Here is a 72089-nt window from a genome sequence, read left to right as displayed (position 1 = left end):
TGCTTTGTTTTTGAGGTGGTGAATGACAGAAAGATTTACATATATATTTGAATCATAATCATACATACATGAGGCTTTTGGAGTGAATAAAATCCAAAACCTCAAACACTAGGAATTGGATTCTCTTCAAAGAAGACGAGTGGTCTTGCAAGCTACCCTTGGTGGGTTCCCCAACATTCTTTGTCCCGATATATTTAAGATAAATGCATGTATTTCTCAGCTAGGTGAAAAATTGAAATCATGCCCAAAAGTTGGACATTGAGAGAGATGGATTTCCATAGATTATGTGAAGGTATTCAAATTTTACATTCTTGTAACATGTTTTTGAAGAAACAACTTGTCTATGTGGCTTTTTAATGATTTCTAATGCTCATTAATCATTTTTCACTGCCTTTCTGAAATATTAATAAATATAATCACATGCTTTTATATAGATAATCCATGTAAATAATACTAGATGAATGCCATGCATTGATAATCAAGAAACGATGAAATTGCAAACTATACCCAATTATTACTTCAAGAAAAAACAAAACCAAAAGGAATGACAAAACCTTACCTGATCACTTCTATCACAATATTTAACACAGTGAAGTTGAGAGGATCATCTTTCATATTTTTCCTCTCCGTTATACAGATAAGGATGATGAAGATGACCAAGTACGATAGTTGTGAGAATATTAGATTCTCCACAATCTTTCCCCTTTTTCTCCTTCTCCTTCCACTGCATGTTGGTGAAGACTGTTCATAATCTTCTATGGGTAGGAAAGAAGTATAAGGAGGAAGGTACCTGTGGATTAAAACATTAATTAATGCCATTGCAAAGCATGAATGGAAATTTTTGGACAAATTTTTATGGTAAAAGTAGGTTATTTTTTTCTGGGATGATGCTACAATACTACAAATTAAATCTTATCCAAATTTATAATAAATCAAATTATCTTACAAATGTGAATAAATTAATTTGGGGATGTCAAAGTCACCTGTTAATTATGTCATATTGCCAAATGCACCTCATACATTTTTTATTTAATTCTTATGTTATTTCTGCATAACTAAAGGTCTGTTTGACAATTATTTTCGAGAATATTTTTTTATTCTCTAAAATAAAAATCCAAAAAAATATATTTGACAATCAAAAATTGTTTTTTGTTTTATGTTTTTTGTTCTTAAGAATAGAAAATACCATATTTTCATAAAATATCTTTAAGTTGTTTTCTATTATTTAACATATTTTCTAAGGGTTGTTTTAAAAATAATTATACAAATATGTAGAATGATTAAAAATAAAACACTAGACATAAAAATTATTTTTAAAAATATTAAAAACAGGTTAAAAATATTTTAGGTTTTCAAATAAACCATCGTTTCACAAAACATCAAAGAATAGTTTTTAAAAATAATTATCAAACATGTCCTAATATTCCATACATATAAATAAATTGAATGTTTGACTCAAACGTGAACGCGTGTTTGATTTGACTTCACAGGTTAGATTACATAAATGAATATAATTGAGTTTGGTGAAACAAAAACATATATTAATGCAATGAATACTTCTCATAATGCAATTTATATTTTGTAAAGTTCTAAAAATATCAACTACTAAAATATTAAAACATATGAAAGATAGAGTCCATATCAACTACTCATCATGAAATCCATCTATTTTCCCTTAGTTTCTGACTCCATTTGATTGGCTTCTTTTCTTTTAAAATATTTGTGTTAGCCAGCCAATAAGGCAATAACATCTTAACAGACTGAAAAAAATGAAATAAAATAATTCTAATTAATTTATGGTAGAGGAAATCATAATTAATCACAATAATTGGATTAATTTTTCTTCCATTTGACTTGACATGTTTATTTTATACATGAATGATTGGTTTTCTTTTCTTTTAAAATATTTATGTTAGCCAGCCATGCAATAACATCGTTTCATAGAACATCAAAGAATAGTTTTCAAAAATAATTATTAAACATGTCCTAATATTCCATACATATAAATAAATTGAATGTTTGACACAAACGTGAACAATGTTTGATTTGACTTCACAAGTTAAAGTATATAAATGAATATAATTGAGTTTGGTGAAACAAAAACATATATTTATGCAATGAATACTTCTCATAATGCAATTTATATTTTGTAAAGTTCTAAAAATATCAACTACTAAAATATTAAAACATATGAAAGATAGAGTCCATATCAACTACTCATCATGAAATCCATCTATTTTCCCTTAGTTTCTGACTCCATTTGATTGGCTTCTTTTCTTTTAAAATATTTGTGTTAGCCAGCCAATAAGGCAATAACATCTTAACAGACTGAAAAAAATGAAATAAAATAATTCTAATTAATTTATGGTAGAGGAAATCATAATTAATCACAATAATTGGATTAATTTTTCTTCCAATATTTGACTTGACATGTTTATTTTATACATGAATGATTGGTTTTCTTTTCTTTTAAAATATTTATGTTAGCCAGCCATGCAATAACATCGTTTCATAGAACATCAAAGAATAGTTTTCAAAAATAATTATTAAACATGTCCTAATATTCCATACATATAAATAAATTGAATGTTTGACTCAAACGTGAACAGTGTTTGATTTGACTTCACAAGTTAGAGTATATAAATGAACATAATTGAGTTTGGTGAAACAAATACATATATTTATGCAATGAATACTTCTCATAATGCAATTTATATTTTGTAAAGTTCTAAAAACATCAACTACTAAAATATTAAAACATATGAAACATAGAGTCCATATCAACTACTCATCATGAAATCCATCTATTTTCCCTTAGTTTCTGACTCCATTTGATTGGCTTCTTTTCTTTTAAAATATTTGTGTTAGCCAGCCAATAAGGCAATAACATCTTAACAGACTGAAAAAAATGAAATAAAATAATTCTAATTAATTTATGGTAGAGGAAATCATAATTAATCACAATAATTGGATTAATTTTTCTTCCATTTGACTTGACATGTTTATTTTATACATGAATGATTGGTTTTCTTTTCTTTTAAAATATTTATGTTAGCCAGCCATGCAATAACATCGTTTCATAGAACATCAAAGAATAGTTTTCAAAAATAATTATTAAACATGTCCTAATATTCCATACATATAAATAAATTGAATGTTTGACTCAAACGTGAACGGTGTTTGATTTGACTTCACAAGTTAGAGTATATAAATGAACATAATTGAGTTTGGTGAAACAAATACATATATTTATGCAATGAATACTTCTCATAATGCAATTTATATTTTGTAAAGTTCTAAAAACATCAACTACTAAAATATTAAAACATATGAAACATAGAGTCCATATCAACTACTCATCATGAAATCCATCTATTTTCCCTTAGTTTCTGACTCCATTTGATTGGCTTCTTTTCTTTTAAAATATTTGTGTTAGCCAGCCAATAAGGCAATAACATCTTAACAGACTGAAAAAAATGAAATAAAATAATTCTAATTAATTTATGGTAGAGGAAATCATAATTAATCACAATAATTGGATTAATTTTTCTTCCATTTGACTTGACATGTTTATTTTATACATGAATGATTGGTTTTCTTTTCTTTTAAAATATTTATGTTAGCCAGCCATGCAATAACATCGTTTCATAGAACATCAAAGAATAGTTTTCAAAAATAATTATTAAACATGTCCTAATATTCCATACATATAAATAAATTGAATGTTTGACTCAAACGTGAACGGTGTTTGATTTGACTTCACAAGTTAGAGTATATAAATGAATATAATTGAGTTTGGTGAAATAAAAACATATATTTATGCAATGAATACTTCTCATAATGCAATTTATATTTTGTAAAGTTCTAAAAATATCAACTACTAAAATATTAAAACATATGAAACATAGAGTCCATATCAACTACTCATCATGAAATCCATCTATTTTCCCTTAGTTTCTGACTCCATTTGATTGGCTTCTTTTCTTTTAAAATATTTGTGTTAGCCAGCCAATAAGGCAATAACATCTTAACAGACTGAAAAAAATGAAATAAAATAATTCTAATTAATTTATGGTAGAGGAAATCATAATTAATCACAATAATTGGATTAATTTTTCTTCCATTTGACTTGACATGTTTATTTTATACATGAATGATTGGTTTTCTTTTCTTTTAAAATATTTATGTTAGCCAGCCATGCAATAACATCGTTTCATAGAACATCAAAGAATAATTTTCAAAAATAATTATTAAACATGTCCTAATATTCCATACATATAAATAAATTGAATGTTTGACTCAAACGTGAACAGTGTTTGATTTGACTTCACAAGTTAGAGTATATAAATGAATATAATTGAGTTTGGTGAAACAAAAACATATATTTATGCAATGAATACTTCTCATAATGCAATTTATATTTTGTAAAGTTCTAAAAACATCAACTACTAAAATATTAAAACATATGAAACATAGAGTCCATATCAACTACTCATCATGAAATCCATCAATTTTCCCTTAGTTTCTGACTCCATTTGATTGGCTTCTTTTCTTTTAAAATATTTGTGTTAGCCAGCCAATAAGGCAATAACATCTTAAAAGACTGAAAAAAATGAAATAAAATAATTCTAATTAATTTATGGTAGAGGAAATCATAATTAATCACAATAATTGGATTAATTTTTCTTCCATTTGACTTGAATGTTTATTTTATACATGAATGATTGGTTTTCTTTTCTTTTAAAATATTTATGTTAGCCAGCCATGCAATAACATCGTTTCATAGAACATCAAAGAATAGTTTTCAAAAATAATTATTAAGCATGTCCTAATATTCCATACATATAAATAAATTGAATGTTTGACTCAAACGTGAACGGTGTTTGATTTGACTTCACAAGTTAGAGTATATAAATGAATATAATTGAGTTTGGTGAAACAAAAATATATATTTATGCAATGAATACTTCTCATAATGCAATTTATATTTTGTAAAGTTCTAAAAATATCAACTACTAAAATATTAAAACATATGAAACATAGAGTCCATATCAACTACTCATCATGAAATCCATCTATTTTCCCTTAGTTTCTGACTCCATTTGATTGGCTTCTTTTCTTTTAAAATATTTGTGTTAGCTAGCCAATAAGGCAATAACATCTTAAAAGACTGAAAAAAATGAAATAAAATAATTCTAATTAATTTATGGTAGAGGAAATCATAATTAATCACAATAATTGGATTAATTTTTCTTCCATTTGACTTGACATGGTTATTTTATACATGAATGATTGGTTTTCTTTTCTTTTAAAATATTTATGTTAGCCAGCCATGCAATAACATCTTAACAGACTGAAAAAAAAGAGATAAAATAATTCTAATTAATTATGGTAGAAGAAATAAGGTCGGTATCTAACATTTTCAATTGTTCACACTCGTTTTAAAATTGTCAAAATCTCATACCTTTAAAATATTTTAATGTAGAAAAAATAAAAAATAGAAATATAAACATCGAAAAGTATATTTCTAAGAGGAAGAAGTAAGGAGCTGTTCAAAATAAAATATTTTTCTATGTAGGAAAAGTGCGTTTAAAAATGATTATAGAAATCATTTCAAGCCTGTTTATTACTTAAATGATAAAAAATTTTAAGTATTAAAAATATTAAAAATACTTACTAAAATAAATAAACGTGAATCAATCACTTTTCTTTTGTTTGGGAGATAATTATTTTCCTTTAAAGCATAGAACCCAATTGGTTTTCCTAACTAGATCCTATTCTAAATATTTTACTGTTTGATTGGATGGTAATTTTGACCATACATAGACATGTGATGGGTAACCAATTAAATGAAAATGGTCAATGGTTTAGAATGTGAGACTGAATCAAATATCATGGGATAAGGGCAGAAGAAAACCCCAGAAATCGATATTTTAAATTGCAAATAATAGTACAATCACGAAGCAATAATGTAGGTTTCAAACCCGCGTCAAACCGGTAATACTACAATCTATATATGTTATGTTATTGAAAGTTTTCATATGCAAGCAAACCCTTGAGTTTTAGTATGATACGTTAACTCATCATATAGTTTGATTTCAAATTTCATCATGTATAAAATTTATTTTTTAAAATACTAAAATTGATTTTTAAAGAATTATTAAATATATTTATCTAAAATATTTTTAAAATATAAATTTTATAAATAAATAAAAAATTATAAATGAAAGATAGAGACGGGAGACTAACATCATTACGACGAATAACACCAAGATGGCAGGTGAGAGAATTGAGATATCCACAATTGTTTCGCCTGTATGCCTTGAGTTCACGCTCTGGAACAGGGCACCGATGATTTTCTGATAAGAATTCAGGCCATTCAACCCTTCTGAATTCCAGTCCATGGAGCAAAGCAAAGTGAACTGTATTAGGATGAAGCCCAGAACAGTAGGAACCAAAAGAGTGGAATGGAGACTAGGAAGCAAGTACAGAAATCCAATCTCCCTTGCGTTCATCAGTAGGTAATTGGACTCGGCTTTGTTGAAAAACTTCCCCAGAGTCCATATGGAGAAACGCAGGCAGGATGGAAACAAGGTGTTCCCTAGAAGGACCTGAGGAATGATGATAAGAAGCAGGCCAGAGTTGCTGCTGAACACTATCATGTTTTCATTTGTTGGGACAAAACCGCAGCTTGCAAAAGTAGAAACTGTTGTGAAGAGTGAAAAGGTGAAGAGCTTAAGGCCCTTTTGCTTTAGTACATCTCTGGCACTTGACACAAGGGCTACGTAAGCTGACACTAGTGCGACTCCAACGACATGAACTACTACGAGGTACCCCATCACCACAAACCCTAAAAATTTGATTGAACGGTATTTGAGAGACTCACTAGTAGACAATGACTCAGTTTGGCCCTCAATTTGTCTATGAACCTGCTCTGTTTCTAGTTTTGAATACTTGTCCGTACTAGGAACGGTTACCACCCGCAACTCAACTTGACCAAAAGGTTTTCCAGGACTCAGAGGAGCACTGCCATTAATGCTAGTAACGGAATCGATTTTGTTCTCTGCTATCCATGGCTTCTCAAGTTTAGACCTTCGCAAGTGGAGTTCTACCATCGAAGTGAAAACCTCTCCCCCTACAAACATGAGAAGCGTCAAAATCAGAAGCTGGTTGTTGGAAAAAACCTCCATTTCCACTGTGGACATGCTAGAAACAGTGGCTGCCGACACTGAGGTGAAGAACAAATCCAAGTTCCTAGGCCTAAAAGAATAAGTCCTGGGCTTCAAAGCCTTGAGGACCAAAAATCCCTGAAAGGAAAGACATGGGAAATAACAAAGCTGAATCCAAAAAGGGTTGACCCGAAGAACTACCAAGCTGTAAAAGGATGAGACTAGAAACCAGATTGATCGGCCAAGACATTCTAGTTTGAAAGATAAACAAGTACAAAGACGATGAAGTCTCTTGCCAACGAAACTAGCAGAGATCATCATCTTTAATTTCATTGCGGAGGAAAACTCTTAATTCCCGTGTAATTAATGAAGTCTGCCTAGGCCTGGGGCATATATATATATACGTGTGTGTGTGTGTATGGGCAAATGCGTAAATGAGATAATTGCTAGGAAGTTTCACTCGTAGATGAGATACTTGCTAGGAAGTTTCACTCGTAGACTAGGTGGGTTCAGCTACGTTGACAGACATAATTTTCAATTCAGGCAGATGGACAACTGTCATATGGGAATGAAGAACACATGTGCAGCAGCAGCAGGTAACATGGGAAACCGCCCCATATGCTTGTAAGTTGTAACTTTGGGTCCTTGATTTATTGATCAATTGAAGAAATAATCAGGAGGCTTGAAAATTGAAATTCCTGGTCATAATTAATTGGCCATTTTCCTTATGTTTTTCAAGCTTGATGTGTCTGGAAAACTCAAAGATGAAAACATTTCAGCATTTATTAAGGGGAATAGAGAGAGAGAGAGAGAGAGAGAGAGAAAGAGAGAGAGAGAGAGAGAGAGGGAGGCTATGTGAAATAAATGATGAGTAATTGTTATATAAAATACATTCTTCCTAATTTTTTTTTCTCATAAGTTTTCCCTTCTCGCTAAAGCATGGAAATATAGAAAAGTACTTTAACATAACGATTAAAACAAAGATAAAAAAGAATCGACTTGGTTTAATAAAACATATGGTAGCATTTTGTCTTAAAGTTACTATTGCCTCCATGCTCATTACTTTCCGGAAATTTGTGTTATAAATTGATGGTCACATCCATGAATATATAACAACCAAATTCATCAATTTTTCAAGGGTAGAAACGTGTGTGACTGGAAGAAGAAAAACCCAACAAGCGTCAATGTATGATATTTCACCTACTTAAGATGGGGCCTCAAGCCTTGTAAGAACGCATGCACTAGGCAGTGGAATTAAAGGGCATTTGGAGCGGACCTTTGTTTTTGGGTCAGTTCGTGGGAATCAAGCTAGTCTACTTTTTCATCAAAAGGCAAAACCCAATTCAAATAACTTCAATAATTAGTCCTCATGCAAGGAACTAATTCATGCCTTAAACTTTGAGCCACAGTATTTTCTTTTTAGATTTAAATTTAGGCCCCATCTAAAAGTTTTGATGGTGCATGTGACTTCAAGATTACACTGCCTATAGCACTCCGAAATATCAAGTGATGAAGATATACAAGCCTTTAAATCTCATACTTGTCTTAGCATCCTTTTCAAGGAATAGTTGATAGTCCATAATGATAAAGTGTCACTCAAATCATATTTCTTTTACTAATACATATTAGACGCATGCCTGCTCTCAATGGAAAGCTTCTTTCTTCACTAATTAAATAGATGAATGAAAGCACAGATTGAGCAAAGAATCTCAAATCAAGCTCTGGGAATGGCATATGTTGGAGAATGGTAGGTGGGCAATGTTCCATGTTAAAATTAATATGCAATTATTCATTTTCAGGTCAGATCTTTCGACAGGACGGTACCTCTCATCTACAATTTTGTACTTGTCTTATTCTTAATCCTACCAATAAAATAAAACAAAATAAAATGACTTCAATTCTTCAATCATAAATCTAGGTGAGACCCATAAGTTATGGGCCGGTCCCAATTCTTAATAATGTCTATAATATTGTATAATGACAAGAGCAAAATGCAACCCACCCAGATGATGTTGGTGCAGTTTACAATACATGAAATCCAAATAATTTGTTGGTACCTCGGAACCACAAACTGCTAAACCGTCAAGTGGTGATGATGTTTTCTATGGAAAATAATGCTAAGTCAATCACACCTAAGTTATTAAAGAAAGCATCTGATTTAAATAGAACAAATGATTTCCACTAGAATAATGATAATAGGGCCTATAACGGTGGAAAAACAATAATAAGATTATCGGCATCATTTGGTAGTTCTGTGTTTTCCATTAATTTATGTAATTTTTATTTACAGGGAAAAAAAAAAATTGTGAGCCAGTTTTGTTTCAGCCTCAGTTAGAGGCATGGTTTCTCAAAGAGCTAAGGGGTGAATAGCATTTGAAATATGTAAATGTAATTGTGAGTTTGTAACTGCATAGAGTCGATCGTATGCTTTGCCACTTTGGCAAAAAAAATCTTATCAAATTAATATGAGGTTTGATTTGAGAGTCATACGTATCCTTCTGTGACCATGCCTGTTTCTTCGATTGAACAAATTCATCAATAAAAGCTCTTTAGTTGTTTTAGAATGTAAGCAATCAATAAGAATGGGAGAAAATGAAAACAACTGAGTGAATAAATATTAGAGTTATGTTTGGTTTAGGTAAATTTGAGAAAAAAAAAAAAAAAAGTGAGAGAAAGAAAATGGAGAGAAAAAGTAGAAAGAAAAAAAAATAGTTTGAAAGATAATAAAAATGTTTTTACGTTATTTTAAACTCATTTTACTTATTTTTCCTTCTATATAAAGATTAAGGCTATGTTTGATTTCCAAAAAATTAGAAGCAAAGAAAATGGAGAGAAAGACTTAAAAAAAATAAAAAAAAGATTTAAATCTAATAAATTATTTTTATATACAACTTCAAACTCATTTTACTTATTTTAAATCATTAAGATTAAATGATTTAAAATTGTATGAATTTTCAATTAATTTTAATTATATTTAATTTTCTTCATATTTTTCATGATAAAAGCAAACACGAAAAAAATTATTTTCCTACATATTTTCTTCAAAAAAAAAAAAATAGAATAGATAATAAGAAAAAGCATAGAATATCTCAACACAAAAATTGCTAAATAATAGGTGAAGAAGTACATGGAACATTGGAAGTTGAATATAAAGAAAAGGAATGACATGTTTATCAAATAGAAAATGTCTTGAAATTTATATTCAACTAAATTATGTATGTTTCAAATTCTAATTTGAATCAATTAGAAAGTCTTTGATAATTTCCTAATAGCATATATTCTTGTAAGAGAGTTTCCTATTATTATAAAGGAAATATCCTATTATGAGATCTTCTTTTATAAATAGATATCTTTGAAAATTATACAGTTAGTTTCCTATAAAGAATCTTCTTATGTAATTAGGAAAATATATATAAAGAGATTTTGACTTAGAGAGAGTCTCTTTTCAAGTGTAATTAGGAGTACTTGAGATTTGAGAGCTAGGACTATAATCTTCTCAATAATAATGGAAATTCTTCTTCATCTTCGCCCATGGATATAGGCTTTAGGGTGAACCATGTAAATCGTTGTGTTCTTTTGTATTTTTTGTTTTCATTCTCTTATTCTTTTCTCCCTATTATTATTCTTTGCCATGATTTTTTCATAGGATCTAGAGGCCTAGGAAGATTTTCATGCACCTAACCTAAGCCTGGGATAAGAAACAAAGTATTCAATATTCCCTACATCTCTCAATCTCTCTCTAGAAGACAATGATGAAAATGCCAAAAGCCTAAACCCTAAACCCTTAAAGGGGTTTATATAAGGTTCCCTACGGGCTTAAGTAACTTGAGCTTATCATAGCATCCACCCTTCCAAACACCCACTTTTGGAATGTCAAGATCAAAGTAGATGGAAAATCTTAGGTCTACAAGAACCTCTCGATATTTCAGGCTTCATCTTCATTACACGAATTTGATTTGGGAACATCCAAATCTAAGATAAAGGTTTCTATAACACTTCAATCTAGATTCGTTTTTTTTTTTAATGTCTTTTTGTTTTCATCACTAACATCGAGAGCTTTAGGAAGAAAATCATACACCTAACCTGATCCTAGGATAGGGAATAGGGTGATCTGAGATTTCCTATATATATTTGATTCATCCACTAGCCAATTTAAATGGGACTCATACCTCTCAAAAAGTCTACTAAAGCATCTACTTTAAGTGTGCCTTGATTTTCTACAAAAAGTGCATTGGGTTAGTGTATTAGAAGAGGCAACAAAGTTAAGAGTTTCCCCCTTGCCTTAACAAAGACTATTTATCAACGAATCTTGTTAGTGTAACTAAGAAATCTCTTATCTACATGCGACTTAGACTTATCAACTATTTCATTCAAGATTTTTGTCTTAGGATGAAAGAACTCATTTTTTGAAGAAAGGGATTTTCTTTGGTATTTAATTTATTGAGTTAAAGCATAATTATTTCTCTCAAGAAGAGATTTATGCTCAGTCTTAAGAAATCAAAATTTTTCAATATAATTTAACTTTTCTTCGTTTAGCATACCAAGATCTTTTTTTGTGATTCATAAGCAATAGTAACTTCGATGCAATTGTTTAATAAACACTGATATGCTTTACCTAAGTTATTAAGAAAAGAAGTCGTATCATCAAAATTACTATCATAGTCACTACCTACATCATGCTTAGAATCAACAAAAATTAATAAATGAAAGATAATAATTTTGATCATACCTGTGATCCCCAAAAGTTGTGGAATCACTCTTATTTGACTTCATGTCACTCCAAGTTGCCTATGTAGACTTTTTAATATCCTTGGGACTAAGATAGTCAAAAGACACACGTCCTAGTCCACCATAGTTAAAGCATTCAATATTTTTATCTTTAGAGAAGCCTTTATCTTTTTCTTCAAAGGTATTTTCAGGTCTTTTACACTTCCTCGAGTCTTGTTTCCTATAGGTATTTTTATGAAATTTCATGGCAACTTTATTCGTGTAGACATTAAAGCAAGCTCTTTTATTTCTATGTTTTTAAAGTTTTCGTTCTCTCTTTTCTCATTCTTTGAAGCTTTAAAAGTAGACTCTTTAGGCTTCTAAGAATCAAGTAGAGTCATCTCATAGGTCTAAAGATATCCTACAAGTTCATCAACTCTCATAGAATCGACGTCCTTGCTTTCCTCTATCGTCATGACCTTAGGTCTAAATTAATCTCTTAGGAAAAGACCTTAAATCTTCCTTACAACATTGGACTCAGGTATTCCTTCTCCTAGATTAAAAAATGAATTCACAATATCACTAAGTTTTGAATATAATGCAGAGAAAGTCTGATCCTCTTGTATTCTAATGCTCTCAAATTTTGAGGTAAGCATCTAAATCTTAAACAACTTCATAGTAAAAGTGCCCTCATGGATTACTGAAAGAATATCCTAAGCCTCTTTATCACGTTTACATGTGGCTTTTCTACTAATTTGTTAGGACTAACCCCATTAAAAGAGAGTTCGAGTGTTGGCCTCATTACCTTCATTGTTGATTTTATCTTATTCTTGTTTGTTCTTTAGTTTATTGGTTGATATTCTAATTACATATAATTTTAATAAGGTCCCCATCCAAATTCCACTACATTCCAAACCCATTTTCCTTGCATTTTGAGAACAAATTCCATTCAAGTTTTCCAATGAGGATAGTTATCCCTCTCAAAATATGGTGTATTATTTATGGAAGATCCCACCCACTATTGCTCTATACTGGATTAGAGGAATTGAAAAAAAAATGATTTTCAATAAGAATTTATGCTCTAATACCAATTGAAAAACCAAATATATAATAGGGTGACACCTAGAGGGGTGGGTGGAGGGGGGGTTTGAATAGGTGTTTTTATTCTTAATCACCTAAAAGTTGTATTTTTTTTTAATCCAATTAATTCCTTAGAGTATGGAAAAGATAAAAAACAATCCAACACACAAGACATAATATTTTTTATGTGGAAAACCTCCACACAAAGTGTGAAGATAAAAACCACATAATAAGAGACCTCAAATTAACAATCCACCGTTTGAGAAAGTAATACACAAAATTACCTAGTTGATGCTACCCTTAGACTTACTCTTAAGAACCTATACTACAATCCACTTCCATGATGCAACACCTCATGTGCTCATAATAAATCTCACCTCAACATTTGAGGGGATGCAAATCTCTTTCACAAACTGGTCGAAGTATAGGAACCTTCTTTGAGAGTTTTGGAAATGGGAAGACAAACATTTTTTTTTTTTTATGAAGTGTGAATGTAAAAATTATTTATATATTTACAATATCAAGTTAATAAAGAAAATACTCAATTTTAAAAAAAAAACCAACAACAACAACTTTGAAACAAGTTTTTTGTTTTATTTGTTCTTAAAAATTATTTTTATTAACTTAACCAAACATGTTTTTTTTTTTAGAACAAAAACTATTTTTTAAAATTCAGTTTCCAAACACAATTTTTTTAAAAAAAAAAAAAAACACACCAAAAAACCATTCTTAAAAACTATTTTCAAAACTGTTTTAAAAAACAATTCCCAGATATCCCTTTGGATATTGTAAATATATAAATAATTTTTACATTCACACTTCATAAAAAAAAAATGTTCCATTTTGAAAAAATTTTGTATCAGTTTTAATTTTTTTAAACAAAAGTGTATAAACATGTGTAATTATGTTTGATTTCAATAACTGGTAAACTATTCGATCAAAATATCATAAATTGGTAAATATCAACGATTGGATTTTATGAAGATAAAATTTATGATATCAAACAGTAATACATTATACTTGGAAACTCTTGATCTCTTTTTTCTATTTTAAATGTAATTAATAATATAAAAAAAATTAACTAATGATGATATATTTATGATAATTTTTTGTTTAAACATATTTATAATTTTATTTAAAATTAAATTAAATTTTATATTTAATTATTATACAAAAGATAAAAATTCCTAAAATAAATTAAGTTATTTTATATATAGAAATTTATTAATTTTTACTATTTTACATATGTATAATATCCATGTTGGGATGGAAATCAAGATCAATATTTTTTTCGTTTCTTTCCTTATATTTTTTAAGTCCTCTATCTCCTTATTCTCTTTCCAGTCCTCTATCTCCTCTTATTCTCTATTTCTTTTCCAAAATCTAAACTTTTATTCACTAATATTGAACTATTTCTCTCTTTTAAGATCAAAATATTACTCATTGAGGCCAAAATTCAAATTTATGGTTGTTGCAGGGATTCTTGGTTAAGGTTTTAATTTTTTTTTTTTTTTTTTTTTTTTTTTTTTTTTTTTTTTTTTTTTGCGTTCTTGGTCTTTTGTGTTATTGTTTATGTTTTGTTTGGTTTAAGAAAAATCCTAGAATTTATGGAGGCTTTGGCTTTGAAATGCATCTAAAAAATCATATGGGGATAAAATTCTAAAATATTGAAATAGAATGACCAAAAAAATGAAAAAAATCAGATAATGTTGAATTTTGGGTTGAATTTTTGTTAGACCGATTTTCTGATTTTTCCTCACAATGCAAAAAATTTTCCCTCATAGTATAAAGAAGAGGCGAAACCACGCAAGAACACTGATTGAAAACAAGAAGAGCATCATTTTTATTTTTTTTAGAATAATGGCAAAAACATGAAAAACACCATTTTTTTTCTCTAAAATTGGGCCTTAAAAAACGCGGAGAACACTTGAGAATAGAAAATATTCTATCAAACGTGGTTTCTGTGTTTTTTGTTCTCAAAAACAAAAAGTAGTTTTTAAAAACACCAACCAAACAAGCCCTAAGTTTTTCAAATATTTGTATCAAACTCAAAATACCTATTTAGTCAAAGTACATATAGGCCCAATGGTATAGATAATCAATTGTGGAAGAACCCAAAAATAAAAACTTAAATATATACTTTTAGCAAAAGGTCTTAAACAATTTTTAAACTTAAGTAATATGAATCTACTCATTACACCAATTTTAAAGCTTGAGAGAATTTCCAACTTCTTAAACCCTTAAATGGTAAAAATCAATTTTTAAGAGTGTTTGGATAAAATTCTTAAAATTACTTTAAATATAATTTTTTTTAAAATATAAATTGAATTAATTGTATAATGAGAACAACCCCTTCAATTATTTTTATTTTTAATCATTATATTGCTAAAAAAAAGTCGAAGATTATCTATGATAAACCTTGATAGCTTTTATTGAATTTGTTTTTTCTTGACTAAAATTCTTGAATTCAAAAGGTGAAAAAGAAAAAAAAATTATATTTTCAATTCCTTTTAAAACTTTTAAGCTATGTTGGTTCTAAAAATTGTTAAGAAGAAAAAATATATTAAAGAAAATTATTTTTTCATATTTAATTTCATTATAAAAAATACAAAAGAAATTCAAATATAATTAAAATTAGTTAGAAATTTATATATTTTTAAGGAAAATGATTTTCTCGTATTTGATTTCATTGTAAAAAAAATTGAAATATAATTAAAATTAGTTAGAAATTTATATATTTTTAAATTGTTTAATTTTTATATAAAAGAAAGAAAATAAGTAAATTGAGTTTGAAATAACATCCAAAAATAATTTATTTTTTATTTTTCTTCCCTTTTATTTTCTCTCCTTCGCATTTTCTCATAAACTTTCTTATAAGCAAACATAGTCTTATAGATAAATCTCCCATTCTAAAATATGCCTTTAAAAGTTAAAACGAAAATGTTACCAAGTAAAAAGTAATTTAATAATATATGAACACATTATAAAGATGATGTGGGGACACTTGTCAGCCAACAAAACCACATAATTCAGTAGTACCCCAGAATAGAGGAAACTCAACCGTCAGTCGCCAATTATATTGTTTAGATCACTACTTAGTTGTTATACTAAGAATACAATTTAAATATAGTAATCATTCCTAATATACTGATAATAACAATGTAGTAGTAGTAGTATCAATAATAGTGATTAAATAATAACAAGAACACCGTCATATGTTCGTCCTACGTTTTAAGTCATATCAATAATTGTGATTAAATAATAATAAGACCATCATCATCTATTCGTCTTATGTTTTGATGTATACCATATAATGGAAAAGACTCAAAGCATAGCATGTTATTATATATATTATTGTAGCATGCACAAATGGTGATTGTCTTATTATTATTTAATTATTAGTATTGATATTTATATTATTATTATTATTATATAAATATAGCCTACGTTTAGTTGACATGATAGAATAAGATAGGTGTAGACCCTAAAATTTGTCCCAATTTTATTTTTACATTAATTTTGAGCCCAATTTTAAATCCTGATTACATGTGTTATTTTAAGCCCATTCACCCTTTAATTTTTAGTCTTTATTATTTTGTAAATTATTTTTTATTTTTTATTTTTTGTTTTATTTTTTATTTATTATTATTATTATTATTATTATTTTATTTTTATTTATTCATTTTATTTTATTATTATTATGATATTATATTATATTTTTATATTTTTATTTTATTTTATTAATTTTCTATTTTATTATTTTATTTTTTTCTCTCTTCTCTCTCTTCCTTTTTTCTCCTCCACCTACCTTCACCTACCCACTCCTTCTCTCTCCTCCCATACCCCTCACCACCGGCCACCACCAAAATCTCTCCCTTTTTATTTTATTTTTTATTTTTTTTATTCTCTTTTCCTTTTCCCCCCATTTTTTCCCTCTCACTCCCTTACTCCAACACGCTAAGGGCCCTCATCCTTCTGCTCTTCCCCCTTTTTCCATCTCTATCATGTTCCCAACTCTACAACCCATTTTTTCTCCAGCCCTTTCTCTGCCCAAAAAAGACCCACACGGCTCTCGCCATTTTTTTTCTACTCCCCATGTTTTTTTTTCTTTTTTTCTCTCCCCCAACAGAACACACCCGACGACCATCTCCCCAGCTCCTCCCTTCCATTTTTTTATTTTTTTTCCCCTTCCCAACAACACACGTCGGCTCATTCTTTCCTCCCATTTCTTCTTCCCCCCAACTTCTTTCTTCCATTTTCATTTTCATTTATTTATTTACTATTATTATTATTTTCTATTTCCCTCCTTAAACTCTCACAGTGTCGGCGGCGTGACGCCGATGCCTTTTTCATCCTCCCGCCCCCCTCCATCCCCATTTTCTCCCATTTTATTTATTTATTTATTTATTTATATTTATCTTTATTTTATTTTATTTTTGTTTCCAAAAAGCTATCCACTGCCGCCAGCAAGGTCACCGACTGGTCGCCGCCAGAGAGCCCCAATCGACCGGCGACCTCTTCCCTTTTTCTCTCATTCTCTCACTTCCCCGCCAGCGAGCCCCAGTCAGCCGACGACCTGCTCCCTTTTTCTCTCATTCTCTCACTTCCCCGTTTATTATTATTATTATTATTATTATTATTATTATTATTATTATTATTATTATTTTATTATATTTTAATAGTAATTGTTGTTTGTGAAATTTAGATTGTTGAATTAATATAAAATTTGGGGTTGTGGATATATTGGATTGAGCTTAGTACATTATTACCTTTGATTATATATATTATTAATGTGGGCTTGTTAATTGGATATTTGTTTGGGCTTAAGATATTATTTCTTTTGGTCATGTGTATTATTAATATGGGCTTGTTAATTGATATGAATTTTGGGCTTACAATGTGAGTGAGGTTTGTTGGATAACTTGAATATTTGATGTGGGTTTTGCTAATTTGGACATGGGACAATTGTAGTGTATATTAAAATTGGGCTTGGATAATGAGATATTAAATTTACTCTTAATGAGATTTATTTTAATTTATCATGTTTTGGGTTTGATTAATTGAGCTTATATTTTGGCTATTAATTTGAAAATTTTATATTATGACTTATGACATGTGAGATACTTTTTATTGGGTTATATTTGTTAATTTGGACTCATTTTTTAAATTTATTGAACTAATTTGAAACTTGAATAATTATTTTGGACTCCACATATTTTTTGATATTTACATTTGTGTTATTCTTGTTTTTGCATGGACCCACTCTACAATCTTGTTGGTTGAGTACGAATTGATGACACGTGAATCTTGTTGAAAGTTTGTTTTGGTACATATTTTATTTCTCACTTTTATTTAATTTTATTTTTATTGGTTCTTGTAACTATTCATTTGTATATATTTATTGAGTGTGTGCAAAATTGAACATCGAACAAACTAGAAATTTTGTTTAAATGAGGAAAAAAATTCAATAAATATGTTTTAATAAAACAATAATTTTAAAATATTATTTTTAATAAAAGAAAGTTTTTTTCATTATTTATAAAAATTTAGAAAAATGCATTTAGAAAAATCCAAAAAAATTGTTTTTAATAGAATACGAAAAATTGTTTTTAATAACATTGTCCAAAAATTTCTTTGTTTAATAAAAATTGTCCAAAAAAATTTGTTTTGTAAATAAAGTTGTCCCAAAAATTAATTTTTAATAAAATTGTCTAAAAATATTTTTTTCAAATGAATTCTTTTTCTTTAATTAAAATGGGATTAAAAGTGTTTTTCAGAAATAGAGGATTTAAACCTTTGTTTTTCTTTTCTTTTTTAATTAAAATTTCTTTTGCAAATAAAGTTGTCATTTTAAATAATTTGTAAAAATCACTTTTTTTTAAATGAAAATGAATCTAAATACTTTTGTAAATAAAATTGTAAAAATTCATTATTTTCTAGTAAAAGTAAGTAAAAATAATTTTTGTGCCCAAATTGAAATTTTGTAATAAGTTCTTTTGATATAATTAGTGTAAATAGTTTTTTTGAAAATTGAATACAAATGAAATTGAGAAAATAAATTGATTCTTTTTTGTAAGTAAATAAATTGAAATCATTAATTCAAAATCATTTTTAATAAAATCCTTTGAAATTTTTTTAAAACCTTTTTTAATATCTTTTATTTATTTAATTCAATAAATCATTTTGCATAATTCTCTTATTATTTATTTTGTGTATTTTTGCAATTAGATTTCATCATTGTTTTTGTGTATATTGATTTCCATCATGACTTATACATTGATTATTTTTCTTGGTATCCATAATTAATTAATTAATTGTCACAATTCCCTTAATTAGTTTAGTAGAGGTCGTATGTATACAGGCTTAGAGAGGTGCTACGGCTCACCACCGTACCTTTCCAATAAGTAAGCTGACCCCTAGACTCAAACTCGATTTTTCACAGACTTGTTTTTTCTTTAGGAGTCACACTTAGGGTTTTTCTTTCTTATTTTGTTTTTCCCTTTAAAAATAAAACAAAAATAAGTGGCGACTCCAAGTCTTTTTCTAAAAATCAAATTTTCATCAAATAAAATAAAAAGCAAGTTTCGCCATCAAGTGGGAACGCATCGAGTAAAAATACGGGGTCCACAATAGGATGTGTATATTTTAAGATATCATATCGTATAAGATATGATATCCTTAGATATTAAATTTAATGAATATAGATCCTAAGGTATCTTATTCGATAGGATATATAATGTTATGCTCACTACAGAGTAAGAAATAGGAATAGGATAAAGGTTACTTTTAGGGGGCAAATATAAACTAAAACGCAAGGTTTGACCTATTGGTTAGCTTAAATTTTGTCCAAAGGACACATGTCCTCTCTAAGCCCTACCTGAATCCGTTAGTGGCAATGCTTATATGTAGTTTATAAAATATATAGTATTTTTCAATGTTTATTAAATCATAGTACATATATTAATATCGTTTTACAATATTTTTTTTTTAAAAAAAAATTTGTTCTTTTTAACCACACATTTAATTTTATAATAATTTTTTTATTTTCCAAAATAAGTAATATAAAAAAATAAAAAAAATTGATAAAAATAAATAAATTTATGATATAAGAGATTGTATATCCTACATCTTAATTAGAATAAAATTAACATATCCTATATAGAAGAGTATAAAAAATGGATGATATATTTTATACCATGTTTGATTGAGCAAATGATATGATAAGTGGTGTGATAATTTATTCTATCTCATCGCCAACTAAATATAAGATAAGATATGTTAACCCCTTTTTTAAAGTACTTACTTACAAAGCGTGGGGTTAGTCTCCTGATACTCACAAAATGTTTTCAAAAAATTTTATGCCAAAGTCCTATGATTATTATGAATATATGGATGCTTGGTACTTTACCTTTTATTTTCGTCCCTTTGACCACTCATGGTTTTTCCATTGGGGGGATGAAATTAAAAATCAAAATGATTTTCCAAATTGGTTCCAAGAATGGTGGTTATTCTTTGGTGCCACTCAGGACATTCTTTGTCCTCAAATCAAGGAAGGTTGAAGAAATCTCTAAGTTAAATGTGGAGGAGTCACAGTGGTCTCGCTTAAAACCCATATAACTTTTACAGAGCTTCTATAAAGTACTCTGACTTTCAAATAGAAGATGAAAGAGAAGATGAATATGATATACAGTAAAAACAAATGCACAATGAATTTGAAATTTGAAATTTCATTCAATCTAAGAACATATACAAGAACTTTGAAAATTTAAAAATTACAATCTTTGAAGTAAGCTTTAAACATAAATTTGAGAACTTTGAGTTTCTCAATACAAGTCTTTCAGAAGGAAATCTCACAAGCTTTTCTCACTAGAATTCTCATAAGTTAAAATTTTCAAATGATCAACAGGATTTACTTCAAACTTTAACAAGTAAAATTGCACAATTAGATCTTTCAAACAAAGCCTCGTCTTCAAACACAAAATCAATCAATGTGATAGAAGAAATCACCCTTGAAAATGTAGATGAGATACAGGCCCTGATTGAGGATAAGGATCCTCAGATAAATAAGATTGTTCATAAGTTCAAACAACAAAGTAGAACTAGGAATTTCTATCCTAGATCCACACCTCCTGATCTTCAATATGAAGAAAAAAGTCAAATAGTCCAATCAGAGTATGATGGAGATGGCATCTATGAATGGAACATAGATGGTGTTAGTGACCATCAAGTCCTAAACATTCTCCAAGAAATGATTATGGCCTCCACAGCCTATAAATCAAGAGGAAATCTTGATCCAACAATCTGCTTTCATTTGATAACGGGATTTACTGGGCAACTCAAAGGATGGTGGGATAATGCTCTCACAGAAGAAGAAAGGAGATTCATCCAAAAAAGTGTAGATGAAAGTGGAAACCCCAATGCGGTTCATACTTTAATCTATGCTATAACTAAACACTTCCTAGGAGACCCCATTTCATTTCAATCTTAAAGTTCTGAGATTCTTCAAAATTTACACTATGACAAATTGAGTGATTACAGGTGGTATAAGGAAGTATACTTTGCCAAGGTACACTCAAGAACGAATTATAACCAACCCTATTGGAAAGAACGTTTTCTAAATGGGTTAGCAAAAGTTTTTAGTCAAAGAGTTTAGTTAAGAATCAAAGAAATGTACAATGGTATAATCCCTTAGATTCTTTGACATATGGACAACTGGCAAACTTTGTCAGTCAAAAGGCATTAAACCTTTGTTCTTTAGCCAAGGTTAATGCTACCATGAAAAAAGACTTCAAATCTTCTAAGAAAGAGTTAAGATCATTTTGTGCCCAATATGGGTATGATACTCTCATCCCTCCTTCTAAACATGAAAATTTTCATAAATAAAAAAGAAGAGATTCAAATAAGAAATATTCAAAGCAGAAAGAAGAACCATATTATAAGAAATCAAAGCATAAGAAACATTCAAATAAAAAATACAAAAAACATCCCTCTAAAAAGAAGGATAAAGATGATGTCAAATGTTTCAAATGCGGCAAGAAGGGGCATATCCCAATTGCAAAGTCAAAGAAATCATTGCTGATTTAGACATAGGAAAACGTCTTAAGAAGCAAATGATAAATCTTATCAAATCATATTCTTATTCATCCAGCCAGTCCTCCGAGTCTAGTGATAATCAGTTCCTTCTGCTTGAAGACAGCTCTTCAAGTGATTCAAATAGGTCATCATCCCAGTCGTCATGTGATTGTGTAGGAAACTGCCTTTGTCAAATACATCAGGTTAATATGATATATAATGAAAATAATTTTCTCATAGAAATCATAGAAAGCATTCCTAACCCAAATCTTCAAAAGGAATACTTTAAAAAATTCTTAGAGATTTAAAAACAAAGTAATCAAAAGAGTCTAGAAAATAATAATAACTACAACCTAAAAACTGTGTTAGATAAGTTTTCTAGTAAACCTAAGTCAGTAGGAATACAAGATCTCCAACAAGAGATAAGTGAAATCAAACTTCAAATTAATACAATGTTAGTTCAAAATGAAGATTTGGACTTAAGACTAAAAGTCTTAGAAAATGGAAAAATTCAAATTGAAGAAACAAAAGAAGAAGAACAATTAGAAGAAGGAGAATCTTCTCAATTGTTTGTGAATGCTATTACAAAAATGATTAGACAAAAATGGCATATCAAAATAAAATTTTTTATCAAACCCAATTTTTCAAAAAATATTATCGCATTAGTTGATTTTAGTGTTGATATTAACTGTATTCAAGAATGATTGATTCCTTCAAAATACTTTGAAAAAACCCTACAAAGAGTTGTTGGTCCAAACAAACAAGCTTTTGGTGTAGAATATAAAGTTTTAAATGTTCATGTTTGTAATAAAAATGTTTGTTACAAAATTTCTCTTCTTCTTGTAAAAGATATGAACAAAGAAATGATTTTAGGAACACCTTTCTTGAGCCTTCTATATCCTCTAACTGTTGATAAAGAAGGAATCAAAACCATTTATGAAAACCAAGAAATTTGTTTCTATTTTTTAAATGCTCCAGAGATAAAAGAACTAAACTCTGTAGACAATCAAATAAACTTAATTCAAAAGAAAAAAGAACAAATCAAATTTCTAGGAAAAGAAATTCACCATAAAATAATAGAAGAAAATCTTTTAAACAAAGATATTCAAACTAAGGTTGAAAAGATCAAAAAACAAATTGAACAGGATTTATGTTCTTCTGTTCCTAATGCTTTTAGGAATAGAAAGAAACATAAAGTTTCTTTGCCCTATGTGGAAGGATTTTTGTTTTAAGTTTGCTTCAAAGATTGTAAGTTTTAAATTTTCAAAGTTCTTGTATATGTTCTTAGATTGAATGAAATTTCAAATTCACTGTGCATTTGTTTTTACTGTACATTTTATTCATTTTCTCTTTCATCTTCCATTTGAAAGTCAGAGTACTTTATAGAAGCTCTATCAAAGTTATCTGGGTTTTAAGCGAGACCGCTGTGACTCCTCCAAATTTAACTGGGAGATTTCTTCAAATTTCTAATTGATTTATTATTATTATTATTATTATTATTATTATTATTATTATCATTATCATTATCATTATTATTATTATTATTATTATTATCATTATCATCATCATTATCATCATCATCATCATCATCATCATCATCATCATCATCATCATCATTATTATTATTATTATTATTATTATTATTATTATGATCATCATCATCATCATCATCATCATCATCATCATCATCATCATCATCATCATCATCATTATCATTATTATTATTATTATTATTATTGTGTTTTGGGAAATTTGAAATGAAAATTTACCCCAACTCAATATTAATATTTAAGCATATCTTTCACCATTTGAGACAAATTACTTAGAAAATGGAAAAGCACCTTTAGCATTTGTGCCGCTCCCATCCTAACTATAAGGGAGATGTTGTCTTTTCCTTCTAATAACATCTTATTCCACTCCACAACTCTGCATTTGTTGGCATGACCTACATTTTATTCCTATCCACCTGGGTTGCAAGACCAATGGAATTTCTTTTTATTTTTTACAATGAATCCGCCGATACAAATCTCCTTCACCTTTGTGTTAGACCCCAACTTCCAATTTTACAATCAAACACACTCGACATCATTTTATAATAATTTTAGAAAGCAATTTTAATTTTTTAAATATTTAAAAAAATTATCATTCAAGTATTAAAAAATTTAGAAATATTTTATAAAATCAGTATCAAACGCACTTTATATATGACTTTTTATCATTTAAAACATCTTTCTAATTATGAAAATTTGATTAGATATTCATTTTTAAAGCAAAAACGGTTTGAAGTTTAAAATTTTTTTGGAATCAACATCCTTTTACACAAGAGTTCTCATAAAGATAATTTATGAGATAATTTCTAATTTATTTAATTTAACCACATTGCTATTACAGTAAAGATGCCTTTTTTTTGTATTGTGTGCCTAATTTTTATAAATTTAAAGCATTTTTGGTCATGTGATTAAAAAATAGTTTTTTATTTTTAAAAACATAAATTAGTTTTTAAAAATTCATAATAGATTTTTGTTGTTGTTTTATGTTTCTAGGTTTTAAAAACAAAGTGAAATTTAAAATAAATTTTAGAGAATAAATAAAAGTTGTTTTCACATATTCTTAAAAACAAAAGAAAAGCATAGAGAAATTTTAAAAAACCATAAAAATGAATAAAAATTGAACATGGTATCATTCCTTTTCTCTTACCATGATCTAATATCAATATAAAAAAATTTCAAAGTTGATTTTTCTTTAAATTACTCTTGCTTTTATTCTTCAAAATTTTCCATTAAGTAAATAAATTTCAAATCAAACTATACTTATACATAAAATTTACTAATCTTAAAAAATAATTTGAAACCCTAAAACCAATTTAATTAGTACTAAAAAATCATGAAGCTTGATAACATTAGAATGTTATAGATCAAAATTTAATTTAAATACTTTAGCTAGTTTCTTTTTTACATATATATCATATTTTTACAATTTTTTTATTAGGCAAATAAACTCCAATTTTTTGTAGAATAAAGTGGGAGGAGAAGAAGAAAACAAAAAAGAGAGAATAGAATGCACAAAGAAAATATATTTTTAGGGGTCTTTTTTTTTATAGGGATTCACTAAGAGATATACATCATTATAGATGATCATCCATAAGTTCTCACAATGCTACAAATTCTCATATTTTATAACACTCTCCCTTAGATGACCATAAGAATATGATAATTGTCTCGTTAAAAACCTGGACGAAAGAAAAAAGAGTGTAATATATTCATATTAGTATTTTCCCCCTCATGTAGACATGATAATGATTTCTCCAACTCTTCAATTGGTAGATCTTTCAATATTCACATTTCGATATCATACCTTAACTTTTTCAATGTTGTCAAAGGTAACACCTTTGTGAATAGATCTACTAAATTATTGCATGACCGAATTTGTTGAACATCAATTTCACCTTTCTCTTGAAGCTTGTGAGTATAGAAGAATTTAGGATAGATATGCTATGTTCTGTCACCTTTTATGAATTCTCCTTTAATTTGTGCAATACAAACAACATTATCTTTATGTAACTTGGTTGCATTGCCTCTGATGGAAGGTGATCCACATGTTTTTTAAATATCTTGAATCATTGACCTTAGTCATATAAATTCATGAATTGTAAGAATTTCGAAATGATTTGAAGAGGTGACTACCATTGTTTGCTTAACTAATCTCTAAGATATTGTTGTACCACCATAAGTAAAGACATATCCTATTTGAGATCGGGCTTTTTGAGGATCTAAAAGATATCCTGCATTTGCACACCCAATCAATTGTAATTTTGATTCTTTTGAATAATATAAGCCCATGCCACTTGTTCCACGAAGGTATCACAATATATGTTTAATCCTATTCCAATGCCTTCTAGTTGGGGCAGAATTCTATTTTGCTAGCAAGCTAACAGAGAATGTTATGTTTGGTCTAGTATAATTTGTAAGATACATTAGTGCACCGATTGCACTGAGATATGGTACTTTTGGACCAAACAATTCTTCATTTTCTTCTTTAGGACGAAACGAGTCTTTGTTCACTTCTAGTTAATGAACAACCATATGGAAATTGAGTAGATGTGATTTTTTGATATAAAATTGTTTTAATACTTTCTCTATATATGTCGATTGATGGATTGATATGTCATTTAAACAATGCTTGATCTGCAAGTTGAGATAATATCTTGTTTTTCCCAAATCTTTCATTTCAAATTCATTCTTTAAATAATTGGTTGTTTTTGTGAGCTCTTCAAGAGTCCTTATAAGATTCAAATCATCCACATATATTGCAATTATTGTAAGTTAAGTTTCCAATTTATTGATAAAAAAATATGAATAAATTGGATTATTCACATATCCTTCTTTTAATAGATACTCAATCTAACGATTAACCACATGCGTCCGAATTCTTTTAATTCATATAGAGATCTTTGTAGTTTGATTGAGTACATGTTTTGAGGTTTTGGATTAGTTGTTTTAGGCAATTTGAATCATTCAATGATTTTCATATATATGGTAGTATCTATAGACTCATATAAATAGGTTGTAATAATATCCATGAGACACATATCTAGTCCTTAAAGACTATTAAACTTATCAAGTATCGAAATGTGATTGTGTCCATTATAGAGGAATAACTTTCCTCATAGTCTATACTAGGTCTTTGAGAGAAACCTTGGGCAACAAATCGTGCTTTATATCTTATAATTTCATCATTCTCATTTCACTTTCTCACAAGCTTTATGTTTTTAGGTGTTTGAACTATAGGTCCAAATATCTCTAATTTTGCTAACGAGTTTAGCTATGTTTTGATAGCTTCTTTCCATTTTGGTCAATAATTCATTTTTCAACATTCATCCATAGTTTGTGGTTCTCAATCTTCATTATTTTTCATGATGTCCATAATCACTTGGAATGCAAATATATTATCTATGATAATAATTTCACTATGGTTCCTTGTTTCTTCCGTGTGACTCATTGAGATCTCTTCAATTCTAGATATCAATATTTGATCAATTTGTACCTCTTCAAGGGCTAACTGTTTATCAAGTTGGGTTTCATCATTTGACCCTTTCATATTTGTAAGCTCTTCAAGAATGCCAAGTTTTTCATATGTTGTTCTTTTTCTTTTTCCAGGATTTGAATCCTTTAAGTCAATAAGTCTACCACACTTCAAGCGTGTCTTAGATTCACTTGTTATGACATTCTCCAATTGTCCTTTAGGGACATCAATATGTGTCAAGATATTCATAGCTAGTACATGTGACTTTGTTGCTTTCTTTATATCTGTGAAAGCATCAAGTAACTAATTTGCAAGTCCTTACAAAGGAATAATCCTTTGAACTTCTAGTTTACACTACCTTATATGGGGATCGAGATGAGATAAGGAAGATACATTCCATGTAATGTCTCACCATTCTTCTGGAATCGACTTGCCTTCCCTTAATGGTGGAAAAACATTTTCATGAAAATGATAATTTGCAAAGTGGATAGTAAAAACATCATCTGTTAAAGGTGCAAGATAACGGAAAATGGAGGGATAATCAAAACCATATATATCAAGTCAACATTGAGGACCTAACTTAGAATGTTGAGGTAGTACTATGGGAACATCGATATCGTAACCAAAAATACGTAAATGTGAAACATTTGGTTGGGAGCCTAAAACAAGTTGTAAAGGTGAGCATTCATGGTTAGTTGTAGGACGAATCCGAATTAAAGTAGCAGCATGAAGAATAGCATGCCCTCAAGCAAACAAAGACAATTTTGTTTTCAAGAGTAATGGTCTTGCAATCAATTGCAAATGCTTAATAAGAGATTCAACTAATCCATTATGAGTGTGAGAATGAGCAACAAGATGCTCAACATCACTACCAACCAACATATAATAATCAAGAAATGTTTGAAAAGAGAATTCACTAGCATTATCAAGATGAATTATCTTAATAGGATGATCAGGGAATTGTGCCTTGAGTTGAATTATTTAAGCAAGTAACCCGCTGAAGACAACATTTCTAGTTGAAAAAAGACAAACATGAGACCAACGAGTTAATGCATCAATTAAAACCAAAAAATAACGAGAAGGTCCACTAGGTAGATGAATAAATCCACAAATATCACCTTGAATGCGTTCTAGAAAGACTGGTGATTCATATTCAACTTTGGTAAGTGATGGTCTAATAATTAATTTGCCTAATGAGCAAGCAACACAATTGTAATCATTAGGCATCTGAATCTTCTGGTTCTTCAAGGTATTCCCAAAAGATTTGTTAATGATACAACATATCATAGATAATCCTGAATGACCAAGAGGTTTATGCCAAATCATAAAAGTTTTTAAGTCATAGAACTTCTAGTTCATAACAGCATATGACTCAATGAGTCTATGATTGTTTGATATAACCACATGGATAAGAAGGAAGTTTTTTCAATATATGTTTTTTCCCAGAAATAATTGAAGTAATGAGAAGATATTTATTACTACCATTATTCATAGTTTCAATGTAATATCCATTTCGACAAATATCCTTGAAACTAAGAAGATTTCGCTTAGATTTAGTAGAATAAAAAACATCATTAATGTGGATTTTGGTTCCACTAGGTAAAATAATATTTGTTCTTCTGAAGCCTTGAATCAAGTTGATAAGACCTAATATTGTATTAACCTTAGACTTATCTAATGATAATTTGAAAAAATTATTTTTATCACAAAGGATTGTGTGTTGTGGCACAATTTGCAAGACATGCATATACATTGGATGTCGCATGATGTATCCAGGTATGCGAGGGATCCATATATCTTCAAGTATAAATAACAAAAAGAATTTATATAAGAAATAATAAAATGTGAAATAAACTATGAAAGATGAATGATAAATAACATGTTCAAAATATGATAACAAAATAAAACTATTTGCAAAGAACTAAATAAGAACATACATTTAATCATAAAGTAAAATAATTAGTATGAACTCAAGAAACTAACAAGGCAACATTAACTAAATAATAAAAGTGAAAGAATAAATTTATCAGAACTTCTAACCATAAATAATTTAAAAATGAAAATTTTGCATAGCATCAAACTATAAAATATTTTCTATATAACTTCTAGCTATAAAATTCCATAAAATTATTAATTGAAAATTTAGTTTGTATAACTTTTGCTTATACCATAGTTAGAAATTCTCTATATAATTTTTGGTTATAAAATTGTTGATTAACAAATTTAGTTTGTATAACTTCTAGTTAAACAACAAAATTTTAGAAACAGTCTACATGAGTCCTACTATAAAATAATTATTAATAGAATTTTTTCATAGCTTCTACCTATAAGAAATTTTTTGTATTGCTTCTAGATATACAAAATTAAAATATCAATATTTTCAAGTTTTTGTCTTAAGTACAAAAAATATAGCTTATATAGCTTTTGACTATGAAAACATTTTCTGTATAGTTTCTATTATACATTCTATTTTTTCATAATAAAAATGTGTAAATTTGTACATAACTTTGAGTTATGAAATATTCATTGTATAGCTTCTACTTCTAAAATTTTGTTTAGTATAACTTTTGGTTATACAATATAGTTAAAAGAAATTAAAAGTTAATATCTTTCATGGTTTCGGGTTATGATTATTTTGTCAGAATAAAAAAAGTATAAATTTGTAAATAACTTCAGACTATGAATTATTCATTATGTAAATTTGTACATAGCTTTAGACTATGAACTATTTATTTTATATCTTTGACCATATTGCATAACCTTTAGTTATATCATATAATTTTTTAAAAAAAATTAGGAATCATATGCATAACTTATAACCATGTATTTGTAATTTTGTAATTTACCTCATAACTTCTAGTTATAAGGATTGTACATATTTTTCATAACTTTTGGTTATAATTTTTTTTTTCATGATTTCTTACTAGAAAAAAAAAAACATATTTTCTAAATAATATTTGCACATATTTATGTATCCAAATAAGATAAACAAAATAGGAAATCAAAGTATAATTTTATCACTTATAAATAAAATAGAAAATCGTAACATAAGTTTATGACATACCTTTTATGTGAGAAAGAAAAAAAGAGGTCTTTCTATTTCTTGTACAAAGACTATAAGTAGAAAGAATATGAAAAAAAAAAAAAAAGATAATAGAATGCACAAAGAAAACTGAATATATTTTCATTAGTGATCCCTCCCTTTTATAGGGATTCACAAAGAGATATATCATTACCGATGATTATCCATAAGTTCCCATAATGTTACAAATTCCCTTATTTTATAATACAAATTAAGCAAAACTTAATGTGTTGAATTTATTAACAAATCCAGTAATTTTTAAAAATAATTAAAAACTCAAATAATGATACAATTAATATAAAAAATTTATGAAAAAAATTGGTCTAGAATGATTCTATTGTTTCTCTTTCATATAGAATTATTATTTTTTGATTTTTTTTTCACTAGGCAAATGAACTCTAAATTAAACAAGACTTAATGTTTGAATTCATTAACAATTTTAATAATTTTTAAAAATAATTTAAAACTTAAATAATGATACAATTAATACTAGAAATTTTCCATTTTTTTCACTAAGAAAATAAACTCAAAATTAAACAAAACTTAATGCATTGGATTCATTAACAAGTTTACTAATTTTTAAAAACTCAAATAGTGAACTAATTAATATAAAAAATTTATGAAATAAAGATAGTTTAGAATAACTCTATTGTTTTTCTTTTACATATATGGAACCATCATTTTTTGATTTCTTTTTCACATGACAAATGAACTCCAAATTAAACAAGACTTAATGCATTTGATTCATTAACAAGTCTAGTAATTTTTAAAAATAATTTGAAACTCAAATAGTGAACCTATATTAATATAAGAAATTAATGGATAAAAATTAGTTCACAATAATATAATTATTTTTTTTATACATAATTATATTTTTATAAATTTTCTCAGTAGCAAAACAAACTTCGAATCAAGGATACTTTGTATTAATTTTATTAATAGGTTCATTTATTTTAAAAAATAATTTGGAACTCAAAAAATAGATCTAATCACTAAAATGAAAATCAAAATTGATGTATTGTGAGCTATGATTTTACTGTATATTATATACACATAACAATTTTTTTTTTTTGAATTTTCTCACTATATAAATAAATTATAAATTAAGTAAAAAATAATTAATAATTTAAATTCTTTAAGAATCTTTTACTATTTAAGAATAATTTGAAATTCAAAAAACTAATCCAATTAATTGCAAATGAATTAAAAAATATATCCAATTAATTGCAAATTAAATCAATATATTCTAGAATATTAAGTTCATAATTGAGTATTAAATGTATCCATATAATGAAAAATTTGACTCATTTATGTGTTTAAAAAGTTAAACCTTACTCATTATAATAATAATTATTTTAAAATTATTATTATTATTTATTTTTAGCAAAAAAAAATAAAAATTAGGACGAGGCTAATCCATTAAATTTCTAACATATACTAAAATAGTTTTTTTAATAAAAAAACTCAAAATATGATTTTATTATAATATTATTATTGATGTTTTACTAACAATAATTTATTTGTAATTATATTTATTTTATTTTTAATAAAACTTGAATTATATTTAATTAATATTATATAAAATCAATTTACAATTTTTTTTATAAAATTAAAAAAAAAATTATAAGCAACTTATCGAAACAAGTTTTTAATTGTTTTATTCTTAAAAATAATTTACTAAATACCCTTATTTTTATAAAACTCTAAAAACCTGTTTTTGTTTTTCAACTTAAAAATATTTTTAAAAAACAATAATAAGAAAACATGGCTAAACCTTCCTTCATTTCTAATTTCACAAAAAAAAAAAATACAACTCTTAAGATGTCTTTTTTGTTTTTTTGGTAGTTTGATGTTTAGCACGGTGTGGAAATAAAAAAAAATGTAAAAAAACAATAATTTTAAAAAAACTACAGAGTATCATTTTCGATATTTATGTAAATATTGGACTTATTTGGTTAAAAAAATAAAAAGATAAAATGGGTCAATCTTGAAAGTTAAGAAATATAAATACTTAAAGTGTTTTGATAAACTTAATACTTATTATTTAATGATTTAAGTTGACTTTTAGTTAAATTATATTTAAATTGTTAACTTAAAACTTATTACTTAATTTTTATTTTTAAGTGTTAAAATTGTTTGATAAAATTAATTTAAAATTTATTCTAAATTATCAAATTAACATATTTATTTTTATAAATTATAATTAGGATAAAGGAGGTCATGTAGTAGCAAAAGAGATCGTGAAGGTAATTATGACAAATGAAGACAAAAAAGTAAAATAAAGATGTAAATTTAAATTAAGTCATTTTAAGTTATTAAGTTGGTTTATTAAACATCCATCTAGATGATGCTCCTTTTTTTGATTAAAAAAAAAAAAATTAAAATATTTATTTTTTCTATTAAGTTAAAAGTAATTTATTGATATCAACTAAGATACAACCTATTAATAACAAGTTTATTTTATTTATATTGATTGATATCAATATATTACTTTTAACTGAATTTTATTCGGTTAGATAACAAATGCTACCTTACACTAACACAAAAAAAAACTTTCTATCACCTTATTTTTTTTTAAAAAACATTTCCAGTAACTGTTGGCAAACAAATCCATACTATTTTAAATATCAATTTTTGTAAATATAACATCTACCATATCTGAGTAGATGTTTCAAATGTGCCCTAATGTGGCTTAATAAGCAAAATTTCTGATCACAATTTTGACACATCTCGGTAGTGTTAGGGGAGAAAATAGAAGAAGCAGAGAAGCTTATCAACTTCAGAGGAGCTACTGCTCGCCACCACCACTTCATGGCTGTAGCCATTTCACTTGTTCAATCCACTCTCTTCTCCAAACCCTCCATTTTTCTCCGCAGAAATGCCCTCAAGGGCTTCTCCTTTTCCATTCCTTTCTCCTCTTCTTCTGCTCAGAAGACTCAGAGTCACAAGTGGAGGCAACCGGTGGTCTCGGTTCTGGAGCTCGGTGGAGTCAAGATTGGCAAAGATGGTAACATCCCAAATTCCAGAATCGTGTTTGAAAGGATCTGTAGCTTTGATTTCGTGTGCCTAATTTGCGTTTTTGCAGACTTTTGCACTCAACTTGTGTCGTTTGTTTGCAATTTCACAATCTGATTTCTTTTCTGTTGTGCTTTTTTATTTATTTTTTTTGTTTGGCGACATTGGAGTTGATATGCACGCTTAGCGGGTTACGTTTCTGTTCTATTTGTTTTACTGTTGGAGGAGTTTGGTGCATTTATGTAACTAGGCTTGCAATTTCGCCCTCTGATAAAGGTTAAATTTTATTTTATTTTATTTTATTTTTTTTATGGTGTATTTATCCTGGGTATATGGAGAAATTGGGATTCTGTACTGGGTTTCTGGTATTTTTTCAATGGGTTTGATATATATGAATGTGGGTTTTGTAGGGAAGGTATGCAATTTCCCTGAAACTAAGAATGCGATTACAGTTTTGATTTCCTTTATATTTTTATCTTTTATACTTTTCTGTGTATTGGTTGATATCAAAATTCATCTAATAGGTTGTTTTTGAATGCTTTAGATTGCTTTAATGTAGTTGAATGGGGGATTTTGTTTCTAAAACTTAGTGTCAATTTCATTTTTTTTTTTTTCAATTTGAAGACATGGGAGTCCATGTGAGTGAAATTGATGTACTGGAGTTTTTGGATTTTGCTGATTGCCTTGATAAACTTGGCTTGCAGAGCCTTAAAAAATAAACTAGACTCAGTAAGCTATATCTCAGATGATACTTTGTCAGGGTGTGAAATGCAACTTGGAGTCTTTGTATTTTTTTTAATTTTTTGGGTTATTTTATTCTGGATATTTGGTAAAATTAGAATTCATGTTCTTTTGATTGGCTTGATTCATTTGGTTGTGGTGTTTGTAGATGTGGTGAGAGACGATCCAACAAACAATGTCCCGGATGAAATTTTTTCAAAACTTGGAATGCAGCTTCACAGGAGGGATCAACACCCAATTGGAATTCTGAAGAATGCAATATATGATTATTTTGATGCCAATTACTCAAACAAATTTGATAAGTTTGACAACCTTTGCCCCATAGTCTCCACAAAAGAGGTTTGACCATTAAGAAATAAAATAGAAATTGTATGCTTGCTTTTTTTTTTTTTTTCACTGTTTTGAGCCATACGTTGCACTATTTAGAACTTGTATTATCTTGCTATTATTGGTGCTTGAAATTTTGTTGGTGTCTTTATTTCTTTTGCTGCCTATTTCCTGTTGGTTTTTGTCTTGTCCTAGGTGTTTTAATTCCATCTACTATGTTGTAAGTAGGGAACCTGGCATCCTAACTTAAATATCAAAGAAAGTCCAGAACAGGCATTCAGTTTACCAGGTGTATCAGTTCTCTACAGTGCTTATTCAACTCTTAATTGCAGTATTCTTGACTTACTCCAAATTTGAAATTCATTTGGTGAAATAATGGCATGATACTTATAGTGGTCTCTTAAGGGAAAGGTTTTCTTTGACCTAGCTTTCGTACAAAAAAGTCAAGGACGGTCTTGCAGATTTGTTATTGTATAGGTGTATATTTCTCTATCATGATACATGCAAGAAAAATTGAAGGAAAGTTCTTTTTTATTTTTTTTATTTTTTTATTTAAAAAAAAGAAAAAGAAATTGAAAGTTAATTTATGTTCCGAGAGTGACAGTAGACAACATAGGATCCAAAAGGACATATTGTCTCTTAGGAAAGTATAATTCATAGCATGTTTCAATCACTTACAGGTTATTTTAGTCCTTTTAAATTGGTTTATTTAATTTTGTTTTCTTTTTAGTAGGCAAGCAGAAAATATATTTATAACACCTATTATTATCATTATTTTGGTAATTAGCGTTGGTGGAAATCGTAAAAATTCTCTAATAGTATTGGAGGGGAAAAAATTACTTAGGAATTTTTATTAAATGCAATTATCATAATGATAATAATTAATTAGAATAATATAAGTTTGTAGTTGGAAAAATTTTAAAAAATAAAAGCTTTTGGAAAAGTCTGGATAGGATTAGAAAATTCTTGGATTTCAAGGAGAGCTTAGGTGGGATCTAAAGCATGGGGTTGTTATCTATTTCAGTATTTGCTGCTCTTCTCTCTTATAGGTGTTCAGTTGCAGCTTGTACACTCTGAGCATACTTGGGTTGTGCCCCCTTTTGTGTTCTTCAATATAATCTTCAGGCACATTAGTAGCGCAATTTCTATTCAACACTTCTCACTTCAAACAACATTCAGTAATCTAAATAGCATTTATCAAATTATTTGTCACTCACCATTAGATTTATAAAGCACCCAAAATATGAATCTTCTTCTTAAGCATGAGAAATTATCATCATTATAAACTCCATGTTTGGCTTGTGCTTACAAGCATAATGATAAAGGATGATGCTTCATGTCTTATCATGAAATATAATGATGTCATAAAATAGATGATTAATAAAATATTAGGAGCCCATTTCAAATGCTTAATGGAATTGAAAATTATTATAGAGCAAGTGCATATTTCACTCGAACTTTTATACAGTAGTGCTAGCTTATTTTTTTGATAAGCAAGCGAATATATATAAAAAGGCTTAGAAGCCGCAAAGCATACAGGAAGTATACGAGGCTACCAACCCCCGAAACAAAAAACAAAACAACCCAATCCCTATTTGGAGGCTAACCACTCCAAGAAACCTATTAGGGAATTCGACTCCATATCAATGTATACTTTAGCCCATCCCCAAATATTGTAAACAAACGAAGTTTTTAACTTCTGAAAAGCCAACACTCCCCCCTTAAAAGTTAGTCTATTCCTCTCCTTCCATATTATCCAGAAAATGAATAACGAAATGGATTTCCACACTTTTTTCCTTTTTCTCCCCACAAAAGAGCCTTTCCAACTACTAAGAACCTCCTTTACAGAATTTGGAAAGACCCACTGTACACCACATAACGCAAGAATGATGTCCCACAACCCTTTTGCCACCGTACAATGTATTAAGATATGGTTGATCGTTGCCTCTTCGCACCCACACAAGTAACACCGGTTAGGTAGTTGCCACCCTCTTCTCTGCAGCCTATCCAAAGTGAGAACCTTCCCCCAAGTAGCTTCCCAAGCAAAAAAAGCAATTTTGGTTGGAACTTTGTCCACCCAAACATTACTATGAGGAAAATCCGCTCCTTCAGTATTTGCCAACACACTATACACTTTCTTGACTTTAAACAGCCCGTCCTCTCCTTTCTTCCAAATAACCGAGTCTTCTTCCAAATTTACTCTATAATCCCTCAACTCAACTAAGAGATTGCCCACCAAGCCCAACTCCCAGTCATTAAAGTCCCTTATCAACCTTAAGTTCCACCCTCCTTGACCCAAATTCTGATCCCAACATTCCTCCACTGTGATATTCCTATGGGCAGCCATGGAAAAGAGGTCTGGGAAGCCTTGGGACAGCACATTGTTTCCGCACCAAAGCTCAGTCCAAAACCTTATTCTATTGCCTTTTCCCACCTTGAACACCATATTTTCCTAACACCAAGTGGACTCCTTCAAGATCTCCTTCCATAATCCAACTCCAAACACCCCATTTGCCTTCCTTGTCCTCTACCCAAACTCCTCTTGCCCATACTTAGCCTCAAGCACTTTTTTCCAAAGCTCCTCCTTAGCACACGCAAATCTCCAAATCCATTTGCCTAGGAGAGCTTTGTTCAAGCAAGCAAGCTTCCTTAGTCCCAACCCTCCCTTTTCTTTATCCGCGCACACCACATCCCATTTGACTAGGTGAGCCTTGTCCCCCCCATTGGCTCCTCCCCACAAAAAGTCTCTTTGAAGCTTTTCAATCCTTCTTGCCACTGAATTAGGCATACGGAATACCGACATTTGATACAAGGGAATGCTGGCCAGCGTACTCTTTATAAGAGTAATCCTCCCTCCTTTGGATAAGTATTGGCGTTTCCAAAGAGCAAGCCTCCTCCTCATTTTCTCCTCCACCCCATCCCAAACGGAAGAGGCCCTATTTGACGCCCCAAGGGCCAGCCCCAAATAAACAGTAGGCAGCTGCCCCACCCTACACCCAATTTCAGCCGCCATTTCAAGCACCCCATCCACCTCCCCTATCGGAATAACCATACTTTTGTCCAAGTTAATCTTTAATCCTAAGGCTGCTTCAAACCAAAAGAGGATCCAGCTCAAATGCAACAAAGACTCTTTCTTTGCCTCGCAAAATACAATTGTATCATCTGCAAATAGAAGATGAGTAATATTGACAGCCTGCTCTCTTCCTCTCCATATCCTGCAGCCATGGATGAATCCCCATTCAACGGCCCTCGTGATGAGCGCACTTAGAACTTCCATTCCCATGACAAATAAGTAGGGGGAAAGGGGGTCCCCTTGCCTTAGTAGCCCTTTTGTACTTGAAAAAAACCCAGCTGGAACCCCGTTCACCAGCACTGAATACTTGACAGTGGAGATACAGCTCCACATCCATCCTATCCATTTTGGCCCAAAACCCATCTTTTGCATGACCTTTAGCAAAAATTGCCAATTGATGCTATCATACGCCTTCTCAATGTCCAGTTTACAGATTATACCTTTCTCTCCCCTTTTTTGCGAAGAGACTATTACCTCATTTGCGATTAGGGAGCCATCAAGAATCTGTCTCCCTTTGATGAAAGCATTCTGATCAGGAGAAATCACCTTTCCTATAACTTTTTTAAGCCTATTGGCCAGCACCTTGGCCAATAATTTATACAAACCCCCGAGCAAACTGATTGGCCTGTAGTCACCTAAGTCCTCCACCCCCCCTTTCTTTGGTAACAACACCAAAAAGGTATGATTCAGGCTCTTAATGAAGGAGTTCTGATCATGGAACTCCTTGAATAAATCCAAAATGTCTTCCTTGACAATCTCCCAACATCTTTGCCAAAAAGCCACTGTGAATCCGTCTGGACCCGAGGCTTTGTCCCCATTCATCCCCATTAATGCTGCATAGATTTCAGCCTCAGAAAATGGGAACTCAAGGGCTTCCGCTTCTGAGGGGCTGATCTGTTTCAGCAAGAGACCCCCTATATCCGCCTTCCAACCCGAGTTTTCCGAGAGGAGCTGCTGATACGCATTTGCTCCTTCCCTCATATCTTGTTCCTCTGTGATCCTCATCCCATTTATCTTAATTTTAACCAGGGCATTGACTCTCCTATGGGCATTGGCCATGCGGTGGAAAAACCCCGTGTTCCTATCCCCTTCCCTTAACCATAATTCCCTTGATAGTTGTCTCCAGTGCAATTCTTCCATCGACACCCACTTTGCATAATTCTCCTTAGCTTCCTTTTTGAGACCTAACTCCTCCTCTATTAAATTTCTCTCTTCTTCCACTAAATCGCAACGCTCCACTTGTTGTAGAGCTTCAGCTTTGTTTTTCTCCAATCTTCCAAAAATCTCCTTGTTCCAGATTTTTAAACTTTGTTTCAACCCCTTCAGCTTAGTCGCTAATCTGTAGCTCGGCCTGCCTCTAACCACTATCCCTTGCCACCACCCCTCTATCAGCTCTTTGAACCCCTCAGCTTTGAGCCACATATTTTCGAATTTGAAAGGGGACGGGCCTCTCCTTAGCCCTCCACCCTCTAGCAGAATCGGTACAGTAGTGCTAGCTTATAAATTCACAACTTTATAATCATGTGCTTGAATCAAATAAACTTAATGGATCTCAGCTACAACTGCCCCGCATTTTAACCATTGTTTTATGTTATGGGAATAGTGACCAAATTTCACAGTCCCATCATTATAATTTATGCATGTAATTTCATTTGTGGGACTTAGTTTTCACATGTCATAACTGTAATTTCTCTAATTTTATGAGTAAAAATAAAAAACACAAATTTTCTCTATTTTTGACTGAAACTTTAGGAACTTGGACTTTATATGGTGCAAATGTATGTTATCAGCCATTCCTTTTGACAAGTCATTAGTAGATACTATTTATAAAAGGACACAAAGGAGGATATAACTCAAGTTCACTTGTAGTAGACAAGTCACTTTGTGGGCTTCAAAAGAGAAAGAAACAACAATGAAGAAAAGCAACAAGAAAGTGCCCCTACCTCCCAAACTCTCAATAAACTATGGGAAGGATCTGCTGCTATTTAAGATAATTTCTTCTAATCAAACAAATAATGGTCCAAACATTTTCTCCTTTAATTTCTAAATTAGATCTTCAACCCACTTGAATGTTCTCATATTATTCTCCTTCCAAATGCATTGTTAAAGATAAAGAAATTCTTCTCCACACTTCCCTTTTCTCATTGACAAACTTTGCTTGCCAACCAGTCAAGGTGTCCTAGCTACCCAGTGATTTATTTAATCAGCCTTTCCCCATTCTTCTTACTTATACAATACCAATTTCGGATGATCCTCTCTCTTCTCACTGACTGGCCTATAGTTAAAGTCTTAAGGAAATATGAGATTTCCAACCTTATCTCTCCTAACCACCTTTTATTCGGAGTGTATTAGGAAATTCCTATTGAGATAATTGTATGCCTTTCTCAATGGCTTGAGCACAATTACCTGTAACAGTACTTAGCCTGCACTAAGGTGTCAACATGCCTATTTTGATGGATTTTAGTTTGTGGGGATAATTAAAGTATTTGATAAAATATAGGTGCTGGTTTTAATAAATTGAAATTACTACTGAATGAAATTTGAAGCTAGATATTAGGAGGAGAAAGAAAGATAATTAATTTATTTGTATGACACTGTGACTTATAAATTGTGAAGCTTACTGGTTGGGAATTGGTTGAACAGAGGAACTTTTAATAGGGGAGAAAGAACCACACGTATTATTTGATGAGAAAATATGATTACATCAGCCAAAGGCCAAAAATATATGAGAAGTTCACTAATTGCATATTATCAGAAAGAGAGCTGAGCAACACATGATTCATGAACTTTTTAAAATTTGAAGGCGTGGGTCCAATGAGATACATTGCATCATATTACCAAATGAACCAAGGAAGTTTATGAATTTCCAAAACTTCCTGGTGATGCTCATTATTTTATGGTTCTTTGTTTTTAGGGTTCTTTATTTTCTCTTTTCCAAGATATCTAGAATATGGCATGGTAGGTACTTCTTGCTCCATTTCTCTTTGGAGCTCAATTCTTTGGCAAAGCAGGCAGAAAACAAATTAGAATCAACTTTAGCATGACTTGAAATCACAAATTTGACAAGAGATTTTCTCAAACTCTTTGGAGCTCAATTCTTTGGCAAAGCAGGAAGAAAACAAATTAGCATCAACTTTAGCATGACTTGAAATCACAAATTTGACAATAGATTTTGCAGTAGTGTGTTGAGGTCTTATCCGAATCCAGGTTGTGATGTGTGCATCAACGAGCCTTTCCATAAGCCTTGAAGCTTTGAGGTGTGTTTTGATGGTATGACTGGATAGTGAGCCACATTTTGATTTGGAATTTGGTTATGCATTTCTGTATCTCTATCTCCAAAATTATTAACTAATTTTAATCATTTGATCTATTTTTCAAAATAAACATTCAAAATTGAAAAGTTTGTGTCTCGAGTCTTCGGGCTTATGTGGGATAGAATGCCCTCATTAACTTTTGCTGTCAATGCATGTAATACCAGGTCAGTCAACACAGCCATTTTCTTACTTATGTTGACTTTTAATGGCTTAAAATTTGTGGCTTTGACAATCATAACCATGCTAACTCAAACTAATAACTAATAGTTATTGGATTTAAAGCTTGTTTGTTAATGTTCTTCATGGTTATACTTCTATTTTTAATCAATTCTCTTGGCCATCACTGTTTCCCCCTTATTAAGATTGGATATTTAAGTTTCAGAGAAGCAGCCTACTAAATCCTCAAGATAGATCCTATTTATAGCACATGAGAGATTTGGTCAATGTCTGCTTCCAAAATTCTTATTCATATTTCTATGAATTCTTATGCCAGAAAATATACTTCTTGCAGAATTTTGATGATGTTTTGGTTCCTCCTGATCACATCAGTAGGAGTTACAATGATACATACTACATTGATCCTCAAACTGTCTTGAGGTGTCACACCAGTGCTCATCAAGCAGAGCTGTTGAGGAGGGGACACACTCATTTCCTTGTGACTGGAGATGTTTATCGTAGAGATTCCATTGATTCAACTCACTACCCTGTTTTTCATCAGGTTTCTTATCTCTGATTCTTGCAATGATTGTTTTCTATTAACTAGTTTCTTAATGTTTTCTTCAGTTCAATAACTTTGCTTCCTGATCATGCAGATGGAAGGTGTTCGTGTCTTCTTGCCAGGTGATTGGGAGGCATCTGGAATGGATGGCACATCTTATGCGGCTGAGGATTTAAAGAAATGTCTTGAGGGTTTGGCACGGCACTTGTTTGGTAAACTTAGATCAGAAGATTGTCTTAATCAAATGCAAACTTAATCTGTTGCTGCTGCAGAGGGAAATATGGTTTGAGGAATTATTTACCAGATCTAATAATTCCAAATATGGGAAATACTGAGTAAAAGGGGGAAAAGAATAAAATAATAAATCTAAGTGGGGAAAGCAATTAATGTTAGACAAAAGCAGTATTGGTTGGTTATTTAGGAGTCAAATCAAGATAGTTCAGAATAATATATGGAATTATTTGTGATGCTCAGGGTACTGGTTAAGAATAATTTACAAATTACCTAAAGAAACATTTAAGAGTACTGTTAGCCTTAAAATTTCTGAAATCTATCAGAAAGGAGGTTGTCATCTTGAGGTTTACCATATACTGTATGGAATCTCCGTGGGCTAAATCTGTTGAAATTTGCAGGTGATGTGGAAATGCGCTGGATTGATACATATTTCCCTTTCACCAACCCATCATTTGAACTTGAGATATATTTTCAGGTATGCTTCTGATCTGGCTGGTGGTTACATTTTAGCAGTATATGTTTTGAACTAATTTTAGTAGAAACAGGCTCCATTTCATTTTTCTGTAAAACCTTTTGCAAGAAAGTAAAAATCATTTCCAAAATGTGAACTTCAGTTTATTCCATTGCTGGCACGTGTGGCTTTCATCTGATATTGCAAACACTAAGAATCATAGACTGATAATATTTCAATGCTTCTATGGAAGATTTGCAAATCCTTAAACCAATCCTATTGGTTTTTTGGAAATTATCAATGCTAAAGATTAATTTAGATAAGAGCACTTTATTTGAAATTAACACAAGTCAGGATTTGATTATCAGGCTGGCTTCAATGCTTGAATGCAAAGTTTCAGAATGACCTTTAACTTACTTGGGTCTTCCATTAGGGGGGAATCGAAAGGCAATTGCATTTTGGGATCCAATGATTGATAGAGTTTCTAGGAGACTGGATGGATGAAAAAGGACCTTTTTGTCTCTAGGAGGTAGAATTACTCTAATTCAGACATCCGTATCCCACATCCATAACTATTTCTTATCTCTTTTCAAGATTCGAATGTCAATAGTGTCCAAGATTGACAAATTGCAAAGAGATTTTCTTTGTTCGGGAGTTAGGGACAATAGAAAAGATCATCTCATTAGTTGGGACCTAGTTTGTAAGCCTAAGGAGTATGGAGGTCTGGGACTAGGGTTGATCACATTATAGTTAGATGGTCACATAGGTGACATTGGAAGGCCATTACATGGGTATTCCAGGTTTTTTCAAATTACACTCGTTTTGTGTTAGGTGACGGGTTGAGAATACACTTTTGAGAGGATTTGTGGCCGGGGGATTATCCTTTATGTTGATGACAAAGGGGTTGTGGGATTTACTTCAATTCTATTCTTCTTTCTAGGCCTCATGCATCGAGGTTTTTAAAGGCATTCTTCTAAGAGTTATCCAACTCAACTGGCTTGCAGTGTGTAAATCTAAAGCATTTGGAGATCCTTGAGTGGAATTTACGTTTGTAGTCTAAACCTTCTGTATAGATTCCTTGTATATAGTAGAGGAGGTCATTCATATTATGATTAGTTTTTTTTGTATTCGTGGGGAGGACTCCTTATCCTTCTCATGTTTCCATTCATATAAATATATAGATCTCTTGTTTCTAACTAAAAAAAAAAATATTTTAGTGCTTATAATAAACAGAGTCAAGGAAACCACACTCTCTTTGTTAAGTATTCATCTTCAGGGGTATTGCACTTAATGATATCATCTTAACCGGGCTATTGCACTTTCCTTGGAGGTAATCTTGTGACATGGAAAAGTAAGAAGGAGAATGTGATAGCAAGATCAAGCACTGAGGCTAAGTTTAGAGTAATGGCACATGGAGTTTGTGAACTTTTGTAGCTAAAAAGATACTTGATGATCTTAAAATCAAGTGGGAAGGACTTATGAAGCTCTACTGTGACAACAGATCAGCCATCAACATTGCACACAACCCTGTGCAACATGACCACACAAAACACATCAAAGTGGATTGACATTTTATGGTAGAAAAATTGGACAGTGGGATGATTTGTATGCCATACATATCGTCTGATGATCAGTTGACAGACATTCGAACCAAGGGATTGTCTACTTTGAGTTTCCAAGATATCACAAGCAAGTTGGGAACGGAAAACTTCTATTGACCAGCTTGAGGGGGAGTGTAAAAAATCCAGTAGATTTAGTTTAAATTAATTATTTTATTCTCTGGATATTTTTGTGCAACCTGTATGACTCCTAACTAGCAGGAAATCCTGATTTCATGGGATAGAAAGAGAAGTCAAGCTTCCCTATTTAGACGAATTCCTCTTGTATAAATTGAGCATGTACAGTTTTTTTATTTTTTTATTTTTTTTTATTTTTATTTATTTATTTATTTTTATGATTAAGAAAGAGAATTATTTTTTCTCCACAGGTTTGAATTTGAATATTTTTGTATCAACTTATTACTTGACAATTATTGCCTATAGTTTTTTTTGTGGAACTGCTATGATCTCACTATGCAACATCCATTGGTAATTTGTCAGGAGAAATGGTTGGAAGTTTTAGGTTGTGGGGTGACAGAGCAAGAAATATTAAAGAAAAGTGGTAAAACAGATAATGTTGCTTGGGCTTTTGGGCTTGGATTGGAACGGCTAGCAATGGTTCTATTTGGGATACCAGATATTCGGCTTTTCTGGTCAACTGATGAGCGGTTCACTTCTCAAGTAATTCCCCAATTCAGTAAATGATACTGTATTTTATTTTATTCTCCTTTTCTATGTCTTTGTGGTTAAGTAATCATTTCCAAAATTGAAATCCTTGGGAAAATAAAGCATGCTGAACATGAACCTTGTTGACATTCTCGACATCTGATTTAGTTCCCCTGAATGTTTAATATAAATGCTTTGTATGCAGTTCTCAAAGGGCCAGCTAGGGGTCAAGTTCAAGCCATTTTCAAAGGTATTACTCATGTTTTTTTGATTTTGATAATAGTAGTATCTTCTTGTGATGTTTTGTGTAATTGAAACTGTTGATTAATTTTCATGCAAAAGGATCCATGACATTTTGGGGGCCCACATTTTTAAGTATAACTAGAAAAAGTCCTTCATGTAAATTTGGCTTTTACATTCTGAAATCTAAAAGATTACTTACACACAATATAATAACTAAGTATTTATACCTGTTAGAGCCCCATGTAACCTTCTCTATTGGCTGCTAGAAACTGACTATTGTCTTTTTGCAGTATCCTCCTTGTTATAAGGACATGAGTTTTTGGATTAATGAGTCATTCACAGAAAACAATTTATGTGAGGTTGTTAGAGGAGTTGCTGGAGATCTTGTCGAGGAGGTATGCCTTTTTATGTTTCTTCCTGTAAATTGTTCATTAGCTATAGATCTGTTCATGGTTCACTAGGTAGAATTTTCCTAACCATTTTTATAGTTACACTGAAAGCACATTACTAATTTGTGTTTTAATTAGAGGTGTACATGGTTTGGTTGGTTTGGTTTTGAACATTAAAACAAAGCCAAACTGGCCTAATCAGTTTTATGTATTAAGAACCGGACTATTTGAACTTATAGAGGGAACTGATTGATTTGGTTCAGTTTAATAACAATAATTGATGTTAGTTTACTTTATTTCTTTGGTTCAGTTCAACAACAAAAACTGATTTTTTTTAATTACCTCGGGCCAAAACCAAAAAGCTCATATAGGAAATTGTTGGTCAAAAAGCTTAAAATAGTGCTATTACAATAAGTTGCTTTAGAGTTTGCTCAAATTACATCATTTTAACTCATTTTAAATCATATTATTGTAACACAACCACATGAACTTGGAAAATCTAGTCAGCTGAGTCATTGACAACCTGAATTGTCTTTGGGAGCATCCAGTATCTTTTCTCCTTTGTGAGGGCAGATAACTGGTTTGGGTCCCCTGCATCATTTTTCCCAGGTTGCAGAGCTGCTGTATGTGTATAGAAAATAATATGTTCTTCCTTCATAGCTTTAAGTGCCATCAGGAGTTGAATATACAAAGATGAGTGGGATGACTCAAAATGGTGGACTCATGAAGACCTTCACTCTGATTCGTTGATGCTGAACATATAATTGTGATGAAAGGGGACTTTGGAAGTTAATATTCTTGTGAAGTGTTTCACATATTGAAAGTTTCATAAAGAGGTTAAAATTGAGAAATTACTATTCTCTATCTAATTGGATTGAAGTCAATTTTTCGTTCAAAATTTATCATCTATTCCAAGATGATTGTTACCAATCTGATCTATAGTGAAACAGTTGCCATAATGGTCCCTGTTCCTCCCAGTGCCTGAAAGTGGAGCTTCATTGTGAAGTTTTCTAAACTATTAGATATATTTTTGACTGCCAGGTGCAATTGATTGACAATTTCACCAACAAGAAAGGAATGACCAGTCAATGTTATCGGATAGCATACCGGTCCATGGAGCGTTCACTTACAGATGAGGAGATAAATGAGTTGCAGGTATGTCATGTTTAAGGGATTTTGTACAAGTAATTAGTATTTTGTCTTGATTGCTGGTAATAACTGATAACCTGGAATTTGGCTATGATTCTGGGTGTAGTGGAATGTTAGGGAGCAAGTGCAGAGCAAGTTGAAGGTTGTTCTTAGATGAGATTTCTGATGCTGGGAACCTAGTTTTACTATCTCACTCTCGTAAGTCTACTTATGGACATTTTCTTTTATTATTCTTTTTGTTCCTACCTTGTACATTTTGCAATTATCAGCAAGAGTTTGAATTAGTTACAGTTGGGAAATTATGTATTCAAAACCAGCTCTAATGAGAGAAACACTTTGAGGAAAATAAGGAAAATGTACTAAAAGGAATAATGCATAAGTTGTTGAATGTGAAATTTATTTTTATATATAGTGTTTCTCTAATTTTTTAAAAATGCCTCACCTCAAATATAGTAATTAATCTCTCTAATTTATTTTGTAAAATCAGAAACAACCATTTTAGTGGATTGGAATAGTGGGTACAAAGTAATGTGAGAAATCTTCCCAATCAGTATAAAACTTCTTCATGCAAATATTTATGAAAATAGGTGTATACTAGTCCAAAAAGATAAATTTATCTTAAAGGCCAAAAAATCTCTTATAGAAGAAACCAAATGTCTTACTCCATGCTTTGCTAACCCATCCCTTCACAATTAGTTTAGTGATGAACCAACAAAAGGAACATATCAATTCTGATGAAGTATCAATAATTTGGAGTTATGACCCATCAAACATCTAGGGTTCTCTTTTTTCCGTGGTCGTCCGTGATATTACAATGGTAGAAGCTTCTTCTACTAGGAGATTGGAGAGGCCTGAAGCTTTTGCTTGCAACAAACTCTCTAAAAGGGTTAGAATCTCTGCCTCAACGGCTAAACTCTAACTAATGGATTTAGAGAATTGTCTTATTATTGTACCATAGTGGTCATTGAGTAACTCTCTAATCCCCAACTCCCCTATGTTACCCAAACGACTCCATTAACATATAGCTTATAGGTTATGCCACACTTCTGAATGTAGGTCAAGGATGAGATATTGATGCTATGCTTATCCATCTTGTTCCATGGCCCAAAGTAGCCTTTAGGAACTATTTTCGTGTTTGTTAGGCTAAATTATACCTTTTCATCCTCAATATTTATGTCAATGCCAAGTTTTAGCTTGAGTTTGGATTGCCTATATTGTGGGAAGGAAATAAAATAGGAAGAAACATGAAATTCTCTTGTTTGGTTTACCATGAAAAGCAGGGTATAATAGAAAGAAGCTGCTTAAACAGTTGAAGGACATTTTGAAGGTCATAGTTTTAGAATGTTTAAATAGAAATCTCAAAATAGACCCTACATTTCCTAAAGAGAACTTGTTTTCCTAAAATATGATATGGGAAGCAGATTTTTATTTACTTAAAATTTTGGAAATGTTAATATTATTGTTATTTTAATAAATAAATAAAAACAGTTTTAAAATGATCTTGAACTTAATTTTGCAAGATTACTGGTAAAAGTAGGAGGTAAAAAGCTATCTCAAACAGGCCCTGAGCCCTTTGCAACATTCCCTTGAGTTTGTTTGCCCTCATAGGATTTGTGGTTGTTAAGTTTCCTTTTACTATTTGGGTTGTAATAGATTATTCCTCAAAGGAAACGTCAGTAGCTAATTTGATTCCTTTCTTTTGGGACATGCTTAGAACATTGCAATAAAGAATGAGAATGAGAAATCTATTTCATTTTTCATTTATTAGTGTGTTTGAATTGTTTTTCTTATAATGAAAATAGAAATAAAAAAATTATTATCATTGAAATCAGAACTCACTCTTATTAGATTTTGTTTCTCGTCCTTTATGTAATTCATCCCCATTTTCATCCCTTTCTAATTTCCAATCACCATCTTGGAGTCTTCTAAGGTTTTTGCCTAAGAACTAACTCCCAAAGGATTGGTGTGGTAATCATTGTTTTTGTTAGCCGTTTCAAGTTTTTGGGTCTTTCAAGCAAGAAGGTTGTATTTGGTATGCAAGAATAGAAATGGAAATATATATATATATATATATATGTATGTATGTATATATATAATTTTTTTAAAGAAAAACAATTTATGCATTTATTTAATATATATATATATATGTATATATATATTTTTTTGGTACAGTTCCTATCATGATGTTGACATTGTTTAAAATTAATTATGTTAAGACTCTATTTGATAGTGATTTAAAAAAGTGTTAATAATCTAAAAAGTGTTTATGAAAAAAAAAGGGTATTTAGCAAAATTTAGGAAACACTTTCATAAATTGAAAAAATTACTTATAGCGTTAAAAATTCACTTGTAGTATTTCCTAGAGAAATACTTAGAACCTGTTTGGTAACGATTCTAGAAAGCGCTCTTAATATTTTTAATACTTGAATTTTTTTATCATTTAAGTATTAAATATGTTAGAAATGTTTTTTAAAATTACTTCTAAACACACTCTTATAATATGTTTGATAGTGATTATAAAATCCGTTTTTACATATTTTTACACTTGAATAATAAAAATTTTCAAGTGATTATAAAAGCCGTTTTTAAATATTTTTACACTTGAATAATAAAAATTTTCAAGTATTAATAATATTAAAAGTGCTTTCTAGAATTATTATCAAACAAACTATAAGAGTGTGTTTTATAATGATTTTAAAAAATGTTTTTAGTTATTTTAACATTTAAAATTTTTTATTTTTTATTATTTAAGCATTGGAAATATTATAAAACATTTTTTAAAATTATTGTTAAATACATTTTTAAACGGATGATAATCCTAAAAATATTTCTAAAGAAAAGATTTTCACTAAAAAAATACTTGTTCGGACTAATAGGTTTCATGTTACGTCAATTCGAACTTGCTCGATGTGTTCAATTGCTACCTTATAATGCAATTGGATTCTCTGCTTCAATCACTGTTTTTGTTTTTGTATTCCTAATTTATCCACTAGGTCAGTTTGGTTGGTTCTTTGCGCCTAGTTTTGGTGTAGCAGCTATATTTTGATTCATCCTCTTTTTCCAAGGGTTTCATAATTGGACGTTGAACCCATTTCATATGATGGGAGTTGTCGGTGTATTGGGCGTTGCTCTGCTATGCGTTATTTATGGTGGTACTGTAGAAAATACTTTATTTGAAGATGATGATGGTGCAAATACATTCCGGGCTTTTAATCCAACTCAAGTTGAAGAAACTTATTCAATGGTCACCGCTAACCGCTTTTGGTCCCAAATCTTTGGGGTTGCTTTTTCTAATAAACGTTGGTTACATTTCTTTATGTTATTTGTACCCGTAACCGGTTTATGGATGAGTGCTCTTGGAGTAGTCGGTCTGGCTCTGAACTTACGTGCCTATGACTTTGTTTCCTAGGAAATCCGTGCAGCGGAAGATCCTGAATTTTGAGACTTTCTACACCAAAAATATTCTCTTAAATGAAGGTATTCTTGCTTGGATGGCGGCTCAAGATCAGCTTCATGAAAACCTTATATTCCCTGAGGAGGTTCTACCTCGTGGAAACACTCTTTAATGGAACTTTAGAAGTAAAAGTACTGTTAAATGCACTCTACGATAGAATCATCCTGGGTGTGAGGCTCCCTGGAACGGACTCTGCACTCTAATATAGAATCATCCTGAGTGTGAGGCTTAGAAGTGCGTTTTTGTTGTACATTGCAAAAGCAAACGTGCCTTTCACTCTGATTCCATGGCTCTTGCAGCACTACGTACCTTGCATAACTATTAGTGAATATTGCAAAACATCGACTTTTACATGACCATAATTGATTTAGGTGCGTTTGAACGCCATTTAATGGCACCTTTGCCACTCCACCTCCACCTCACAACTCAAATGCCTCTCAAAATTCAGCAAGAGCCATCTTCTAAATTCCGATGTAGGGAGGAGTATTCAAAGCAACATGGCTGGCAGATGATGGTGGATATTGGAATTCAAGGTCCTTTCCGTATGTTCTTTTAAGAAGATAAAAAAAAAAACATGGTCTAATTTAAGCCACTTCAAGAAGTTTGAAGAAGAGTGAAGGACAAAAACAAATAAAATAGAAAAATGGCTAGTGGGTCGTAGATAAAAGTAAAATCTAATTTGTGGGCTGCGGCTACAGGGAAAAGAAAAATAAAATAGAAAAATGGAATACAAGAATAAATTTTAAAAATGGTTTTACGTTCTTTTCAAGAATAAGATATTATTTGAAATTTCAATTAGAAAAAACAATATTTTTGGATCCATTTTTTGATGATGTCTTTTCATGATGATGCAATGCAGTGGTGAAGTCAGAAAGTTTGGTTTAAAGGGGTAAAATTATTTATTTATATTATAATAAATTATTTATTTATTTGAAAAATATGATATCCTCCTTATTATTTAAGGATACTAAGTAATTTATAAATTGTTATATATAAAAGTAGGTAAAAATATTAAATTAAATCATCAACTTATAAAAAAATATTATTAAAAATTAAAAATTTGATTCTATAAAAAGAATTCAAAAGATTTTAAAAAAGATTAAAAAAAAATTATTTTTTCATAAAATTTTTATAAAATTTGAAATTTTATTTTTAAATCATTAAGTATAAAATCAATTGAAAGTGTTGAAATCTTTTACTTAAAAACTATTTATCATATGATAATTATGAGAGTGACACATTCAATAGCATATTAAATGCCATGATATTTAAAGTTTCAATGAATTTATATGTCATTTTAATAAATATAAATATTTACTAAAAATTTAATAGTTATTATTGTCTATAGTTTAAAGTATTTTAATAGTCATATTATCTTCAAGACTAAACATAAACTCAATAAATATGAATAAATTTAAAATTTACAAATGGAATCAGAAGAAAATACACCATCAAAAACTTGTTTAACAAAATATCAAATACAAAATGATTAAAAACTTAATTTTATTAAAAAATTATAGGAGATAGAAAATAAAATAAGATAATGTTAACATGTGAAATTTTTTTATAAAGATAGAAAAAAAGGGTAAGTTGTTCATAAATTTTGAAAAATATGATACTCTCCTTCATCATTCCACAAAGCAATTAATTTGAGCATTGATATAAATAAAAATATTAAATTAAATCAACTTACCAAAAAGTTGTTAATTTGACAAAAGGAAAAACATTAGATGACAATAATTATGGTATGTGACATAGGGAAATCTAATACATGTTAAATGAACAAGAGGTATTAGAGACCTTAACTAATGCCTCGATTCGACCCAAAAAAGGGAATTCAACCCAACACCACAACGATAGGGAAGCATATTAGTCTTGGGTTAAAAGAGACCATTGTGCATGTTTCACTATGTTGAGTATCATGCACTATAATTTAATAGGAGAGTTTGAGAATTGTTCTATTGCCCAGGACATGTGGAATAAGCTCAAGTTTGCCTATGATTTGACATCTACAACTAGGCTACAAGCGCTCACTTTGAAGTTCGAACAATATGTCATAGACTCCAAACACACCATAATTGAACATTTTGAAGACAATGTTAGCCTTAATTCGTGACTTAAAGGTGGTCAATAACAACCTGATTGATGAGTAGCAAGTTACAATTATTATTCAATCTTTCCCTAAATCATGGGGCAAATGAAACTTGTGCTCACACACAATGATGATGTCAAAAAGCCCTTCTACCAAAGAGAAGAATAACAACACCAAATAAGCAAAGTTCAAGAGAGAGAATGAGAAAACAAGCTTAGGGGTAAGTGATTCCTTTATGGCCTTTTGGGATTGTAGAAAAGAAAAACCTAGTATACCTAAGGAAAAGGAAAGTACATAGAGTAATGGATACATTTTAGGTCCACTATCTATAATTATTTACAAGGTTTTCAAGAAGCGAGAATGTTATATGATGGGGATGTACTTACCTTAACTTTAATTGCAAGGTTAGCAGGTTAATGAGAAATATTACTTCTTTTATATGTGACTTCATTATTACTTTGCCAAGTGTTAAGAATAATAAGATCTCATTAAAAGTAAAAGGAACTTAACCCTAATCAAACATTTGGCTGAAAGATCAAGATCAAGAGTCTTAAGGCTTGTTTGGTTCCTATTTTCAAGAACGATTTTCTGTTCTTGAAAACAAAAAACACAAAAAACTTGTTTGGGGAAGGGGGTGTTGTTTTTTTGTGTTTTCTGCGTTCTCAAAAACCATTTTTTTGAGAACAATAAAAAAATGTTTTCATTGTTTTTTCACTGTTCAAATAATAGATTTATTTTGTGTTTTCTCTTTTTTCTTTTTGTGTTTTCTCAGTTGTTTTCTGTGTTTCCATAAAGGTGAGCTCCACTCAACCACCACATCCTCACCCGCAAACTCTGTTTTCTTCCTTAAATTATTAAAATTAATATACTTATATATGGTGACAAAGTCATCATTTGTTTAAGAAAATTATAACTGGTCTAAAAATTTCAAAATTGAATAATTTTTTTTTAATTTAAATGAATTGTGCATATGAAAATTATTTATATATTTATAATATCAAGTTAATGGAAAATAACACTTTATTAATTAAAAAATAAATAACTTTTAAACATGTTTTTTATTTTACTTATTTTTAAAAACTTTTTTATTAACTTAACCAAACATGTTTTTTTTTTTTTTTTTTTTTTTTTTTGTGTTTGAGAACAAAAAATGTTTTCCAGAATTCAGTTCCCAAACACAATTTTTTTTTCTTCTGAAAACACAAAAAATTGTTTTCAAAAACTGTTTTCCAGAACAGTTTTCAAAAATAGCAACCAAATAGACCCTTAGGCTTTATTTGGAAAGTGTTTTTGAAAAATGATTTTTGAAAACATTTCTTTAATGTTTTGTATAAAAAAAGTTTGTTTGAGATTCTAAAATGTTTTAAAGCTATTTTCCAGTTATATTTTTAAATATGTTGTAAAAATAATTTTTATATGTAATGTTTTATTTTTAATCATTTTTTATATATTTATATAATTATTTTTTAAAACAGTTTATAAAAAATAAAGTGAAAATAACTTAAAATAACTATATTTTATATTTTGAAGAATAAAAAACCATTTTGTATTTTCTCATTGTCTGTTTTCGTATTTTTTATTTGGAAAAATAAAATATTATTTTAGAAAATAGTGCCTATTGCTACCTGTGGTTGAAAAATGCTGACAGTAACAACAGTCAAGGCCTTGGTCCCTGCGGCACAAAGCAGTTCAAGTACTCTTTTATTTACACAATTGCAAGTCTAAATTAAGACCAGCTTGCACTAGAACAGTTTTCAGGCTCTACCAACTTTTATACTAAAATTCTTAAGTTTTCCAATGAACATGATAAGAATGAGAATCAACTTTCCTTGTCACTCCATCTTCCAACAAATCCATACCAGGCGTCTTTGCAGGAGGGGTCGGGTTTCAATTTCCGGGCGCAACTATAGCCAGTTGAGAATCCAACATTGCCATACGCACTGCAAATGATCATATCATTGTACATGAATGTTAGAGTTAGATTACTGTATGTGCTTTCTTTGACAATCGGGAATGTAGATCAAGTGAAGGGGCACACTGGTTACTTCTGAAAAAAATATATGAAAAAACTCACCTAACGACTTCTATAGTGACGTTGAGCACATTGAAGTTGAGGGGGTCTTCCCTCATCTTGTCTCTCTCAGTGATACAAATGAGAATGATGAAGAGCACCAAATATGAGTTGTGAGAAAGGTAGATATTCTAGAAGCTTGTTTCGCTTTGTCCTCCTCTTCCGATCTTTTAAGGCCTTTTGGCAATCATGGATGGGTAAAAACGAAGTATAAGCTGGAAGGTACCTGCAAAAACAAGTTTATCAAAACTCGCAAGTTCAAATATCATTAAGATATATATATGACTTGAACAACTGTCTTACAATGGATTATTCAATATGACATGTACTATATCTACACCACTCAATTAGCTGCTAGTTATTTCAGACTGTTCAGTGGTAATGAAAAAACAAAGAAGAGAAACAATAAGTACTAGTAAACTAAGAAAATCTAAATTCTAGGCCTAGATATTCTGAGAATTGGATTAGATGTGGTTGTAGAAATTTTCCCGATAGTTGTTACTAGTTATTGTTAAACCTAAATTCTATAAGTTTAAAATTTTAGGAAAATTTGTAATTTAACATGGTATCAGAACTTGGTTTAACCGGAGGTTGTGAGTTCGAGTCACGTCTCCCAAATTTGTATGTTTGTTTCCACATTTGGTATATATTTTTATCCGTTGAATATAAATCTAAATTTTGTCTGTCTTTCTACGTACAAGGTATGAGGCCATATGTGAGAGAGAGTATTAAGAAACATGATATGCATATTGAGCCCAAATTTTGTAAATTTAAACTTTTAAGAAAATTGGTAATTCAACACTTATAACAACAATATGAAATTTCATCTTAAAATTGAATTTTCAGAGAAAGTTCAAATGGGGAGTTCATGATAAAATACTATTGCCTCTCTATACAATTTCTTTCTTCTTTCATTCTCTCTTCAGCTATCATATATTTTTAAATATAACCTCCATCTGATTGCACATGTCTTCTTAAATTTTTTTTAACTTTTCTAATTTTTTCGTAGGCAAAACCAAATCAAACCACTTTTGATACATAGGATCTACTAATTTGTAAAAATAATTTGAAACTCAAAATCGATCCAACTAAATCTAGGAAGTCATAAAACTCAAAATTGATCTAATTAATATTAAAAAATCATGGACTAAAACTCATACTAATATTAAAAAGCTTGTAGCCAGTTTCTTCTAGACATATAGCTATAGTTTTTTTTTTTTTTTGATGAATTTTTCCACTAAAAAATTCACTTCAAATTAAGCAAAACTTAATGTGTTAGCTTCATTAATGAATGAAGTAATTTTTAAAAATAAAATATTGAACTAATTGATATCATAAATTTATGGATAACAATTTGTGTAGAATAACTTTGTTGTTTTTCTTGAACATAAAATTACAATTTTATGAATTTTCTGATTAGGTAAATAGACTCTAAATTAAGTAAGATTTAAAATGATATATTTTTCAACAAGTTTATTAATTTTAAAAAATAATTCATAGCTCAAAAAATAATTCAATTAAAAAAATCATAATGATGGTTCTTTTCCTTTATACATAACTAGACAAATGGATTTCAAATTAAACGAGACTTAATATGTTATGATTTATTAATGAATATAATAAAAAATAATTTGGGACTAAAAAATAGATATAACTACCATAAACAAAATAATAGATCAAAACTAGTCCAAAATAGGTCATGGCTATTGTTTCTCCTTTACAGACAATTATACTTTTCTAAATTTTCTCATTTAGCTAGCCAAATAAATTTTAAATTAAATGAGAATAAATCAAATGAGACTTAATACTTTAAATTATTTAATAAATCTACTAATTTTTAAGAATAATTTAAAATTCAAATAACTAGTCCAATTAATTGTAAAATGAATCAAAACTAATTTGAAATAGTTTGTCCATAACTGAGTACTAAATATATATATATATATATATGCAATGAAAATTTTTGCTTGTTTATGAATTATAAAAAAAAAAGATTTTCGTGTTTTTAAAATTTGTTTTAGATAAAATATTATCACTTTAAAAATTATTATTATTCATTTAAAAAAATCAATTAAGCCTCTATAAAGTGTTGATATTCCTCAGTGTGTGTGTTGGACTAAAATATATTATTTTTAATAAAAATATAATTTATAATATTAGTATTCATATTTTACTAAAAATTATTTATTTTAATTTATTTATAATTATAAAACTATTTTCATTTTTAATAAGAATTGAATTTGTAAATTATTTGCAAAATCAAAATAAAAGTTTTAGTTTAAAAAATAAGCAAAATTTATTTATCTCATCAAGTTCTTTGAAAAGTGTTTCTAAAAGCAACTTATCAATACACCGAAAAATACAAATTTAAAAAATATTTTTTTTTCTTCTTTAATCTTCAAACGGTTTTCAAAAACAAGTTTCAAAAAAATATGACTAAAGGGCCTAAGAATCTTGAGAATTATTTCAGAAACTTATGGGTGCATATGGCCTTAATATAATGGAAGACAAGTGTAAAAGTCATGAAACAGAAAAATAAAATTTATAAGAGAACTAGATGCTAGCAAGGCTGCATGTCAAGTGCGATCATGACTCAGAAAATTAAAGGTCGTAGTGATCCGCTGGCCCCATTCAGCCAGTTTTCCTAGTGGCCTTAATAGGAAAGAATTCATGATGGGCAGCAAGGCGCGCATTTACCAAAAAGGGAAATGGAATCTATGAACAAGTCATGCAACTAATTGTAATGGCAGACAGTCGTATTCACGAGAACTCACATCATTACAACGAATAGAACCAATACTGCTGGGGAGATGGTTGAAAGATCAAAGACAGATTCACCAGTGTGCCTCGAATTTACAACTTGAAACAACGAGGCCACAAGCTTCTGCTTTGTATTTAAGCCTTCCACGACTTCTGAATTCCACTCCATGGAGCCAAATAATATAAGCTGAACTAATATCATCAGAAAAACGGTAATGACCAGAAAAGATGAATGCAGACTAGGAAGTAAATGACTGTAGCCTATCTCTCTCGAATTCTTTGACATGTAACTGAATTCTGATGGGATAAACACAAAGAATGCACAACCAAGTTTTATCCCCTCTTGTGAGAACCTAATAGGACCCAATCAAATAGAGCAACAAGAATTCACCCAATCAACAAGTATATGAACACCAATAATTTTAGCATGGAAAACCTTCTCCAATATGAGAAGTAAAAACCACGGGACCCTTAGGCCACTTAAAAACTCCACTAATATAATTAATGGGTTACACAATTCTCTCTAGATAAAACTAGAGGCATACATAAACCATATCTCAAGACAAATTGATCTTGGTAATTTAAACAACTTTGCATAAAAACAATGGAGAGATCTCACCAAACACACCACTGTTCTTGGACTAAAATATAACTTTTCAGAACTCCAAATCCAATCTCAACCATTAGAATGAAGATCAATGAGTTCTGAACGTTTTCTCCAAAAATCGGCTCAATCGAACCACGGATTAACCTCGATCGGAGTTCATGATTAAAACTGTCCGGATAGAAAACACATCAAAGTGGAGGCTCTGTTCTCGGACTGAAAGATGACCGTTCAGATCTCCAAATCCGATCTTCACCATTCAGAATGAAGATCAATGAGTCACAAACCTTTCCTCCAAATTTCAGATCGATCGGCCCACAAACGAAGCGGGATCGGACCTTTGATGAAATCTGGGCAGTGAAGAAAAAACTGAATTTTTCTCTCTAACTTCAAAAATGGTGGTTCTCCCCTTTCTCTCTCTTTTCTCCTACCTCCGGTGGCTGCGAAAAATTGGAAGAAGAAGAAGCAGAAAAATGATTATTTTTCTAGCCCTTTTATATAAAGGCCTAAGAGGCCTTAAATTTTGGGCTCTTAATTTGGGCCTTCCACATGAGGAAAAACCTAACAAACCCATTTCCGATTATGTGGAGGGACTCGCCATCCCGGCGATTGAACAACAAACTTCAAGCTTCTCCCTTGGTAAGGACTTCGTTAACATATCTGAGCCATTGTGATCGGTATGTATCTTCTCAAGTTCAAACAAATTATCATTGAGAGCATCTCTCATCCAATGATACCTCACATCAATGTGCTTCGATCTTGCATGAAAAGTAGAATTCTTACTAAGGTGAATGGTGCTCTGGTTATCACAGTATACCACATAGCGCTACTGCTTAAACCCGAGCTCATGTATGAAATGTTCATCCACAATAACTCTTTACATGCTTCTGTTGCTGCAATGTACTCTGCCTCTGTTGTAGAAAGTGCAACACATTTTTGTAGTCTTGATTGCCAAGATACAACACCTCCTAAGAATGTCATCAAATAGCCTGAAGTAGACATTCTATTATCTACATCCCTTGCCATATCTGAATAAGTGTAGCCAACAAGTACTAGTTTCCCACTTCCAAAAGTGAGTTTCAACTTAGAAGTGCCTCGCAAATATCTCATAATCCACTTGATTGCCTCCCAATGTAGTCTTCCGGATTAGATAGAAAGCGGCTAACAACACTAACTACATAAGCTATGTTTGGTCTAGTACATACCATGACATACATCAAACTTCCTACTACTGAGGCATACGGAACTCTTCTCATGTATTCCTTCTCCTTATCTATAAAAGGGCTATGTCTGCTGCTTAGCTTAAAGTGACTAGCTAGAGGAGAACTAACCACTTTAGCTTTGCTCATGTTAAATCTTTCAAGCACCTTTTCAATATATTGCTCCTGTGACATATACAGCTTCTTGGATGCTCTATCTCGCTCAATTCTAATACCAAGAATTTTCTTTACTGACCCCAAATCCTTCATGGAAAAGGATTTTCTTAACTGCTTCTTCAGCTTATCAATTCTTGAAACATTTCTGCCAACACTCAAGATATCATCAACATAGAGCAACAATATAACAAAATCATCATCAGAGAGTTTCAACACAAATACACAATGGTCAGAAGTAGTTTTTCTGTAGCCTTGCTCCCCCATAACTGATTTAAACTTTTTATACCACTACCTCGGTGCCTGCTTTAAGCCATAAAGACTTTTCTTCAACTTACACACATAATCCTCTTTTCCTTTTATTACGAAACCCTCTTATTGTTCCATATAAATTTCTTTGTCTAAATCACCATGGAGAAACGCAGTCTTAACATCCATCTGCTCAATCTCTAAATCAAGACTAGCTGCCAAGCCCAAAACTACACGAATAGACGACATCTTAACAATAGGAGAAAAAATCTCATCAAAATCAATACCTTTCTTTTGACTGAACCCTTTGACAACCAATCTAGATTTGTAACGTGGCTGTGAAGCGTGTTCTTCTTGCTTCACTTTATAGACCCACTTGTTCTTCAAAGCTCTTTTTCCCTTTGGCAACTTGACAAGCTCATAAGAATGATTCTCATGCAATGACTTCATCTCATCTTGCATAGCATCAACCCACTTTATCTTATTCTCATCTCCCATGGCTTCCTCATAACTTTCAGGTTCTCCCCCGTCAGTTAGTAATACATAATCATCAACAGAATACCATGTGGAAGGATGTCGGTCTCTGGTAGACCTCCTAAGTGGAATATCTAGTGGAGCCTCTGCTACTGGTGACTGCTCATGAACATCATCATCCATCTCAACTTGTGTGGGAGTTTCAACATCACCAATGTCAGGTTGGTCATCATGTGCTTCATCTTCAACCTGTGTAGGAAGATGTGTCAAAGGAACTAGATCAAAGTCAATCAGATTATCACTATACTGAAACTCTGTTACATTAGTCTTCTCAATGTCTTATATGGTATGATCTTCCATAAACATAGCATCTCGACTTCTTACAAGCTTTTTCTGCATCAGATCATAAAACCTGTAACCAAGCTCATCCTGATCATAGCCAATGAATACACAAGGTCTTGTCTTAGCATCAAGCTTAGACCTCTCATCTTTCGGAATGTGCACAAAAGGCTTGCATCCAAAGATACACAAGTGATCATAAGAGATTTCATTATTTGACCAAATTCTATCCGTAACATCAAATTCTAAAGGAACACATGGTGTAAGATTGAGAACATGTACAACAGTATTCAAAGCCTCACCCTAAAAGGATCTTGGCAATTGTGACTGTGAAAGTAAACATCTCACCCTTTCAACTAGTGTCCTATTCATTCTCTCAGCCAACCCATTCAACTGAGGGGTCTTAGGAGGTGTCTTTTGATGTCGAATACCATATTGTTTACAATACTCATCAAAAGGACCAGAATACTCACCCCTATTATAAGTCCGGATGCATTTCAATTTTTCACCAAATTGTCTCTCAACAAAAGCATGAAACTTCTTAAACACTTCTAACACTTGGTATTTTGTTTTCAAGGTATATACCCAAATCTGTCTTGAATGATCATCTATAAAAGTCACAAAATATAGAGATCCACTAAGTGTTTTTATTTTCATAGGACCACACACATCAGAATACACTAAATCAAGCATACATGGCTTCCTTGTATGGCGGTGTGTTTTGAATGCAACTCTGGTCTGCTTTCCTGCTAAGCAATGAGCACACATTTTCAAAGATTCGTTCTTCATACCAGAAAGAATATTCTTCTTAGCCAAAATCATCAAGCCTTTCTTACTCATGTGACCGAGTCTGTTGTGCCAAAGCTCAACTGTGCTATCATCATCCACTGCATTGATACTGGAATCAATTACCCTTGCCTGCATCAAATACAATGAGGAACACTTCTTTCCTTTTGCTACCACCATAGAACCTCTGGTGAGCTTCCACTGACTATCACGAAAGGTGTTGCAGAGCCCTTCATCATCAAGCTTACCTGTGGAGATTAAATTCATGCGGATATCTAGAATGTGTTTGACATTCTTCAAAATCAACATAGTACCATTACTAGTCTCCAAACGCACATCTCCCATACCAATGGCTTTAGCTGAGCCATCATTACCCATCCTAACACTTCCAAAATCACCAGATGTGTAGGATGTAAAGAAATCTTTCCGAGGTGTAGCATGAATTGAGGCACCGCTATCAATCACCCAACTAGTCTCCGGGCAAGCAAAATTAACAACATCACTATCATAAACAATAAGGAAATCTGAAGTGGTAGTGGCAACTCGATCATCTTCACCATCATTGTCATTCTTCTTGTCCTTCACTTTCCCTTGTTTCACATCTCTCTTCAATTGGAGACAATACTTTCTTATATGCCCTTTCAAATGGCAATAATGACACTCAACATTGGCAAACTTGTTAGTCTTGCTTTTGCTTCTATCTCTATTCTTCGGACCTCTACTCTTACTCCTCCCCTTCTTTTCAGTAACTAGGACATCTGACTGTGAAGAAGAACCCTGTGACTTTCTTCTCATCTCTTCATTCAGAACACAACTCTTAACCAAATCCATATTCATAGAACCATCTGGGGCTGAGTTAGACAAAGAAGTTCTAAACGTCTCCCACGAGTCCGACAATGTACCAAGAAGCCACAACCCTTGCACCTCTTCCTCAAACTTGATATTCATTCAAGCCAATTGATTAATAATACCTTGGAATGTATTCAAGTGATCTGTCATAGGAGTTCCATCTTGATACTTCAAGCTAATCATCTTCTTGATCAGAAACAATTTATTGTTACCAGTCTTTCGAGCTGTTCGAACTTGTTCTATAGACTTTGTGCATTTTTCTCTTCACTAACATGATTGAGAACATTATCATCTACTCACTGTCTGATATAACCACAAACTTGCCGATGAAGTAAATTCCATTCTACATCAGTTTTATTTTCTGGCTTTTCAGAAGCAAACACAAACAAATAATAATCCTTCACATACAATAAGTCTTCCATCTTTCCTTTCCAAACATGATAATTGGAGTCATTCAGAGTAATCATTCTACTTGTATTGCTTTCCATTGTTCTATACAAGACATAGATTATCTTGAACCAATGCTCCAATATCACTTTGATGGGATAAACACAAAGAATGCACAACCATTTTTTATCCCCTCTTGTGAGAACCTAATAGGACTCAATCAAATAGAGCAACAAGAATTCACCCAATCAACAAATATATGAACACCAATAATTTTAGCATGGAAAACCTTCTCCAATATGAGAAGTAAAAACCACAGGACCCTTAGGCCACTTAAAAACTCCACTAATATAATTAATGGGTTACACAATTCTCTTGAGATAAAACTAGAGGCATACATCATCCATATCTCAAGACAAATTGATCTTGGTAATTTCAACAACTTTGCATAAAAACAATGGAGAGATCTCACCAAACACACCACTATTCTTGGACTAAAATATAACTTTTCAGAACTCCAAATCCAATCTTCACCGTTCAGAATGAAGATAAATGAGTTCTGAACGTTTTCTCCAAAAATCGACTCAATCGAACCACGGATTAACCTCGATCGGATTTCATGATCAAAACTGTTCGGATAGAAAATGCATCAAAATGGAGGCTCTATTCTCGGATTGAAAGATGACCGCCCGGATCTCCAAATCCAATCTCCACCGTTCAGAATAAAAATCAATGAGTCATGAACCTCTCCTCCAAATTTTAGGTTGATCGGCCCACAGACAAAGCAGGATCGGACCTTTGATGAAATTTGGGCAGTGAAGAAAAAACTGAATTTTTCTTTCTAACTTCAAAAATGGTGGTTCTCCCCTTTCTCTCTCTCTTTTCTCCTACCTCCTGTGGCTGCAAAAAATTGGAAGAAGAAGAAGCAGAAAAATGATTCTTTTTCTAGCCCTTTTATATAAAGGCCTAAGAGGCCTTAAATTTTGGGCTCTTAATTTGGGCCTTCCACATGAGGAAAAACCCAACAAATTCTACTCGCTTTGAACGTTTCTCCAAAACCCATATTAGAAAGGGGCAAACAGCGTGTTTCCAAGAAGGACTTGAGGAATGAGAAGGAGGAGGAGGAGGTCCGAATTCTTCTTGAAAATCATCATGTTCTCATTTGTGGGGATGAAGTCGCAGTTGGAGAAGGTAGACACCGTTGTGAATATGGAAAAAGTTTGTATTGAAAGGCCTTTTTTGTTTAGTACTTCTCTTGCACTTGGAACAAGCCTAAGATTTAGAAGAATCAAAGCAGAACCAACAAGATGGACCACCAGAATATAACAAAAAATCACACAACTCAAACACTAATAGAGCAGTACTTAGAATCCCCACTACCATTTTCCAAGTTAGGATCGGGTTTTTCATTCTGTGACTGGGGAAGAGTTGCCAAATCCAACTCAACTTGATTCACGAACTTCTCAACGTTTGAAGCATTAACATGGACTCTAGTTTCTATATTTTCCCTCTTGGAGAAGTACTTGGACCTCAGTAATTGAAGTCCAAGAAAGGAAGTAAAAATCTCCCCACCCAGAAGCATCAAAATGGTCATGATAACAAGTTGGATGTTGGAGAATATTTCCATTTCCATAGTGGACATGCTAGAAACCGTCGATGCAAACACTGAAGTAAAGAACAAATCAAGACCTGATGACCTAAATGAGGTAGTTTTAAGCTTTGAAACCTTCAAAGCTAGATAGCCCACCAAACTGAGAGTAATGTAGTAACTAAGGTGAATCCACATTGGGTTAACATGGAAGACTAGGAAATGAAATAGAGATGATAATAAACCCAGGAAGCATTACTAGAAGCAAGACAATAGCTAAAAAAATGCTCTAGTTTTTTGCCTAAATAAACAAAGACTTTCATGTTTCTTTTCAATAAATGAACCAAGTCCCTCATCTGCATTTTGACAAGCAATGGAATGAATGAACTGGGTAGAAAGTGGGCTTTATAGAAAAAAATCATCTGTCATGCATCAATAATAGTGGGATTCCCCCATGTTCTATTATTGGCAGATCAGAGGGTTGGCCGCGTCCATCAACTCCCTTTATATTTGAATGCCGTGGGCATTTGGGTGAATGCACTATAAGGTTAGGGTATGGGCCTTTCTTGACAAAAATGCTTTTAGGAAATGAGCATACCTTAACCTTATAATGCTTACTCAAGCGCCCATGACATTCAAACATAAGAGGAGTTGATGGACACGACCAACCCTCCGATTTGCCAACAATTATAAACATATAACTTAAAATTAAAAATAATTATAAAAAATTAAAATATAAATAATTAAATTTTTTTAAATACATTTCACTTTTTTGTCATTAATATTGATAATTTAAATTAAGATAAAAACCCTATGGGAAAAACCTAGCGAAGGAAAAAGAGTACAATATTCTTATAATTCTTTAAGTTGCTCTTGGTATGTTAGGACTGCCTCGTTAAAAACCTTGCCAGTAAAACCCAGTGGGACAAAACCTGGATGAAGGAAAAAATAGTACAATACACTAACACCTTTTTACAACCATATTCTTCCTCATGTTGATATCCTTGAGTTGACACATTCCAATCTTGTGTATTAACTTTTTGAATGTTGAGGTTGGCAATGATTTTGTGAATAAATCTGCTAGATTATCACTTGAACATATTTGTTGCACATCAATTTCACTACTCTTCTAGAGTTCATGTGTATAAAAGAATTTTGGTGAATGTGTTTAGTTCTATCTCCTTTAATATAACCCTTTGTTATCTGTGCAATGCATGCAACATGATCTTCAAATAATATTGTTAGGTCACCTTTGATAGAGGAAAGTCCACATGATTCCCAAATATGCTGGATCATAGATCTTAGCCATATACATTCATGACTTGTTACATGAATTGTCGGTATTTCTAAATGATTTGATGATGTGACCACCATTGTTTGTTTGACAGATCTCCATGAAATAGCAATACCATTACAATTAAACACATACCCTGTTTGTGAGTTACCTTTATGTGGATTTGAAAGATATCTTGCATCTTTATATCCAAGCAATTGTTGCTTTGATTCCCTTGATTAAAATAGACCCATATTAGTAGTTCTATGAAAATAACGCAATACATGTTTGATACCATTCCAATGTCTTCGAGTTGGAGCAGAACTGTATCTTGCTAATAAATTGATAGAAAAACAATGTCTGGACGTGTAAAATTAGCAAGATACAGTGCACAATAGCACTAAGATATGGTACTTCTAGACCAAGCAATTCTTCATTTTTTTCGCAAGGACGAAATGAGTTTTTTTTTCACATCAAGCGATCGGACAACCATTAGAGAACTTAAAGGATGCTTTTTATCCATATAAAAACGCTTCAAAACTTTCTTAATGTATGTTGATTGATGTACTAAAACTTCATTTAGAAAATGCTCAATCTACAGGTCGAGACAAAATTTTGTTTTTCCAAAATTTTTCATCTTAAATTCCTTTTTCAAGTAATTTATTGTTCTTATGAGATTTTCAGGAGTTCCAACAAGATTTAAGTCATCAACATACACTGTAATAATTGCAAATCTGATTCATTCCCAATTGGTGTCTCAGCTGTCCTCTCAATGGTCCCCAACAATGGTGCCATTTGATACGTGTCCAGTTGGTGTCCCTTGATTGTGGTGCTCAGAAGGGAGTAATCAACAAAATTTATAACCTATTACACCATGAACTAGGGTAGCAAAGACAAAGCTACTATAGCATAGTGGCTCTAGGATCGTTCACTGGATGGGTTTTCACTTCACAATTGATATCAATTCAAAGCTGAATTGGTGCCTTTTCATTTCAAGGTTAGATTTAAAAGAAAACATAAACTTTAGTTGAAAAAGGTTTGGTTTTAAACTAACCAAAAATAGTAATTAATTTTACTTACAAAGAAAAGTGTTTCTTGAAGTTTAGATCATTGGGTTCAGATTCCTTGTACAAAAAGAGAGTTCCGGTCACTTGTTTCTTTTCCTCGCATTAGAGAATTAACATATAGTTAATTCTCTAACCGGTTTTGTACAGATGCTTCCCCTTAATGGGTTCAAACACTAAATCCCTCTCACTGATGCACCTTGCAATGGCTCATACCTCTCACCTAGCACTTGCCATTCAAGGTGATCTTTAACTTTGGATTTCCCGTCAAAAGCTCGCCAGAGATAACTAATGGATGTCTCCTTAGAGTCCAAAAGCTTACCAAGTGTTGGCTATTCTAGAAAATCCTACCTTCAAACCACCTCCTCGCAAGAGATAAACTAGTGCATCTCAATGGATGGAGATCACTTGCCTTATCAAGTGTTGGCCCAGGTGATTTAAAGGCGTTTTAAGTTAACTAAAAAGATAAAAATCATTAACGAGTCACACTTTTTCTTCATTAAAAACTAAAACAACAAAACTTCCAATTTATGCATGTGGAAACTTACCCGGCTTTCTTCACTCCAAGAGACAAAAAGCCTAGCCTCTCATCATCTGAGGAAAAATCCTTAGAGTTTGATTAACTAGAAAGAAAAATAACGAGAAAACAAAAATATATATATATGAAGGAACAACAGAGCAAGTGCTCTGTACTTTATATATCTTCCTCCCGTCGGATTACATTCTGATATATGATCGATCTATCATCGATATCTTCTGTAAAGGAAATTACAAACTATTTATAAGAGGTTATTCACCCTTTGTTTTTACTTAAAGACTAAGGAATCCTATGATAGGTGGGTTACAAGGAGACTTTGGGGATTTAGACATCAAATATCTAAAGAAAAATATATCAAAATATCTAAAGAAAAATATCTCAAAATATCTAAAGAAAAATATCTCAAAATGTCAGTTGCACATATCGGGAAGCTTCAGGAGAACACCGCGGCACTGTGCAAAAAATGGTTGCGAAACTCTCCGGGTAAGCGCTATCAGATGATCCGGATATGTCTAACCGGAGAAGTTGAAACCCACATTTCCTATCCGGCGTCAGGCGCCGGATGTGAAATATCCGGAGAAGGTGGAATGTCACCCGGCCAGAATTCCGGATGTGGGATATCCGGAGAAGATGGAACGTCGTAAGGGTGACCGTCCGTGTGTGCATGGTGTAGGGACCCATCCGGAGCAACTCCAGCCGGATTCCCTAAAAGGATACGCGGCGCGCTCCCCTATCCGGACTCCCTCAGGGAGAAGCACACGACACTTGCGAACATCACACACCCGGACGATAGCATATCCTATCCGGATATGTTGTCCGGATCATTGACTAAAGTACACAAGCCTTGCTACGTCATTCCGACAGCCTGCCACAGCCCATGTTCCGCCGCCCTCCGATGGTGTGTCCGGACGCCCATACTCCTTGCATTCCGGATTTGCTTATGGCAAAGGACTTCAAAGCTTCGGTTCTTCATGTTTCTGAGCTTTCCATTGCTTTGCCATGGATTCCAAAGAACTCTCCTCAATCTCGGATTGCTTTGGTGATCAAAAAGCTATCAAAACACCAAAACTTAACACAATTTGATTAGAATTGATTGCAAGGGTCCTGAATATGTTAATTGGGTTAAAAGGTGATAACTACTACTCAAAAGTGTTTAAAAGAGTTAATTACAAGCTATGAAATAGCACTTTTTGAGTAGTAATCAGTCCCCCCAACCGACATATTGCTAGTCCCTTAGCAATGAAGGAGAGAAAAATAAAAATAAATAGTACTATAATTTACAACATCATGCTGATCAAAAAACAATTTTCAAGTGGCATGATGATCTAACTCTCACATGGAACATTAAAGAAATAAAACTCAAACTTCAACAAGAGTTATCAAATAACTTGTCTAATCACAATTCTTAAAAAGAAGACATTATGCAAATTTAAGCTTTAAAAGAGTTTCCACTCCCAAAGGGTCAAACCTTACTCTTCCACAAAAATCTAAGTGTTATTTATTAGCTTCTGAATATAGTATGTTGAACTAATCTCTCCCCCCAACCTAGTTCTTTTTCAAAGCTTAGCAAACTGGTCAACCTCCAATAGGCTAAGAACGCACCTCTTTTTTTCACAATTTTTTTTCTTGTAGGAGTACAAGGCTTAAGGGTATCCTTTTCTAAATTGTCCATGTAACGGGGGTCCATCGATGACTCCCAACCAATTAAGGTTTAGGGCATCAAGCTTTAAGGATCTTTCAACCACTAACTCCTCGGATTTTACCCCGGACTTTTGAGAATGAAATTTTAATACCCAAGCACCTACAGTATGTTAAACTCCACTTATTCACCCTTGTAACGAGCATTGAGGTCGGTGACTCCCAACCAATTAAGGCTTAGGGCACCAGGTTTTAAAGATTTTCACCATATACCCCTCAGACCTTGCTCGGGTTTCAAGGCAAGCAAACATTTTTTTTTTCAAAGGCTCATTAGCCTTTTATAAGGTGTCCCAACACTATTAAAATGAGGTCAAAGGTACCAAGTCTAAAATTTTCCTAAGTCAAGAGGGAAATAGTTTTTCATCTTATAATCGGAACCTATTGTGCACAGTGTGTGAATAGCTTAAAGTGGAAGAACTAAGCTTGAATTCAATAGAAGTTTCAACAATTCATCAACTTTAGTAAGCATAATACAAAATCTAAGTCAAGTAAAAAGATAAAAATTCAATTTCTCCCATTTTAGTTTGAAAATTTTCCTTAATAACCATGGAGAGTAGAATAAAAACTTAAAAAATTAAAAATTAAGTAAAAAACAACTAAATTACCAAAATAACTTAGCATTATTAACAATAACTTCCTTCCTCAACTCTCCCCCCAACCAAGCTGAACATTGTTCTCAATGTGACAAAAGCGATTGAAAAATAGGGAGGAAGTGGTACATCCTATGTGACATGGAGTCTGAGTCATATAGGAGAAACCACATGTTTCAAAAAAACAAAAGAGTTAGTGAGTAGAGGAAATAGAAAAATGCCAAGTTTAAACAAAAAATGATGTTTATGTATGATGTATCATCAGTAATACATCCAATCCTAGAATATAAAACATCAAAACATGAAATTATTTATACTAATATAATATGTAAAGACAAAAGTAAAGAGATGATCAAGTACTGGTAGGGTCCTGTGGAGTTGATGCATCTGTGGTGGCCTCTTGAGTGGGTTGGATCAGGACTTTGGCCTCTGTTTTGGTAGTCTCCTTAGGTGGCATAGTCTCCTCAACTGGAGCTTTCAGTTGGAGCTATGGGCTTTGATGGTTTAAGGAGGTAAGAAATGGAGTGAGAGGCTTCGTGTGTGTGATCTCAGTGAGAGGGCTCTCCTCTTTAGATGCATGGTTGCGGGGCGCAAGGGGCTATTTTGGGCTGCGAAATTTCACAGACCACTGAATTTTCATGGTTCTAAGCTCCTTTTAGCTCCCTGAGACCTTCCTTCACTTCTTTTGCAATTCCTCCTGATTTTGATCATCCAAAAACCTATATTACATCAAAACAAATTAGAATTAAAGCATTGAAATCAAAATTAAAGCATTGAAATCAAAATTAAAACAAGTAATAAATAAAACAAAAAGATATGGACTAGCTAGTCTTTAAAAAGACTAAGTCCATCAAAAAATTTGATCCTGATTTAGCTTTCCCAGATCCCATATGAAGTTTGCATCCCTCACTTGAGACTTTTTCTGTATGATTTTCCCATACAAAGCTTGGAGGAAAAGTGGAGGCATGTGTTTCTTCATCATTTCTTCCTTGATGACTATCCTCTGTGGTTCTTCATCTACATTAAAATCATAGCCATCTTTCTCTGTACTTTTCCCCTTTTTCTTTCCTTTGATTTCCTCCCTCTTTTCATTCTCTGTTTCACTCTCTTCCTTATGCTCTAGCTTGCATGTGGGCAGATCAACCTCTTGAAACTTAAGCCACATAACTCATGAAGTTCATGGCTTCCTCTGCTATCTCGTATTCAATATGACATGCACAACTAGCAATTTGTGAATTAAAAACAGAGAAAACAAAAGAAAATAAAAGAAAAAAAAATTCTAAAGAAAAAAGAAAATTATTAAGATTAACTAAAAACTAAATAAAAGATATACTAAAATATGAACAAAGAAAAAAAATAAATAAAAAGAGTTAGTAAAAGGAAAAGAAAAGTCACCAAACTTGTGATGAAGATCACAAGTACTCTAAAAAGGTGATATCACTGTAAAGTGGCGCCATCCCCGGCAACGGCGCCATTTGATTCGTTCCCAATTGGTGTCTCAGCTGTCCTCTCAATGGTCCCCAATAATGGTGCCATTTGATACGTGTCCAGCTGGTGTCCCTTGATTGTGGTGCTCAGAAGGGAGTAATCAACAAAATTTATAACCTATTACACCATGAACTAGGGTAGCAAAGACAAAGCTACTATAGCATAGTGGCTCTAGGATCGTTCACTGGGATGGGTTTTCACTTCACAATTGATATCAATTCAAAGCTGAATTGGTGCCTTTTCATTTCAAGGTTAGATTTAAAAGAAAACATAAACTTTAGTTGAAAAAGGTTTGGTTTTAAACTAACCAAAAATAGTAATTAATTTTACTTACAAAGAAAAGTGTTTCTTGGAGTTTAGATCACTGGGTTCAGATTCCTTGTACAAAAAGAGAGTTCCGGTCACTTGTTTCTTTTCCTCGCATTAGAGAATTAACATATAGTTAATTCTCTAACCGGTTTTGTACAGATGCTTCCCCTTAATGGGTTCAAACACTAAATCCCTCTCACTGATGCACCTTGCAATGGCTCATACCTTTCACCTAGCACTTGCCATTCAAGGTGATCTTTAACTTTGGATTTCCCATCAAAAGCTCGCAAGAGATAACTAATGGATGTCTCCTTAGAGTCCAAAAGCTTACCAAGTGTTGGCTATTCTAGAAAATCCTACCTTCAAACCACCTCCCAAAGGCTCGCAAGAGATAAACTAGTGCATCTCAATGAATGGAGATCACTTGCCTTATCAAGTGTTGGCCCAGGTGATTTAAAGGCGTTTTAAGTTAACTAAAAAGATAAAAACCATTAACGGGTCACACTTTTTCTTCATTAAAAACTAAAACAATAAAACTTCCAATTTATGCATGTGGAAACTTACCCGGCTTTCTTCACTCCAAGAGACAAAGAGCCTAGCCTCTCATCATCTGAGGAAAAATCCTTAGAGTTTGATTAACTAGAAAGAAAAATAACGAGAAAACAAAAATATATATATATATGAAGGAACAACAGAGCAAGTGCGCTGTACTTTATATATCTTCCTCCCGTCGGATTACATTCTGATATATGATCGATCTATGATCGATCTATGATCGATCTATCATCGATATCTTCTGTAAAGGAAATTACAAACTATTTATAAGAGGTTATTCACCCTTTGTTTTTACTTAAAGACTAAGGAATCCTATGATAGGTGGGTTACAAGGAGACTTTGGGGATTTAGACATCAAATATCTAAAGAAAAATATCTCAAAATATCTAAAGAAAAATATCTCAAAATGTCGGTTGCACATATCGGGAAGCTTCGGGAGAACGCCACGACACTGTGCAAAAAATGGTTGCGAAACTCTCCGGGTAAGCGCTATCAGATGATCCGAATATGTCTGACCGGAGAAGTTGAAACCCACCTTTCCCATCCGGCGTCAGGCACCGGATGTGAAATATCCGAAGAAGGTGGAACGTCACCCAGCCAGAATTCTGGATGTGGGATATCCGGAGAAGATGGAACTTCGCAAGGGTGACCGTCCGCGTGTGCATGGTGTAGGGACCCATCCGGAGCAACTCCATCCGGATTCCCCAAAAGGATACGCGGCGCGCTCCCCTATCCGGACTCCCTCAGGGAGAAGCACATGACACTTGCGAACATCACACACCCGGACGATAGCATATCCTATCCGGATATGTTGTCCGGATCATTGACTAAAGTGCACAAGCCTTGCTACGTCATTTCGACAGCCTGCCACAGCCCATGTTCCGCCGCCCTCCGATGGTGTGTCCGGACGCCCATACTCCTTGCATTCCGGATTTGCTTATGGCAAAGGACTTCAAAGCTTCGGTTCTTCATGTTTCTGAGCTTTCCATTGCTTTGCCATGGATTCCAAAGAACTTTCCTCAATCTCGGATTGCTTTGGTGATCAAAAAGCTATCAAAACACCAAAACTTAACACAATTTGATTAGAATTGATTGCAAGGGTCCTTAATATGTTAATTGGGTTAAAAGGTGATAACTACTACTCAAAAGTGTTTAAAAGAGTTAATTACAAGCTATGAAATAGCACTTTTTGAGTAGTAATCAAAATCCAGTTTTTGATTTCTTAATGATGATGCATGGGCATATAGGGTTATTCATATACCCTTTTTTTAGCAAGTATTTGCTAAGTCAATTGTACCACATGCGTCCAAATTGATTTAATTCATACAAGGATCGTTGTAACTTGATTGAGTACATGCTGTGAGGCTTTGTACTATTTGCTTCAGGAAATTTAAATCCTTCAAGGATTTTCATGTATATATCATTATCCATGGATCAGGATAAAAATGTTGTAATAATATCCATGAGACGCATATCTAGTCCTTTTGAGACTGCCAAA

General features: G+C 31.5%; 2 protein-coding genes and 1 pseudogene across 3 annotated transcripts in view; 1 reads left to right on the top strand and 2 right to left on the bottom strand.

Annotated features, from left to right (window-relative positions):
- The window catches only part of LOC100242150 (sodium transporter HKT1), an 8312-nt gene extending 810 nt beyond the window's left edge, over positions 1-7502 (bottom strand). The window contains exons 1-2 of the mRNA XM_010658485.3: positions 6250-7502; positions 560-790 (exon numbers count right to left, since the gene is read on the bottom strand). Coding sequence (XP_010656787.2) covers positions 560-790; positions 6250-7502 — 1484 coding nt within the window. The remainder of the gene's footprint in view (positions 1-559; positions 791-6249) is intronic.
- A 25282-nt stretch (positions 7503-32784) lies between these two features.
- Positions 32785-49889, top strand: LOC100265994 (phenylalanine--tRNA ligase, chloroplastic/mitochondrial). Of its 2 annotated transcripts, XM_010658486.3 has the most exons (11): positions 32828-33139; positions 34037-34227; positions 41114-41320; positions 41415-41532; positions 41953-42029; positions 44105-44284; positions 44475-44519; positions 44803-44907; positions 45943-46056; positions 46157-46248; positions 49460-49889. In XM_010658486.3, exons 1-10 carry the CDS (start codon positions 32944-32946, stop codon positions 46205-46207), a joined length of 1284 nt encoding a protein of 427 aa, XP_010656788.1. In that variant the 5' UTR covers positions 32828-32943; the 3' UTR covers positions 46208-46248; positions 49460-49889. The 2 variants fall into 2 exon arrangements, with proteins under 2 accessions (XP_002270417.1, XP_010656788.1); XM_002270381.5 differs by lacking the exon at positions 49460-49889 and having other exon boundaries at positions 32785-33139; positions 46157-46457.
- Positions 49890-53350: 3461 nt separating this feature from the next.
- LOC109123383 (cation transporter HKT1;3-like) lies at positions 53351-64551 on the bottom strand (annotated as a pseudogene).
- Between the last annotated feature and the right edge of the window lie 7538 nt (positions 64552-72089).

This window comes from Vitis vinifera, chromosome 11 (assembly GCF_030704535.1).
Source record: "Vitis vinifera cultivar Pinot Noir 40024 chromosome 11, ASM3070453v1".
NCBI classification, from domain to species: domain Eukaryota; kingdom Viridiplantae; phylum Streptophyta; class Magnoliopsida; order Vitales; family Vitaceae; genus Vitis; species Vitis vinifera.
This window is presented reverse-complemented; position numbering and strand designations above follow the sequence as displayed.

Bases quoted from the DNA above. Each gene is read 5' to 3' on its own strand.
- LOC100265994 (XM_010658486.3), top strand. From the start codon at position 32,944: ATGGCTGTAGCCATTTCACTTGTTCAATCCACTCTCTTCTCCAAACCC. The intron at 34,228-41,113 runs GTTTGACCATTA...TACTTCTTGCAG, and splicing joins CCATAGTCTCCACAAAAGAG to AATTTTGATGATGTTTTGGT. The intron at 44,520-44,802 runs GTATTACTCATG...GTCTTTTTGCAG, and splicing joins AGTTCAAGCCATTTTCAAAG to TATCCTCCTTGTTATAAGGA.